Source organism: Eucalyptus grandis, chromosome 8 (genome assembly GCF_016545825.1).
Source record: "Eucalyptus grandis isolate ANBG69807.140 chromosome 8, ASM1654582v1, whole genome shotgun sequence".
NCBI lineage: Eukaryota > Viridiplantae > Streptophyta > Magnoliopsida > Myrtales > Myrtaceae > Eucalyptus > Eucalyptus grandis.
In genome coordinates, this window is record NC_052619.1 from 40698546 (window position 1) to 40764606 (window position 66061).

Here is a 66061-nt window from a genome sequence, read left to right on the forward strand (position 1 = left end):
AGTGAATAGGTGAAGGGAATTTTGTGGGCTTTTTCCTCAACAAATCGGACCTCAATCGGAGAAGTTTGTTCAAAAATTTGGATTATGAGAAAAATGAAATAAAATTTAGATTTGAAAGAAATTCGTGGGATTGAGGGACCATCTTATTTTGGTCTTCAATTAGACTTCAAATCATGTAATTGGTGAAGAATTGGCCCTACGATGACTAATTGGCAAGTTACTTTGAAGTTGAGCAAATTATAATCTTGGTTTTAATTTATTTTCTCCCTTTTTCCTTGGTCCCACTCGCACACCCCCTATCTAACCATTTCTTTTTCTCTCTCTCCTCCCTCTCTTCCATTCTCACACGTCTCTTATTTCCCCCTTTCTCTCTACCGACACTTTTCTTTTTCCTTTGTTGACTTGGACTACTCTATCTCTCAACCGCATGTCTCTCTCTCTCTTTTTTTCTTTCTTTCATTTGGACGATCACACTTGCAGCAGCCCCACTAACGCTTTCTCTCTCTCCCTCATGATCTCTCTTTCTCTTTACCTCTTAATTTCTACACGTTCATCCCCTTTGGTCAATGTCACTCCCCCTTACTTTCTTCTTCAAGCGTGCAGCTCATTCAACCTGGCTGCTTCTATTTTCTTTTAAATTTTTCCTCCACTAAATGCTACAGCTCGCCCATGTATTCCACTCAGTCAACACCCCACCAAAATCCCTCTCAACTTTGGTTTCGTTGACCCGCAACTCCTCTCCACGTCTGCAAAAGCCGATCGAAGCGACTACCCTCTCCACTTCGCAGCCCACACAGCAGCTCCGCTCGCCGAGCCCTAGCCACCATTCCTCAATCTCTCACCTGTTTCCCTCTCGGTCCACTCCATTCAATCACAAGAAGGCCCATCTCCATCAAAATAGCAAGGTTAGCATCGCAGGGGCAAAATTCCAGCCAAGTTGCAGACTTGCATGCCCGATTTCGGCTCGTTTCGAGCCCCCATTAGTGGTCCTACTTTAGGGTTTATCGGCCACTGTCACATCCCCATCATTTTGATATGAGCGGATCGTTAATTAGGTGAGTTTAACTCACTAATCCTCGCTTAGTAGGTTAATGGTGCTTAGGGGTTGATTAGTTTAGGCTAAGATAAATTATGTGGTTAGATTATATTAAATTAGTGAATTTAATTATTTGCTTATGCATGTTAAGTGAATAGTTAGTGCAATTAGAGCTTAGACAAGCTCTAGTATTTTACTAGAGTGGTTCAATAATTTTACGAGCCTGTCTCAGCTTCTAATTAGACTTTTTAGGCCTAAGTCTAGTTATTGGTATTTAATTATTAATTTTCATATTTATTTATTTATTTTCGAAAATTCAACCGGGACGGTTGGTGACCAGAATTTCATACTGGTTGCAGTAATGCTTTCTATTTATTTAATGGAGTACCGATTTATGAAAATTGAACGTGATCAGTGAATATGGGAGATATCCCAAAATTGAGAAATATTGGTATTTGATGGGAAAATGACCGTGAGAGGTTGTGAGTGGACTATGCCAGTTGAACCGAGATTTGCCACAAAATTTGGAATCGATTGTGTGTGGCACCCCTCGACGGCCCCCAATCTGTTAGGATCGTCACAGTTCGCTTACCTTTTATTGGTGTTTCATGAATCATGTATAAGAAAAATAAACGAAATGAACGCAGCGGAAACAAAGATATCTTTTACACATGATTCTCCTAAGGCGTTGTTCGTGCGTTTCAATCAAAAATATAAACATAAAAAGGGAGTTAAACGAAATACCTCTCGAAGCGCGCTTGAAGCTTGAGTCGGTTCGGTTGTTCTACAATTCGAGTCCCACAAGCGTCGGACCTCTAGTTCAGACACACCAACAACGAACGTCGAACGGAAGAGAGAACCTTCGGATATTCTCCACTTCGATTGTGCTAGCAATCACGTGGAAATGATCAACGTATCCTCAATGTATTATAGTCACGGCCCGAATGAGAAAAACACTCTACTTTCTCGTGTCTCTCAAAGAATACAAGAACACAAGAACACACACATTTCTCTTTGTTTTCAGCAACTCATTTTCTCTAAAAACAAATAGCGCACGCCCACCTTTCTTTGTATTTCAACCCCTTGAAGTGTCACCAAAAACAAGACGCACACCCACACAAAATCTCTCTTAGTTGCAACCTTTTTGCAGCCTATCTTTTTAATATTTATACATGAATCAGCAACGGTTGCCGATCGTGGGATCGGCAACCGTTGCTGATCCTCGTTCTCATGCACGATCGAGCACGATCGTGCATGAATGGAACAGTCAGCAACCGCTGACCGTTTATGCATTTAGTTCGTGCACGATGGTCAGCGGTTGCTGACCATCCATGCACGAATTCGTGCGAAGTGGTCAGCAAAAATTTGCTGACCATTTCCACATTAATTAATCAATTAATTAATTAATAATTAATCAATTTCCTTAAAAAAATAACAATAATAACATAATCCTTATATGTACAAATGGAATCCCTAGTATGTACATATTACATAGCAGCTTTAGAGCATATATCTAACAATCTCCCACTTGCACTAAAGCCAACTTGTTTGGTATGTTAACATATATCCACTTTGGGCATGCGTGTGCATCATATGCAAGTAGGCTCGTGACTATGATACAAATTAAATTAAATCTCATTTAATTTAATTTCAAATCGACTCAATTCGATTGTAGTAATTGCAAACACATTTGCAATAATATTTCTCTCTTGTTCCATGTCATCCTAGTTGTTTATGGTGTGTGACATCCTTAGGTTCATCACTAAGCTGGTAGTAAGACTTGTACTAACACATTAGTACTTCCAAAAGAATTAATTGTCCCGATTATTCTTTTAGGTCTTACAAGCCACGATTGACATCTAGCAATATGTCATGGCTACCTAGATAGTGTGAATGCTTTAAGAACATAATGAACCTGTTAGCTTTGGCTACAGTGTAATTCAATCCCTCTATCTTACTATGTCCCGATCAAACAAAGACCATGGAATATTTGTCAAGTCATTAATTCAATCAGATGCACAAATCTAATTGACATGCATTTTATTCGAGACATAAACAATTTATTCTCGATTACAACCCCGGCCGAGGATTTCAATGCAGTGTCACAATTAGATCGCATAGGACATCATTATCATACCTTGCATATAACAAGGAGACAGATTCCATATTGCGCACACGTGTAACTTCGTATATGAACAAACTATGACCATCAAGTATAAAGACGGATCGACGACCCGGCATTATGTGCACCCGTGAACCATAGTTGTTCGATACACAAGTTAACACTTGTGCCTCAGTCTAAGGATTATTTACACAAGACCAAAGCATGAACAATTAGGCATTGACCACGTTAAAAGCTTCCATGTCGCTAATCGTTCCATATGCGTCACGTTCAGTGAATTTGTCTAATACAAACACCTGTGTTCTAACTCGGGCATCATAATACCCAATGACATGTGACTCATCATTCCCTTAAGTATCCAATACTTAATGGCGAAGTTAAGAACACACCGGTCTCAACAAGATTATTAATATCCACTTAATAATCTATCGACCGGGAACAATTTAAAGATTCAGTCTAACTATGAACCCGTCACATATATTCTTGACGTCTCAAGAATAGGTCTAGTTGCAACTGATCTTATGGAATCATTCATCAATATAAAATAATTGGACAAATGAATGAATACGTCATTGCCATTAATTAAATAATAATAATGAAAGTACAACTGAAATCCCTAATATGTAACTATTACATAGTAGCTTTAGGGCATATATCCAACAATTTCCCAGTTACACTAAAGCCAACTTGTGCGGTACCTCAAACCCATTTTGTCAATATGTCTTTCAAAAGAAGGCGAGGTAAGGCCTTAGTGAAGGGATCTGCCACGTTTTCTGCTGAGGCAATTTTCTGCAAGGCGATATCACCTCTCCCAACAATTTCTCGATGAGATGGAAGCGTCTCTCAATATGCTTGGACTTACGGTGAGACCTTGGTTCCTTAGCTTGAGCTATCGCCCCATTGTTGTCACAAAACAATGTGATCGGTTGTTCAATTGAAGGAACGACTCCAAGTTCAGAAATAAACTTCTTCATCAAGCGGCTTCCTTTGCTGCTTGGAAGCAGCTACATACTCTGCCTCGGTGGTGGAATCGGCGGTTATGCTTTGTTTGGAACTTTTCCAACTAAGCGCACCACCATTGAATGTAAAGACAAACCCGGATGTAGACTTATAATCATTAGGATCCGATTGAAAATCGGAATCGATATAAGCTACAACTTTAAATTCTCCTTCTCCATATATCAAGAATAAATCTTTAGTCCTTCGCAAGTACTTAAGAATATTCTTGATTGCTATCCAATGCTCTTCTCTGGATCGGGTGATATCTGCTGGTAATACTTACAGCATGCGCAATATCGGGTCTAGTACATAGCATAGCATACATTATGCTTCCAATAGCGGATGCATATGGTATCTTTGCCATCCGCTCTCTTTCTTCGAGTGTTGGGACACATCTCCTTAGAAAGACGGATCCCTTGCCTAAAAGGCAATAATCCTCTCTTGGAACATTGCATGTTAAACCGTGTTAACACTTTGTCTATGTACGTAGATTGTGAGAGGCCAATCAATCGTCTCGATCTATCTCTATAGATCTTGATACCTAAAATGTAGGTTGCCTCTCCTAAATCTTTCATGGAGAATTTCTGTGACAAGAATAGTTTTATTGATGATATCATTGGTACATCATTTCCAATCAAAAGTATGTCATCGACATACAAAACCAGAAATGCAATTGCACTCCCACTGATCTTCTTATATACACAAGGTTCATCCGGATTTTTGATGAAGCCAAACGATTTGACTACCTCATCAAAACGAATGTTCCAACTTCTGGAGGCTTGTTTGAGTCCATAAATGGATCTCTTAAGCTTACACACCTTATGTTTTTCACTATTGGATTCAAAACCACATGGCTGTTCCATATAGATGTCCTCATCGAAAACCATTTAGAAAAGCCGTTTTGACATCCATCTGGAATATCTCATAATCAAGGTGTGCAGCTATAGCCAATATAATCCGAATGGATTTTAGCATGGCCACAGGTGAGAAAGTTTCGTCATAATCAATTCCTTCTTTTGACGATATCCTTTCGCCACCAGCCGTGCTTTGTAAATTCAATTTGATCTTCAACATTCATCTTCCTCTTGAAGATCCATTTACAACCAATTGGTACAATACCATCGGGCGAGTCGGTCAAGGTCCAAACCTCATTGGAATACATTGAATCCATTTCGGATTTCATGGCCTCTAGCCATTTACCAGAATGATGTCCAACATCGCCTCCTCATAGGTTTAGGATCACCGGGTTGATTACTATCATTCACAAAGAATAATGGTTCAATATGATCAGCAGTGTCTATAACGAGCAGGTGGGCGAGACGTTCTCGCACTTCTCCTAAGAGGTTGTGTATCAGAAGCTCCCACTGAATCAGAGATTGGTATCTGAACTCGGTTGTTTGGCACTTCATTATTTTCTTCTTGTAAGACTATTTTCCGCCACCACTTTCTTGAATGAACTGATTCTCCAAAAAGAAGCGTGCTTGCATACCAAAATTCTTTGGTTTGAATGAAAATAGAAATAATATCCAAGAGTTTCCTTTGGATATCCAATGAAGCGGCCTTGTTCAGATCTTGCCTCAATTTTCCATTTTCAGCTTTTTCACGAAAGCTGGACAACCCCAAATCTTAATATGATTAAGACTAGGTTTCCTACTATGCCATATCTCATAGGGCGTAGTTGGAACAGATTTGGACGGCACTCTATTCAGTATATATACAGCTGTCTCAAGGGCATATCCCCAAAGGGATATTAGCAAATCGGTGTAACTCATCATAGATCGTACCATATCTAATAAAGTACGATTTCTTCGTTCGAATACACCATTATGTTACGGTTCCGGGAGGTGTCCATTGTGATAAAATGCCATTCTCTTTAAGATAGTCCAGGAATTCAGTACTAAGGTATTCACCTCCTCGATCCGATCGAAGAGCCTTAATACATTTTCCTGTTTGTTTCTCAACTTCAGCCTTGAATTCCTTGAACTTTTCAAAGGATTCAGATTTATAAATAACCATACCGTGACTGATCATCGGTGAAGGTAATGAAGTAATTATAACCACCTCTAGTAGTTTCATTAATTGGTCCACATACATCTGTATGTATTAATTCTAATATGTCAGCAGCTCGCGCACTTTGTCCCACAAAAGGCGCTTTAGTCATTTTTCCTAGAAGACATGCCTCACAAGTCGAGTATGACTCAAAATTTGAATGATCAATGTATCCATCATTACTCAACTTGTTAATTCTGTCTTCTCCAATATGACCTAATCGGAGATGCCAAACATACTTTTTATTTGGACCGTCTCTAGGGCGTTTATTAGTTATGGCATTTATATCAATTCTATTTTGCTTATTGGCATTGGTAATCGCATTACCGGACATTGTAATGGTATAAAGATTGTTGGTTAATAAGCTAGAACCAACACATATTCTATTATGATAAATAGAACATACATCATCAGCAAAAGAAAATTCATAATTCTCTTTACCCAAACGAGATATAGAGATGATGTTCCTAACAGCATTCTTATAATGTAAACAGTTCTTTAAAACCAATACATGTCCAGAAGGCAAACATAAACGAAAAGTCCCTATAGCTAATGCAGCAACTCTTGCTCCATTGGCAAACGTCAGGACAATCTCATTTCGCCCTAGCATCCTGCTTATTTCCAGATTCTGCAAAGACATACAAATATGTGAAGTTGCAGCAGAATCTAGAACCCATGAGCTGAATTCAGCACTAACCATAAGATTGGTTTCAATAAGCATAGACACCATACCTTCATAAGGTCGGTTCTTGGGCTTGACCTTCAAGCTCGCGAGGTACCTCTTACGGTTCCTCCTCCCGGTGCCCTTTGACACCACGGTAATGACATTTCCCTTTATCAATCATGGGTTTTGGTTGCACAACGGGTTTGGCAGGCCTCTTCCATTTATTCTTCTTTAAAACGGTCTTACCCTTTGAAGAAGAAGCCTTAGCCATAGCCACTACATTTGGCCTCGTGTTATGCATTTCCTTCTCATAAACTACCAGCATGCTATGTAACTCAGCAAGAGTTTTCTCCATCTTATGCATGTGGAAGTTTTGGACAAAACCCCGAGAGAAGGAATCGGGTAAAGATTGGAGGATCAAATCCACAGCTAACTCATTGTCCATAACGAGATTCAGCCTAGCCAATTCTTCAATGTGCCGATCATTTTCAAAGCATGATCATTAACATATGATCCTTCAACCATCCTCATACGGTACAATGCCTTAGATATCTCATATCTAGAGGTTCGACCAATCTTATCAAAGTATTCCTTTAAGTGCAAAACGATCGACCCAGCATTTTCCATAGATTCATACTTGTTTTGTAATTCATTATTCATAAAAGCAAGCATATATGACCTAACTTTTAAGTCATCATCACGCCACTTATCATAAGTGACACGCTCCTCTTGGGTCCCACCCTCAGGAAAGGAGGTTGGCATCTTTTCATCAAGCACATACCCAATTTTTTCTGAATTGAGAACAATTCTCAAATTCCTCACCCGATCGGTGAAATTGGGTCCAGTCAAACAATTCTTGTCAAGTATAGAAGCGAGTGGGTTTGTCGTCACCATTTTTTAGAGTAATAATATATCTGTTGCAGAAAATAAATTGTTAGCTGTTGTACTTTTCATAATAACTATTTCATTTTGGTCTTTAAATGAAATAGATCCTCCCACTAAATTTATATTCGAATCTCATACTCCTTAAGATGGGAAGCGGTAATCTTCGTTGGGTAAAGATTACTAGTGGGGATTGGAGTCCCACTAGCCCAAAGTCCACCTCACCTAACAGTTATTGGTGTCCTATGAACTTAGTGAGTGAACCAGCTTGTTCAACGCATCATATGCGAGTCCCAATCATAACTTCGGCCTCTAGACCATGAAAGCCTCACCTAACAGTTATTGGCATCATGATCATAGTTAAGTCTAGCCCATCGTCTCATGCAAGTATTGAAAACACAAATAATTCCCTCACCTAACGGTTATTGGAAATCATTTGGCTCCAACCCCACAGCATCATATGCATAATGGAGTGGTCCAATATTATAAATGGTAATTAACCCCTATGTATCCATAACCGATTAATTAACCACTATAATATTGGATCAAACCACGACGATGGAAGGCCACGAGTCGAAACCCGTTTCGACTTAATATTCTTTGTAAGGAGATTTGGGTCGTTATTAACAGTCTCACTTTGCACATTAACCGGTTTAACATGCACGATATCATAAACACAATAAATAAATAGATATCACATAATATCTATCCTATGTGGTGATCATGGAATTATGGTTCAATGGGTCTCGAGCCAAAGAGACCCATTTAGCCATTTTAATATTTTAATAATATGGACCTGCTCTTCACTTTTTCTTCAATCTTTGAACTCTTCAAAGACCGGGCCCGAAGAGCTCACCGGTTTAATGGCTCCTCCTCTCTTGTAGTATTTACATCAATAATTGAAATACTACACTATACTAAAATTACATATCAAGAAAAATTAAAGTAAAATAAAAGGAAGGACGCAGCCTCCATTTAATAATTACATCCCCAAAAAGAATACACTTAATCATCATACATTCATCCATACAACAATCACAACAATTAGGGATTTTTCCATGATCACCACCCTTCCTTACGAGCCATAAATTCAAAATTTAAAGCTCTGGAAGGCATGCATAAAATTCTCTATATCATTTGCAAAATATAAACATCAAATATAACAAGTTACGGATTTTTGATTCAAAATTGATTTAGTTCTAATTTTTGCTTTGTTGATTAAATTTATCACATAGATCAATCAACTTCTATAGGCCACATAAGAGCAAGAGAACCAATTCTCTTAACAAAAGTAAATTGGCCATTAAAATGCAAAAATATATTTGAACTATAAATCAATTAAACGCACGAAACGCCTAAGGTTGGCTCACGATACCACTTTGTTGGTGTTTCATGAATCATGTATAAGAAAAATAAACGAAATGAATGCAGCGGAAACAAAGATATCTTTTACACATGATTCTCCTAAGGCGTTGTTCGTGCGTTTCAATCAAAAAATCTAAACATAAAAAGGGAGTTAAACGAAATACCTCTCGAAGCGCGCTTGAAACGAGTCGGTTCGGTTGTTCTACAATTCGAGTCCCACAAGCGTCGGACCTCTAGTTCAGACACACCAACAACGAACGTCGAACGGAAGAGAGAACCGGATATTCTCCACTTCGATTGTGCTAGCAATCACGTGGAAATGATCCAACGTATCCTCAATGTATTATAGTCACGGCCCGAATGAGAAAAACACTCTACTTTCTCGTGTCTCTCAAAGAATACAAGAACACAAGAACACACATTTCTCTTTGTTTTCAGCAACTCATTTTCTCTAAAAACAAATAGCGCACGCCCACCTTTCTTTGTATTTCAACCCCTTGAAGTGTCGCCAAAAACAAGACGCACACCCACACAAAATCTCTCTTAGTTGCAACCTTTTTGCAGCCTATCTTTTTTAATATTTATACATGAATCAGCAACGGTTGCCGATCGTGGGATCAGCAACCGTTGCTGATCCTCGTTCTCATGCACGATCGAGCACGATCGTGCATGAATGGAACAGTCGGCAACCGCTGACCGTTTATGCATTTAGTTCGTGCACGATGGTCGCGGTTGCTGACCATCCATGCACGAATTCGTCTTGGTGGTCAGCAAAAATTTGCTGACCATTTCCCACATTAATTAATCAATTAATTAATTAATAATTAATCAATTTCCTTAAAAAAATAACAATAATAACATAATCCTTATATGTACAAATGGAATCCCTAGTATGTACATATTACATAGCAGCTTTAGAGCATATATCTAACACCTTTTACTTTCCCTAATAACATGTCACTCTGATATCATTTCAATTGCATGCGGGTCCATACAACCATGGGGGTTTACATCTTTTAGATCGGTCCCTTACGCAATTTATATAACGGAAGCACATCCATCAACTCCCTTCCCTATATTTAGAAAACGATGCACACCTACTAAACATTTATAGGTAAAAGCCGAACACTTTTATTTACTTAAACTATATGGACATTATTCATCGGTACATCAAAATGCCAAGACTTTCTATACTCGGCTATACTTCAAAAGATGATCGAGATCTCCTTCCAACAGTTGTATACTTAAAGTCCATCAATCAGTGTCGACGTCCAAAAGTTCATTCCTTTGCTATCCTTCTCTTCACGGTTATATTCAACCACTTGATCCATCTACTGGTGGCAGTGGCAGCAAAGGAATCTTATCTAGTCTGAAATGTTAATCCTCAAAAGAGGTGAGTACAACCACTCAACAGTAAAGATTCACCAAACTACTCAATATATCAAACAGAATAATCAATGCATCATACAAAGCACATATCATCTATGCATTCAAGCATAACTTACCTTGCAGCCATGCTTATATCATCATGCCATATGTGCATATACCACTACGCACTCATCATCAAGCATTCATGCATATCCATGCTATATGTGCATATACCACAATGCAATCATGCATATCTCACCATGCCATCGTGCATATACCACCATGATTCATATCATCCATGCTATCAAGAATACATCACCATTAGATCCATTCATGCCTTCATGATTGCATTTTCAATATCAAATAATATCAATTTATTTTCATAAGCCGATCATACATCATGCCATACACCCATGCACATGATTCATTTTCAATTCTTATCTTTCACAAGGATCTCATCAGTTTTTCTTTCTAGGGACCAATGTTTGCATCCCACAATTTATCGCTCACACCCAACCTGGCATCGCGAGGAACCTCCGGGCATGTATTCAAAATACAACTAAGCATCCAACCCCCCACATTCCGGGCATCTCACATCCCAACTAGCATCACAAGGCATCCCCCTAAGCATAAACCTCCGGGGCTTCCGGAATTACGTACCAACATACCACTAGGATTCCCCCCCTTTGGAATTATGTACCGTATACCATCGGGCATCTCAAAACTCCCGAGGACCTTTTGGAATTACGCCACTAGGCCACCGGGCATCCGACACCCCCACATTCCAGGCATCCCGACACTCTCGGGGCATTGTCAACTCACACCTCCGACGATCTTGTTACCATCTCAATTCTCATTTATACATGTATCTCAATTTCAACATGGAATGTGATGCAACAATATCAAGGACCTCAACCAACTTTTCATGCCAATTAACATGCCATATGCCATCATATATGCAGCACAATCAACCACTCAAAGTATTTCATCACATGGAGAATTTTATTCATTTTCCAAAACACATTAGTTTTTCGAATAAATTAGAATGCATTCTTCTAATTAAAACTCCAGAAATTTAGTAAATGACATTAATAAATTCTGAAAACTTGGCACATTATAGACAGGACCTAAATGCAGATATCTCATGAAGAACACAACACCACCAAAATTCATACAAAATAGAATGGTCCATGCATTACAGCTTTTGAAATTTGTCCAATCCAGCTTGCACAGTTTTAGAAAACATTTTAATTAAAGACCAAGTGACCTTCAAAAATTATGAAATTTGAAAATGTGATAGTCGAGACATAAATAAAGATATTTCATGAAGAACACTACACCAAAAGATCCCCATATAATTCAATACAGACCACGCATCACAGCACTACTAATTCTGTCCGTTCCACTTGCACATTTTTGAAACATTTTTTAGTTAAATAGGCAAATGAACTTCAAAAATTATGAGGTTTGAATATGTTGCAGGGAAGACACAAAGATACTTCATGCAGAATACTTTGCCGAAAGAGCTTCATACAAAATGATATGGCCTATGCATTAAAACTAATTAAATTAGAATATACCAGGTTACCCAGTTTTAAAAGCATTTTTCGATTAAATACCCAAATAGCCTTCAAACTTTATGAAATTCGATTATATTGTAGTCAAGATCCTAAGGTAGGTTTTTCATGCAGAAATCAAAGTCAAATTCGCTCTAGGTGATTTAATATAGACGGTTACAGCTTCTGTTTCAATACCGAAATTTCCAGATTTAACTACCTCCAAAAAAACATGATTTCACCTATCTATTCTTGTTGGTTTTCTCTAAAATTTTTATATGTTAAATATCAAGATGTCCTTTACAACTTTCATTAAGAAATCAAAGTGAAATTTCAACAAGAAAGTTACTTTATAGACCACAAAACCACTGAAGGTCATCACGACGAATTCCAGATCTAGTCTCTCCAAAGGAAAATCGTTTCACCAAGAAATACTTGTTCATTTTATCTCAAATTTCAGTATGTTATTCATCAAGATGTTCTCTACAAATTTCATGAAGAGGTCAAAGTGAAATTCCAAATAAAAAGTCACATGCAATACACGAAATCACCAAGAGGTCAACAAAACAGTTTCCAGATCTAATGTTTTCGTATAAAAAGGGTTTCACCCCTCAATACTTGTCCAGTTTGTCTCAAATTTTAGTATGTTATACTTCAAGATGTTCTCTACAACTTTTATGAAGAAATCAAAACAATATTCTGACTAAAAAGTCACATGCAACACACAATCTCATGGACGGTCGGACTGGTCTTTCCAGAAACAGCATGCATGACCAACGAATCTCTCTCCATAGCTCCGAAATTTCATCCCATCTACCACAACCAAGACTTACCATCTACTACACATACACAGCAATGCAAATGGTAGGTTTTAGGACTTCACTTGCCTTAAACTCAAGCACAAACAGCGACAAAATGGCGGGCAAGGCGGCGAAGGAACGGCGGCGAACGAGCCTCCTCCTTCCTTTCTCTCTTCATCTCTTCCTCTCTTTCTCTCTTTCTCTTCAATTCCAAAACCCCCCTCCCCTTTTGCTCTTTGATTAACAATTAATCACTATTTTTGCATGTAAGGGACAAGTGGAAGATGCATTGACAAGTGGTGAGTAGCCTTTTGCATGCTAGAGACACATGGAGAATCCCTCACGCCACTTGTCAATCTCCATGCAAAGGTGATGGCCCTCAATAGGCCGGGCTTGGGCCTTCATGGGCCAATCGAATGGGGGTTGCGTGGGCTGGTTGGACGGGCTTTTGGACCTAAAGATCAGCCCACCCTCTCCTATTCCTATTCCATTTAATCCTTACTTAAATAAACTTCTAATTTCAACTTATAAGCCCACAAAACTCTAAAATTTAAATCAATAAAATTCTACTTATAAAGATTTATATATCAATTTACACTTTAATAATCCTTGGGTCACTTGAAGACACATTTCCATCCAAACAATCTTCCCTTACAATGCTCGGCCTTAAATTAATTGAAATTCGTTAACTCAATGGCTAATACAAAAAAATCAAATGGCATTTCCATTACTTAATTAGGGTTCATGGCACTCAAGGTTGCCATGAAACTTTGGGATGCCACATTGTGCCCATCGGGCCGTGATTTGCCACCTAATAGAGATTATGCCCAACCAAGCCGTACTCCGCCACTTATTAAAGGTTATGCCCATTGGGCCGTGATTTTCATCTAAGATAGGTTGTGTCCTTGGGATCGTGTTTATAGCCAAGAATTGGGTAGATTATGCTCGTTGAGCCATGAGTAAGACTAGAGATTGAATAATTGAGATGATCGGGGAGTGGTCTTGATGACATGTAATCGACTGAGTCAATTAATCGATGATTCAATCAATTTGATTAGATGATGTGATTGTCAGTATTTATGATTTGAACTGACTTGCAAGAAGAAACTGAGGCCAAGGTAAGTCATCTGACTCGTGGTGGTGCTTAGGTAGCCATTAGGTCATAATTGCTTCCTAATCGAGTTTTAGGGGGTATAACTATTTTCAGGTTTTTAGATGGTGTTGGTGAAGGACTAGAAGCCCCAAAGTTTAAGAGGTGAACCCCGAAAAATCGACAATCTTGTTCGGCTAGATAGTTGTAGGACAATTCTCTTTTGTAGGGAGCCAATTCCTTTTGTAAACCTTTGTATATAGACATGTGTGTTTATAAACATGTATTTTGTGAAAAATTGGTCCTACTTCCCTATCCCATTGTTTTATTATATGGGGATTTTATCCGCTTCCGCATGCGTATTTAAAATCGAATGGGTCGGCAATGCGTCATGGGACATTGCTATTATATTGACCAAGTAAGGATGGGCACGTGCTCGGAGGGTTGGGACGTGACACCACACACCGTCCCATCACCTCTTGCACCGAGCTACGTCGTCCACCATGGTCTCGCCATCCTTGAGTTGTCTTAGGTCACCACCCAGCCCATCGAAGCTCCATCGCCACCGTTCCGCCAACGTGAAGCCCCACTGTAGTCTCCACCAGTCTTCCTTAGTTGTTTCGGCCCCAACTAGCCACCAAAGCAGCTTCAGCAGCCACCAATCAGAAGCCAAGCCGGGTGGGTCCCACAACTTATGTTAGGCCTGTTTTTATGGCTTTCCCGACCTCGAAAGGCAATCTTGCTTTAGAGTTTCTCATCCCTCACCACGTCCTCGTCATTTTGAGCCAAGCGGATTGCTTAACAAGTGAGTTTAACTCACTAATCATTACTTAGTAAGTTAATGATGTTTAAGGGTTGATTAGTTTAGACTAAGTATAGATTAGGTGGATAATTAGATTAGATTAGCAATTTAATTAATCGTTACCGCATGTTAGATGGTTAAAGTAGTGTAATTAGAGCTTAAACAAGCTCTAGTATTTATCTAGAGTGTTTCAAAAGTTTTTCGAGCCCATCTCGGCTTTTATTTAGGTTTTTGCATCCTCAGTTGCTATTTTTGGTATTTAATAATTAATTTCCGTAATTATTTAATTATTTATTTATTTTTCAAAAATTAGACTAGGATAGTTGGTAACTGGAATTTCGTGCTAATTGCAGTGGTGTGATATGTTTATTTAATTGACTGTTATTTTGTACAAATTGAGGGTGATTTATAATTTTGGGTATTTATTGCAAAAATTATTAATTTCAATAATGAATTGGAAAATCACTAAGCGTCAGTTCATAGCGCCAAAAATAGATTTGTGGACTATTAAAATTAGTGAAATTTTCAAGTGTGAAAATATTGTATTTTGGCTAAGGTTGACCGTATACCTCACACACGAATATTTTTATTGAGTATAATAAAAATGGTGAATCTGTCAGATAATACGAGCTATGATATGTCAACTTAGAAAGTAGTATACCTTATCAGCTTAGAGTGAGCAATATTATTATTAGCTTAGAGTGAGCATTATTAGTATACTATATCAGCCTACAAGCTTGATATGTCAGCTTAGATAGAGCCGTATACTATTATCAGCTTAGTGCAAGCTATACTATCTATTTATTTGTTTAGAATGAGCAATCCTGATATGATCGGACCTCATAGATAGTATTGATTTGGCTGACCAATGGAAGGTCATGATAACATGTAATCAACTAAGTCGATTGATCGAAAGTTCGATCTGATGGATTGAATTGTTTGAGTAAAATGATTGGAGGATTATTCAAAATGTATCTTTGACACATTAGTGAATCTCGATTATCGTGAAAATCTCGATGTTTCAAATGCGGACACAAGGTACCAAAACGATAGAAGAATCGGTCTAGAATCAAAAAGAATTTTGCAATCAGGTGGAATCACTCATACTTTGATCACGTATCTCAGTCGAACTAACCTATCTCTGATCTCTGATTGATTTTTAACTATACTGTAATGACCCTTGTAAACTAGCATTTTCGAGCAGTCGATTCCAAATCAAATTCTCAAATCTATTGTGTTAAAATCCCTTAACGACTTCCTTAGATAGACTAGTTATCTCATGAATGATCAGTTCAAATAATAGAATTATAGGCGTGTCGATGAAAAACCTGATTCCTTCAATTGAAAATATAACTAGAAATTTGGAATGTCACAACATTTCCCATTTTTATTTATCATAAAAGTCATCAACCAATAGTACCTCCATATAGACTTATGCACATGCACATCATTACTCACACAAATGTTTTGGTTTATCATATGACAATGCATTTTATTCTTTAATATTTCATCCTCTTGAATACTCCCAGGGCATCCCAACTTACCAGGCATCCCAACCACTAGGCATCTCAACTTCAAGGTATTATGCAAACTTCCACCGTATGGTATCCCCATCATAAGGGCATCTTGACTCTCGAAGCATCTCAAAACACATCTTGGGGCATCTCAACCACTAGGACATCCTGCAAACTTCTATTACAGGGCATCATCAATCACCGCTATAGAAGTAATGGAATTACATTAATCTCATTCACGCCACGATATATGCATACTCGAATGTATATCGCACATATTTCAACTCAATTTAATGCATTAATCAAATAACTACATATCTAATAACATTTAATCATATTATGGTTGTTAAAATATGGACATTTAATGAGTACATTCTGAGTTAGGACGTTGAGAAGTTTCTCGGCATTAAAATTGAGTAAATCAAATTGATATATTATGAGTCTAAACATTGAGTAGGTTCTGGATGTTAAAATATAATAAATCAAATGTGTATGTTATGTGTCTAGACAAACAAGTACATTCTGATCATAAAGTTTGAACAATCAAAAGGGTAAATTTTGGCTTGATAAAAAGTTTATAGAACAAAAAAAATAGATCCAACGATGAACTGACTTATAAATGAACATATTTAGTAATGAACGGAATCAACAAATTAATGGATTCAACAAGGAATAAATCATATCCAATAAAGTATGTCCAAACTAATAAACAAACTTATCAACGAATAGATTCACAAGTTGATAAATTTAGCAAGTGAACAGATTCACAAATGAACAGATTCAATCAAATGACTAAATTCACAAATAAATAGGTTCTATTGTAGGAAATTTCAGCAAAAACAAGTGAAATGAATAGATTGGGACTTGTAGAATTCTAGTAGAAAGAAACAGAACGAATATGCAATGAAAAATCAAGACAAACATATCAAAATGACCAAATTATAACTGCTCATAATGAAGTAGAAAGAAGCAGAATGAACAAGTAATGGATTTTCTAGGCAAATATAATAGAATGAACAAAGTCTAACTATCCGAAATGAGGCAGAAATAAGTAGAACGAACATGCAATGGATTTTCAAGGCAAATATAACAGAATGATATATTCTAACTACTCAGAATAAAGCAGAAAGAAGTAAAACGAACATGCAATAGATCTTCATGATAAATATAACATAATGACCATATCTTGAGTACCCAGAAGCACACAAAATGAACCAAAATGAACCAAAGTAAAATAAAACGAATTTGCAAGAATTTATTAGTCACTTAATAACCACCATACACATATCAAGGCTTCATTTCTCATTCAACTAACTAAGATAGAAGTAATTAAGTAAATTTAAGTTAACTTAACACTATAAACTCCACTTACCTTGACACAACCGCAAATCATGAGCTGTTGATTGTCTTTACCACCTTAATTGCTCTTAAATACGAATTTTTGCTATCCAAATTATTGGATTAAAAAGTGGAATTAACACATGCAGCTTCTGTTTGAGTTTTTGGAAGAAACGAAAAAAAGGGTCATTGGCAAGATAAAGTGAGTTTTGTTAAAATTAATTAAGATAATTTAATTTCTTGTAATGCTAGGTGTAAATTTGTATGCTCATCTTCAGTTTGATGTGGCAATAATGCAAAGCAAGGCTCTTGCACTTGGCCAAAGAAAATGCAAGAGAAAAAATCAATCATCTTGAAATAATCCTTACTTAGTTAAAGTATAAAAGAATTTAATCATAAAATATTATGTTCTAAGAACATATGGCCATGAAATACATAATATGAGGACAAGTGGCACTTAAATTTCCAATAAATAAACCTTGCAAAAGGAAATGCGGTAGCAGAACGAAATCTTCCTCTTCTAGCATAATTAACACAAGTTATTCACTAGTATTATTAATTAACAAAAACTCGTACAATTAATATAAAACCAATATAAACTGTCACTACTAAGATTACAATAAGTTAATTAATACCACAATAACATTAGCATACACATAATTCACTTCACATGTCGGGCTCGGGACAACGTAAGTTTATGAGAATTACTCATAGCATCTTCCGAAATTAATAATTTGACTAAAATTTTCACATACTTGTCCGAATAGTGAGGCAAATAATACTTAGCTTAAATACTAAGTATTATTATCACATACTTGAATTTTCAAACATTGCATAATTACTAATATAGAATTTTTGAATTTCAAAGATAAATCTAAGGAAGCCAAATCAAGATGAATCATAGCTCATCGTGGAAGACAATGCTAAAGTTGACATTAAGTTCATGAGAGATATCATTTTAATTATAGATTTTGGTTTTAATAAGAAACAGTTTTATATACCTCATTTGAGATGGAACTTAGTTTCCATATCATGTTTGAATAAAAAAATAAAAACAATGTTATTTTTATTTTTATTAATTTATATAAGGTTGAGTATTACATTATGCTCAATGAATTGTATAGATTGTGTTTAACTCAATGAATTGACTTGAAAATGTTGTTTTCAAAAGACTTCTGCCTTAAGGATAGTCTTATGCATTAACATCTTGATCACACATCTAAAGAAAGAATAGAAAAGCTGACAAAGTTCACATTTGTCCACTCTTAAAAATTATTTAAAGACTTGCGTAGACTATTGTAGAAGGAAGATAACTAAGATGAAGAATAAAATTACAGTCTGAAATTTTGACTTGTAAGAGGTCATTCACATTGACCTTAATAGATCATATATAATAATGTTGTGTAAAATTTCATTTCAATATAGTCATTGACGACTATTTCTTCTATACTTGATTAAGGAAAAGTCTGAATCTCTAGATAAATTCAAGATTTTTCGGACTAAAATCAAAAAACAGTTGGGATAAGTCTTAATGGTGAGACCTAAGATGGTGGTGAGTATTTAGGCAAATATAGCAATACTTGATAGTTTAAAGAGCCATTTGTCAAATATTTGGAAGATTCTAGAATGGTAACTTAATTTAGTATACTTGAAAATCTTGAATAAAATGATGTGGTTGAAAGGTTTAATCACACCATAATGGACATGATGATGAGTATGATTAGTATGACTAATTTACTTGATTTTTATGTGGGCTAATGCTTTGAAAACAACATTTTCACATACAAAACCGTGTTTCTATCAAGATTGTTCCATTAACTCTCTTTGAGTGATAGACTTGATGTAAACCTAGCTTGAAACATCTTAAGGTTTCAGGTAGTCGAGGTTATATAAATCCAAGATTAAGTAAACTGGAATCTAGAATCATTTACTATTATTTCGTTTCTTACCTAGATAATTTGAAGGGGCATCAATTTTATAACCCTGATAAAGGTACAAGAATTGTGGAATCACATCCAATAATGTTTTTAGAGTTCGATGTAGCCGCAAAAGATGGCTGCACTCGGACTATTAAGGATAATAATAATGTGGAGACCACTATGTCTTTATATTTGCCTATACATATAATTATAGAGTCTCCTATATCACAAAGTAAGCTTATTGAGATTTAGGTTACTGTTATTGAGACAGTTTTTGATAAAATTTCTCAAGCCTCTCAAGTGCAAAATGAAGTGGTTGTGGCTCAACTCAGGAGATTTGCTAAGGAGAGATGATAAGTTATATCACTAGATTATATATTTTATCTGTGAGAACATGACTACAATATCTTATTGGTCTAATGACTTATGCAAATGTTGTTTCTTGTCATCAATTAAATCTGTGGTTAGATGCGATGAAAAATGAGATACGATCTATGAAACAAAATAGTGTTTGGGAACTTGTTGAGTTGCTTGAAGGTTAGGAGCTCATTAGCTACAAATGGATGTATAAGACTAAAAGGGACGTCAAAGAAAGATTGAGGAGTTTAAAACTAAGCTGGTAGACAAGTATTTCACTTGGAAAAGATGAGTGGACTGTGAAGAAACATTTTTCTAGTTATAAAGATTCTTTCAGAGTGGAAATGGCCTCATTTTGATATAAAGTTATGCCATATGGATGTTAAAATTGTCCCTCTATATAGATACATTGATAAAGAAGTCTATTGATACAACCCAAATGTTTTGCAAGAGATGATTTAGGTAAGCTTATGTGTAGACTAAAAAGTCTTATTTATGGCCTCAAGCAAGTTTCCATATAATGATGCTTGAAGTTTCATAGTGTTGTCACTTCGTTCAATTTTGTTGAGAACAATGTAAATCAGTGTATATACTACAAGGTCAATGGGAGGAAAATTATTTTTTCACACTCTATATACATAATATCTTGCTTGTAAGTAGTGATTATGAATTACTATATGAAGCAAAGTGGATATTATCGAAAATTTTGACATGTAGGTCTTTAATGAGGTGTCTTTTATCCTTGGCACTGACATCCATCGAATTGTTCTCGCCATATATTTGATTTATCTCAGAGGACATTTGTAATCATATTTTGGAAAGATTCAACATAAATCACTACAAGTTAGGAATTGCTCATGTCATTAAGGGTGATGAACCGAATCTATCACAATATCCTCATTTAGATATTGAGAAAACCCAATTGAATGATGTACATTATGTCAGTGCATTTGAAAGTATTATGTATGCCCAAATTTGCACTAAACCAAACATTGCTTTTACAATGAGATTTTTAGATAGATATTAGTTAAAGCCTAGATGCAATCATTAGATATTGCCAAAAAGGTTTTGAGATACTTAAAGAAGATAAAAACTATATGATAATTTACACACATGTTTAGGTCTTGCAACTAATAAGGTATTCGAATGCAGACTTTGTTGGTCGTTAGGATGACATGAAGTCGACAACAAGATATATTTTTATGTTAGTAGGAGATGCAGTATTATGGCAAAGGGAAAAATAGAAATTTATGTCATCCTCTACAATGTAAACAGAGCTTGTAGCATGCTTTTTAGCTATTACCAAAGTTATTTGGCTCTAGAATCTTGTTAAAGAGTTGATCCTATTTGATTTTGTAAATAAACTCATACGGTTGTATTTAGACAATAACTCCTTAGTGTTGTGTATTAACAACAATAGATGTCTCAAAGAGTCTAAATATATGGCAGTCAAGTTTTTAATTATAAATAAATGGTACATAATTGTGATGTTATAGTAGAGCACATTTCCACAAATGATATGGTTGTAAATTCATTAACTAATGGCATTCGCCCCTGTGTTCTTGAATGACATGTCATTAACATAGACTTAGGAACATCATGGGATGTTCTTTTTTAGTGGGAGCTGTTTTAGTTTTGCTCTCATAAAGTTTATATATGTGTTTGTTACCTTTAGTAACATTGTGATATATGCCAACTCCTTAACATTTGATAAAGTGATTCTGAATGCGTTGTCATTGTGATATTTCGAACTTCGACCCAGTCTCGATAAAATAAAATGGGCTTTTCACCAATGCACCTATGGTCCTTTTTCTTTGAGCTGATCACTCACGAGTTAACTAACCTATTAAGTGAAGCCGCTAAAGGATATAACCGTGGTAAAATCCCTAAAAGCTATTCGGAATGTTGGATTGAGCTAAAATCGCATTCGGTTAATTTTAACCATAAATTGAGCTCGGTTTCAAGAATTGAACGTTCAAGCGTGTCACGATTCATTTTTAGGATATTGTCTCATCCTTCGGAGAAATTTCAACAAGTCTAGAATTTTGTGGAAAAATTGATTTTTGGCAAAAAGGAATTTAAGAATTCAGATGGGCACCTCTAGTTGAATTTTTTACCATCAACTTGGCTCAATTTTTGAAGAGTGGAAGGGAAATTCGTATGGCCTACTGCCATAGGATTTTGGACTGCCAAAATAACTTAATTTGGTGAGGAATTGTGATGGAATAGATGGAAATTCGTATGGGCATGTTGGCTAGCATGTTTGGACTTCAATTTGGGTTTGTTTGTGAGTCAATTGGGAGAAAATTGGCCATTGGGTGGTGGCTTCACAGAGTTGGCTGAAGTAGGGGTGAAAAACACTCAAGTGTTTGGATTTTTTGCTTGGCTTCTCATTGGCTCAAGCCTTGACTTGTTAGACCTTGGTCCCCCTTGTCCCCTCCTTGTTATGTGTATCCCCCCCCTTTGGCCGACCCTCGCTTCTGCTTTCCTCCTCTCCTTCCTCATTTTCTTCCTTCTTTCCTCTAGTTTTTGCTTCCCTCATTATGTTCTTGCTGCACATCCATTAGCCCATCTCTCCATCATCCACCACACCAGCCACCTCCATGCCACAACTACAGCAGCAACATCACCACCCGTCCAGCTCCGCCTTGCTCCACCAACCACACCAAGATCAGCAGCCCCTCCAAGAACCGAAACCAATAGCTTTAGGACTGAGTTCTAACAATAAGCAGAGACTTGCAAGGCTGTTCTCAGCCCCTTCAAGCCCTCATTTAGGGTCGTCGTAGACACGGGTCTTCACTGCCTTGCGTCGTCGTTGTCGTGATTAGTACTTGATTAGATTTTTTCTAACATCCTGAAATTTGACCCCGTTTCGATAAAGTGAAATGGGCATTTCGTCGACGTGCCTATGGCCTTTTTCTCTGAGCTGATCACTCACGAGTTAACTGACCTATTGGGTGAAGCCGTTAAGGGATGTATCGGCCGTAAAATCCCTAAAAGCTACCTAATTGGTTGGATTGAGCTAAAATCACGTCGATCGATTTTTAACCATGAAATTGAACTCAATTTCGGGAATCAAATTTTAAGCGCGTCACAATTCTTATTTTTAGGATCCTGTCTCATCGCTCGTCAATTTATTGACAAGTCCGAAATTTCAATAAAGAAATTATCGGAAGAAAATTGAAGACCAGAAGAAAATAGAAAGGAAAAGGAAAAGAGAAAGGAAAAATGCATAAAGGCATTATGCATATTTTATTTTCCCTTTTCTCTCTCTCCCCCTTTTTCTTTCTCTCCTTTTTCCTCTCCTTTTTCTCTTTTTCTCTCTTTTCTTTCTCTCTCCTCTCTCCTCTCCCCTCCCCTCGTGCGATTCCCCCCCACCGCCTACTCTCTCTCTCTCTTTCTTTTTCTCTTGACCGGTCAACCCTTATCCCTCTCTTCTCTCTCTCTCTCTCTCTCCTCTTTCTTCTTTCTTCCCCATGCGACCGAACCCCTCTTTTCTTCCTTCTTCTTCGCAGAAACTAGAAACGGAGGAAGGATAGCGCTGCCGCGACCGCCGCCCGCTCGCCGCTCGTCCCGCTCGCCGCACCGCCGCACCGCCACGCCGCGCCCGGCGCCCGTCGCCGTCCCGCCGTCCGTCGCTCGCTACCGCTCCTCCCTCCACGCGATCCAGCCGACCCGGCTGCTGTTCCGCACCGATCAGCCCATCTCCGGCCACCTCCGGCCACCGCGCAACCCCGCCGGACCACCCGCGCGACCCCCTCGCCCTCCGCCAGCCTTCCCCCGCCGCCCTAGCCGCCGGAGCTGCTCCGTTCAGCCGCGACCAGCAAGACCCACGGAGTGGGTTTCAGCACCTGCGGGCCCGCTTTTGGACCGTTTCCCGACCCCGAACCCGAGCCGTGCTTTGGGAACAATCGTTCCTCGCGTCGCCGCCGTCGGATTGATCCGATTTGCACGCGATTTGGTGAGTAATCTCACTAATATTGGATTAGTTGGCTAATTATGCTTAAGGTTGGTTTAGATTTAATTAATTATGTTTAGGTTGTTAGATTAGAATAAATTAGCAATTATTAGTCAATTGTGATGTGATTTAGATAAATTGATTGTGTAATTAGCAAGTAGACGTGGTCTACTAATTATTGGGAGTGCCTTGGGATTTTTCCCGACCCTTAGTGGGCTCCAATTAGGCTTTTTGGGCCTAAGTGGATTTTTTTTGTATTTAAATATTAATTTTCGAATTAAATTAAATAATTATTTATTTTCTGAAAATTCAACTGAGATGGTCTGGAACCGGAAAATTATGCTGATGACCGTGGTGAAGTCCGTTTATGTAATCGGGCTTTATTTTGAGCTAAATTGAATTTTTAATAATAATTATTTAATTTTCGAAATTAATTAATTAATTAATTATTTTTCGGAAATTAAGATTTTGATGGCCAACGACTGAAATCTCGTGCTGATTGTCGTGGCGCAGTTCGTTTATTTATTTGAGCTCTACGTTGCATGGAATTAAATAAATTGTGATATTTTAGGGATTTACCTAAATTGATTCGGAATTGATTGAGATTAAATAATTGATTGGTAGATGGCCGAGTATGTTTGTTTAGCATTTATAATGCTTTGTTTGAGTTGTGCAGTGGATGGAGTTATGAGAGAATTGGAAATACTCTAGAATTGAACCAATCAGACACAGTGTATGGACCTACGTGGTTCGGTGATTGGGACATCACTGGCGAAAACGGCACCTTAAAGAACGCACGTATCGGTCTAGTACTCATATTGTTATAGGCATGTATGGTTCGGTGATTAAGGACATCACTGGCGAAAACGGCGCCTTAAAGAACGCATACACTTGTCTATTAAATACATTGTTATAGGCATGTGTGGTTCGGTGATTTGGGATATCACTGGCGAAAACGGCGCCTTAAAGAACACACACAATTGTCTATTGAGTACATGGTTATAGGCATGCATGGTTCGGTGACTAAGGACATCACTGGCGAAAACGGCGCCTTAAAGAACGCACGCAATTGTCTAGTGGATAAGTCACTTTGTGAACATGACACCCGAGAGTATTGACCTAGAATGGTCCGTCTGACATATAATCGACTAGATCGATTGATTATTGCTTTGATTTGATGTTGTGAATTGATTGACTGAATGGAAATGACCGTGAGTGGTCTTGTTGGCATATAATCGACTAGGTCGATTTGATCGATGCTTCCATCGATGATATGACTGTTTGGGTGCCTATGTTAAATTGTACTGACTTGCAGGTGGGATCAAAGGCTAAGGTAAGTCCCCTGCCCTGTGCGTGTTTAGGCAGCCTTTAGTATATTGGTTTGCTAATCGGGCTTAGTGGGGTAGAACTCGCTAAGACGTAGTCTCATCCCAGTTTGGGGAAAACCATTTCAGGACCCCGCTGAAGAGCTGAGGAGGAGGAATCCGAGAAGGAGAACTCGGAGGTGAGATCTGAAGAAAAGGATTTTTGAAAGAAGAAGACAATTTTGAGAGGGGCCTTGAGTACAGCCTAGTTCATCTAAGTTTCTGTCTTCTTTTGAGATATCCGTTTTGATGTGAATAGTTGAAAGGGTTTGTGGTTTGTATAAAAGTGTGGTTATAAATTTCAATATGAAAAATATGGCCCTGCTTTTGCTATCCCATCATTTTATTGTCTGGGGATTTTAACTGCTTTCGCATGTGCTAATAAATAAAAGGGTCGGCGATACATTGTCCTAGGATATCGCATTATAAAATCGACCAAATAGAAGGATGTGCACGTGCCCGAGGATCGGGGCGTGACATTTTTCGCTAATCTGGTGAGTTAACTTCCTAATTCTTGATTAGATTGTTAATTGCACTTAGGGGGTTAGTTTACTGTTAATTAGCTTAGTTAGGTTAGTACTAAGTGAGATTAGCCTTACGATGGATTAGTGCTAATATAGAATGGTTAGATTAGCCTTAGGATGGATTAATGTTGATCTAATTAGTGAGATTAGCACTAATGAGGTTGGATTAGTCTAATTCCGTGGACTTTCTTCAGTTCTAGTTTCTAGACCCTCGCCGTTTGTCATTTTTTTGGATCGAAATGTGTTATAATTTTGAGATTTATTCTTTCTTGAGAAATTTTTTAGACACCCTCAGCTATAAAATATAGTTTACTTAAGATTTTTAGAGATTTAAAAGAATGAGATTTCAACTCCGTCATTTGCAAACAGAATCTCGGACTATGCTGGAATCTATGACCTTTGGGGATTCTAGGGATTTTTATCAACTCTTAAGGTTCGAATTTCAAAATGATTTCTTCACAAAAGTTGTTTGTCACATCTTGTAGTTTAACATACTCAAATTTCAGATAAAATAAACAATTTTTGGGTCTCAAACCAAACTAATTTCATAAAATAGACTTTCTAGAAACGGACACAGTTTTTGTACTGGATTGAGTGATTTACTGAGCTTAATCTAGAAAGATCTAGGTTAAAGTGTCTCATGAAAAATGTTCTTTTATGTATCATTTACAACATATTCAAATTTGAGAATTTTCAAAACTCGTTTGATTAGGTTTCTGGTTTAAACTTGGAAACGTGCGAGTGGCCTAGTTTCTGCCAATTAGGACCAGTTATGGTCTTGTGGTTGTTCTTGATGTTGTACTTGCTGGATAAGGTGTTTTTAATGATGTGGTGGACTTGTGGCATGCTGAAAACTTATAAGTGAAATCATAAGGTGGATTGCTCTTTGTTGGTTGTTTATTGTTATTGCAAAACATGACCTTTTGGACTATTAAATAGAAAATAAATGAGGTGTCGGGTCTGGACACCAAAACTTATTTGTCCAACGAAACATTGAGATTTTAAACTAGGTGTGTGCAAAGTTTGACAGATTAATTTTGAGTACATGAGCACTTATGAATTTTTTCTAAACGTTTTGAAAAAAAAAAAAAAGAGAGGGGTTACTAAGGTTAGTTTTCAAAAGATGGTGGTTGGAAAGGAAATTAGAAAAGAAATAAGGTGTCGGGTTTGGACATCGAGTTTTATGAATCATGAGGTTTCAACCTAGATGCATGTAAAGTTTGGCGGGTCAATTTCAAATACGGGACCCCACACGAATTTATTTCGGAAGGTTTGAACAAAAAAAAAGCGTTATTAAGCTTATTTTTAAAAGGGGATTTTGGTGTTTTGACTATATGATGAAAGCTAAGAGTTGATTTGGTGGATGAAGTGCCTGCATGGTCAGGTTAATTAACTAGTTCAATTTAATTAATTGCAATTTATTTATTTAATTGAAATTAATTTAATTAATTATAATTAGCGTAAATTGTACCGAGATAGCCGATTATTGAAATTTTACGCTGATCGTCGGGGATGCGTTGATTTGTGGAATTGAGTGCTTGGTGGTGATTATGTGATGACTATTGAAAGATGATGTGTTGTGTTGAGGAAACCGACTGGGTTGTGAGTAAGTAAATGACTAAGTGCTTCATGATAACGAAACTTTGTGTGAGTCACCTCTAGAACCTTGTACCGTTACTTATTGTAGTCAAGAGCTAAGTGCTACATGGTGAACTGAGTCACATGAAAGCCATCTCTAGAGCTTTGCACTATTGTCTTGCATAGTCGAGGGCTAAGTGCTACACAACAACGTAACTTCATGAGAGCCACCTCTAGAACCTTATAATGTTGTTTTATGTGGAAAATGACTAAGTGCTACACGATAAAGGAACTTCATGTGAGTCACCTCTAGAACCTTGAGCTATTGCTCATTATGGTCAGGGACCAAGTGCTACATGATAGCGTGACTTCGTGGGAGCCATCTCTAGAACCTTGTATTATTGCTATTTATGATCAAGGGCTAAGTGTTACATGGTGATTGAGTCACATTGGAGCCTTCTCTAGAGCCTTGAGTTTGAATATTGAGTTGGGATGTGGAGTTAAAATATTGAGTTTGGATATTGAGAGTGAATATCGAGTGTGAATTGAACCATCGATATGAGTTATCCGCGCCTGATTATGGGACAAAATTGTGTGGCATAGAATGTGACGTATCATAACGATTTGGCCTTATAATCGAGACTTCTATGAATATTCGATGAGTGTTTTGAAGTGTTCCAATTGTTGATTATGCATGCTGCGTTTATAAGTGCATATGAGATGTATTAAATTACAAGGTCACGCCCAAGTGAGGTAAGTTCTGGATGGTGCATGTTTAGGGCACCTATAAGTGAATTCTCGCCCTAGTCAAGGCTTAGGGTTTAACTTGCTAAAATTTTATCTCACCTTGTCACGGAAGGGTCCACAGTGTAGATGACCTAGTGGTTTTTTTTTTTTAGTCAAACCTTTGTATATGAACATGTAGGTTTAATTCGGTTTTTTTATAAAGTGTGTTTTGAGAAAAAATGGTTATCCTTCTTTTCTATCCCATGTGTTTGATTATTGTCTAGGGTTAATGAGTTCACTTCCGCATGTGAATAAAACGAAAGAGTTGGCGATGCGTCTTGGGACATCGCAAAATTTTAGTCGACCGCCGAGGGATGTGTGCGTGTCCGAGGTCCGAGGTCCGAGGTTGTGATGTGATAGTCATCGAATTGAATACATATAGAATCTCAAGGTATTGTATAAATCTTAAGTAAAAGTTACGAGCATCCAATTATTAACTTTGAATATATATCTTGTTAAACATAAAGAAAGGTTAATCATATGGACAAAACATATGCAAATTCATTGGAACCATAAAATCATTTTCTAGTAGCATAGATGTTAACACTTAAATTTTTTGCCCAAAAATCATTTCCAAAAAAATGGGAACTTATTTTTCCACAAAAATGTTTCTTGTCAAATTATTGCATAAAGATTACATGGGAATTTAGTATAGTTTTTAAATGAATTTATTTTCTTGATATGAAAAAATCAAAATTTAAAAAATTTAAAAAAATTTAAAAATAATGATAAAAAGATTTAAAAAGAGAAAAAAAAAAAGTTGGAGCAGATGATCTGAATGTGGCTAGCCAAGCCTAGGAGGTTAGATTGGAATTAAAATGGCAAGTTGGGACCAAAATGCAATTTCCAAAATTTGAGGGATCAATTCACAAATTTTGTAAAATTTCACCCGAGCCCTTAAATCATCATCTTGGCCCCCCAATTGAGTTGAAATTGAACTTGGGTTAGGTCTAATTAATCGAATAAGGTAAAAATGACCAAATTGCATTGAATTGAGCATTCTCAAGCAAGAAGATAATCAACTTTGAGAAACTTTCTTGCAAAATTGGGCGAGGACAATTGTGAAAATTGATTAAGATCTTAAATTACTATATGTAGGCTTGCTAATTGATCAAAAAGCACAACCAAATTGATTAAAGCACTCAAGCCAACTGCCAAAACTCAGTCCACGAGATGCTCTCAATTTGAAGCTATTGAGTAAGCAACTTGGTGGCCCCACTATATCGCCCTCAACTGCCCGATCAACCTAATCTCTACACGTGGTGGAAGACCATAATTAGGAGTGCAAATGAACGAAAATTAGATAGGGATAAGCTGTTGAAAGCACGTGAAAATCAAAGCAAAATCCTCACACTCAACAATTGCGAAAGTTGAAAATTTTGGCTAAGTCAGAAAATGGGTGAACTAACTTGGTTGGAAGGCTTGGTAGGGGGCAAAAACCGACCAAGAGATTACTTAATTCAATGAATAAAATATATGAAGTAAGCTTTTTTTAGGAATAAAAAGTCGGAGACAAAAAGCACTAGGGAGAGCTCACAATCGTTCTCCAAAAATACCCACAAGCAACTCAAGAAAAAAAAAAAGCCCGGAAATTTCATACTGGCTCTTGGAGAGAAAAGTGAAATTTTCACAAACTTGCAACCAAAATTAGCCAAAATCTTTAATTTAAGAGTGAAACTTCATTCAATATCTTTCCAACCATAGGTTGCATGTCCCAAATGGACAACGGGAAGGCCTCCTAAAGCCTCCCAAAAAATACTCTCCCGACAGGTGAAGAAAGTTTAAAATTTTTCCAAGTGTTGGGCCTTGTTGGTCACGGTGGAGGGAAAGCAAGTATTTTTTTAAAAAGTGAGAGACAAATGAGGAAAGCCATGATTTTTACCCAAACTGGAATACATATAGTTTGGCTCGGTGTTAATTTGGAAACTAGAAAGCAATGTAAGAATCCTAGATGTATGTTTGGTCAAATTTAAATATGTTTTAAATGTGAAAAAGCAAGAGGACAATCAATCCAGAAAAACTTATTTTGACGCTGGACTTTTTCCAAGTGCTGAAATATCTTCAAGAATCTTGTATGTTTGATTCATTTAGCCCCCTTTTCATGCATTACTTGTCTTTGTGACTTTGACGGATGTTATATGAGAGTACAAATGATGCTTAAGTCAGCACGGTTTAGTCTTTAAGTCTCCATGTGAACCATGAGATCGTTTACAACTTGAGTAAAAAAACCAAGCCAATCCATATTGAGATATGGTTGGCCAACGTAGGTCATGCATGTATGCATTTTGGAGAGTTCATCTCGATGTGTCTAACTGATCATTTTCTATGATGTTTATCGCATTTGAAAGTCCATATTACTTATTTTTACTCAGATGAAATGATGTTTCTTATGGATCATGCATGTGATGAGTGTTAAGGCTTGAATTCAAGCATACAATATGTTTTTTTTTTTTTAGTAAAGTACATGTTTGTTTGACTTGGTTTAAAACCTAGAACTGCAAAAAAATAGCTCAAACCCGCACATTGGAGGCTGATTTCAATTTGGTTATTGTGTGTTTTAGGCTGTGATTTCTACCTATTATTTGCATGTACTAATATAACCTTGATATTTTAGTTCCATGTGAGATTGCTTATGCGTCAAGATTGAAGGCCAAGAACATGGCCTAAGGAAGCTACTTTGGGGTGATTGATGCACGCCAAATGTTTGATAAAATGCTCGAACCAAGTTGCAAACTTGAGACAACTGATTTGAGCTCGATTATTGTGATATTCATATATTGGGTTGTTCCACATTGGTGTAAATCAGTATATATTGGTTTATGGAATTATTTTTAAATAAAAATTTTAAAAAACGAAAAAATATGAAAATTTCAAAAATAAAAATAAAATTTTGGATGATATTAAATTAGGGAAGAAATGACATCTATGAAATTTTCTTAATTTTATAAGGTCATTTTTCTTAATTTAATGCAATTTTGGTATTTTATAATCATTTTTGTAAATAATCCATATTGCATAGATTAAAATTATTTAGAGTAGTCTCATGCATTTAGAGTAATTTCATGTATACATAAATTCTCATTTTGCTCATGGGAGTCCTATCTCGGGGCGTGATAATAAGGCCATGTAATATTATTTATCCAACTTGTATCAGGTTTTCTTTTTCTGTATTTATTTTCAAGTCATTTCAATTTTTTGGATGTTTACTTACTGCACCGCTTTTCATTAATTTGAGTACAAATTTGTCTTCTAAATTAGATTAGGATTAGTCTAGACATTAAGAAAAACAAACCTACAAAAACATTTGCATGGACATTTAGTGATTTCATAAGGATTATAATTGGTAATCAAGATTGTGTGGCCATTTAAATAAACAACCTTTCAAGTTAGTGGTACTGTAGGGGCACTAATAGAAATATTAGTGTAAACAAGTCCCCGTTACGTGTCTCGACTGGTTTCTAGTCAACCTCAATAGGCTAGTGGTGACTCTTAAAAATATTTAAGTTGTTAAGAACTGAAATACAAAATTCAATGTCACGCAAGGCATGAGCTTAGAAGAGCCCATGCCAGAAATCCAAGACCGTTGGCTCCCATCTTTCGGCAATATCCCTAAACCTCTTCGATTTTCCTTGATGGCCAAAGAGAGGTCGTGACAACAAATTTTTTGTGACACTTAAGATAAAAGAATGATGACTGATAAAAAGGATAACACATAAGGTATTACTCTCTATGAGAGGCAATATCCATTCACCACATTACTATATTGAATCCATATCAATAGAGTTTAAAGCATCAGTGAACATGAAAGGTTCTGTGTGTATATATGTAGCTACTACCATGGTTCGGTATGTGAAATTTTACAAGACATGATTGACTATCAAAAATTATCTGTAGACCAAGGTGTGTACATACAATACAATTTTAATTAATATAGCTCAAGTAAGATAATGTAAGAGTTTTTATAATGTGAGCTACATTAATTGATATTGCAATTTATCATTTCACGAGATTGATCTAATAAAATGAGAAAAAAAAAGTTTCTTAATTAGCTTAATATGAAATTGGCTAGTGCGGGTCGAGTTGAGCCTAACTCATAAGTAAACGGCCTGATTGAAAATTGTATTAATAGTACTCAAATTTTCTTCTAACCTTAACACACACAATTATCCTCATATAATGAGCGTTTACCAAACGCTAAAGGTGAGGGGCAATCTTATTGAGCTAGTGATACATAGAGTAATAAAGGAGAAGTACTTATGCTTGAATCGTTAGTTTTCCACATTAAGCAAATGGATTCCAAAATATGTAAGTTAATCTTTTTACATGGTTAGAATATATATATATATATATATATATATATATATATATATATATATTCTTGTTCTAGTTATTGAGATCGTGGGATTGCGTTTTCGCGTCTTAAATACTTGCATAAGGTATATTGTACCAATTTTTATATGTTTCTGTAAAGAACTTAAATAATGAAATCGGCCTACGCTGTCTGTATGACTTATTCTTTCAGAATTCTCTTTGCTTATAACTAGTGCCCTACAAATGTAAGATAGGACATGAATGTATTCAAATCAAATTGATGATAATAGACAGGAAAACAAACTGAAAAATTATTGCCGTGAAATGATTTCAAGGAAAAAGAGGAAGTGCATTAATTGAACTTGTGAGCTATGCTTCGACCATTAAGTATAATCTCTCTACATAGTATAGCAAACCCAAAAAAGATAAACCTCAAACTTAGACCAATAAGTTTCATAAAAAATATGGTTAGTGTTAAGGATTAAGTACTTCTTCTTCAGAAAATGGTCTTATCCGTATTTTTTTTTTTTTTTTACCATCTCTTTCACTCAAGCCACCTCCCTCTCGCGGGTTATAGGCACGCTTTTGTTCACTCAATCATTACTTGTTAACTTGAGCTCAGAAAGCTTGGAATATGGACACTTTTAACTTAATTGTGCATCTTATTGCGTGTATTCGTTGCAAAAACAAACGATAACGAAACAAAAGGAAAGCAGCACATGATTTTACTATAAATTAAGTGATAAAACCAAGATTACAAGCAACTATAAATTAAGTGATAAAACAACACTCGAGGCACTCAAATACTCTTAAGTGTGCCCCAATTCCTAATTACACTCACATAGTATTTAGCACTCATTTCCTCAAAAAATAATCTCCCAATCTCACAAAAGAATTCATAAATTTTACCCACAAGGCTTTGCTTGACTCAAATACTAAAAGCTCCTCTTGGATTGCTTCAAAGCGTAATTTACAAAGAAGTTGTCTCTTGGATGCTCTTCACAAAGAAGGTCTACCTCTTATGATGAAAAAATTTGGATCCAATGTAGGAAACCTAAACAAGTTAGGAAGCCTACTTGGATGGGGTTTCCTTTACGGGTTCAATTTCGAGAAATATTTTCATCATCTCCATATTGGCTTGTCGTTTGAGTCAAATCATAATCGTTTTGCTAGAATTCAAACTTGGCTACTACTTTACGGTGACCTACCTTTTTGTCCGGAGGGAAAAAACAGGGATAAGTGTTCCAAAAGTCCTAAAACTTGTTACAAAATGCATTTCAGTCATAAACTTGCAAAAAGTGTAAATAAGTCCTAAAATTTGTCAAAATGTTTCATTTGAGTCCTAAAATTGACGCCATCAGTTTTATTAACGAAAAATGCTGACGTGGCACCGACGCAGTATTTTAAATAATTTTTTATTTTCCAGTTGGTTTTTTAAAATAATTTTTTTAAAAAATTATATTTAAAAACTAAAATTCAATTTTTAAAAACTGTTTAAAAAAAAAAAAAAAAAAGGGGAAGAAGAGGTGGCCGCCCATCGCCGGAGGGGCCGGCGACGGTCACCGGCCGCCACCCAACCCGGGCGAGGCCTCGCCGGCCCCAGGCAAGGCCTCGCTAGCCCCGGCGAGGCGACCCTCACTTGACGCGGGCGGGCGCCCGGATTGGGCACATCGGCCCTCGCCGGCCCTCGGCTGGGGCCGGTAGGGCTTGCCCGGATCTAGGCGTTGCCGCGGAGCGTGAGGGCCGCGTGAGTGGCCCGCTCCCGTGCTTCCCTGTGCTCAACGCCAACAGATCCGAGCTAGTTGCCGGGCCGTCAGTCACTGCTATTCCGAGTCCCCTTGTCGGCAACCTCCGCCTACAACCAAGCGACTTCCGAATCTCTGTGCCCGGCTAGATCTAGGCTCGCCCGCGCCAAGTGAGGGTCACGAGGGCTCGCCGGCACCCAGACGAGGGTCACCGGCCCTCTCTGGGGCCGGCGAGGCCTCGCCTTGGTCCGGCGGCGGCGGCGACCGTCGCCGGCCCCTCCGGCGAATGGACAACCGCCTCCTCTCGCCATTTTCTTTTTTTTAATAGTTTTTTAAAAAATGAATTTTAGTTTTTAAATATATATTTTTTAAAAAATTGAATAAAAATAATTTTAAAAGCCAGCTGGAAAATAAAAAAATAATTTAAAAAGCCAGTTGGAAAATAAAAAAATAATTTAAAATGCCACGTCAGCATTTTTGATGGAAAATGACGGTGTTAGCTTTAGGACTCAATTGAACTATTTTGACAAGTTTTAGGACTTATTTGCACTTTTTGCAAGTTTTAGGACTAAAATGCATTTTCGTGACAAATTTTAGGACTTCTGGAACACTTATCCCAAAAAATCAATGTTGATGAAAATGAATTGTGCACACAAAAGAATACCGAGGCCACCATGTACTAAAGATAAACCCAGTATTAATAACCAATATCACCTACGAAAATTATTTGATTTTGAGTGGGCAAATAAAAACTTTAGGAAGAGAAAATTTTATCTTGACAAAATATAGCTACAAAATCTTCACGAGGAATACTAAATATATTTTCTATCGACTAAATTACTACTTACATATCCATAAATTTCCACACATATAGAATAACTTAAACAAAAAGAAAGGGATGGGAAAAGAAATATATTATAAATTGTACTCAGATTCTACATTTACAAAAAAATAAATTCATCGAAGTTCTAGCATGGTCCAAAAACCTTTATTGCGTGACACGTGCTTAGCCTCTTCACGTTCCGTCTTGGCCAGAATGATAACTCTCTCGAACAACCATTGCGAGCACAGTAGATTGACACGCCTGTGCTCTGAACGAATTTGGTCATCAAAATTATTAAGCAAAGCTTGGAAGATCTTGCAATCTAAATATGCCAAAGGGACCGAATAGCCTTTCTCCTCTTCATCCACATGTACTCGAAGGTATCCTTTTCGAGCCATGGTTAACCGCTCCACCAATCGCAAACTTATCAACATTTTTTTCCTATTTGAATGTTGGGAAATTTCGGTAAACTCACTAGGCTAGACAGAATAATTGCAGGAAACTAAGAAAAGGCAAATTGCAATTCATCTAGTGTAAGTACATATAGGGTGTGTTTCATTCGATTTTGCAAATGAACTTTGGGAAAATGTAAATGCTTTTGATCTAATGCCCATTTCCATTGAGGAAATGCAAATTGTGTTTTCGTAAAAGATCATTTACAAAGCTACTTTGTCCTAAATAATGTTTGGCAAATATTTTTTTGCAAAGGGCTTTTGAGTCTAATTTTTATTTTTTAAAAATAAAAATAAAAGCCTTCCAATGAAAGGCTAAGGCCGCTAGTATAGCTATTAAACAGGTGGGTTGGGTTGGGTTGAGTTTGGGTTGAATCATTAATGGTCCGACCCAAATTAACACATTAACCCATTTATGACCCATTTATGCCTTATGTGAATCTTCTAACCCATTTATGCCTAATGTAAATTTTCTGACCCATACCCGACATGACCCATACCCCACCCATAGCTGACCCGACCCATATTAATATAATATTTTTATATTTAACCAAATTTAGGAAAACTAATCCTTATGTTTTTTTATATAAAAAAATATATATATATTACTATACTTCCAAGCAATACAAATCTAATCAATAATTTTTCAATTTTTTTTATAATTTTTCAAAAAAAATTATTTTTTCGTTTTTCTTTTTCTTTCTTTTCCTTTTTTTCTTCTAGATCCAGAGAGGTTCGCTGGTCAACCCATTTAAAACCCATTAAATTGCTAAACATCCATCGACCAAAAAAAAAAAAAACAAATGCTAAGCAACCTATTTATGACCCATTTAAACTTGTTTTTAAAATAGATGTGGCAAAATGTGTGTAGAGTCCACACTTGATGATACACAAATCATGAAAATGGATTTGAGATTAGATTATGGATGGCAACTTAAAAGGGTGGCGAAACTATTCTATGTTGAATATAACCAGTAGATCATTTACATCATGAAGTCAAAAAACTCTAACAAAACATTTGGAAAATGACAATGTATATACACTTAGTGCATTTTCAATTCCAGAATAAGTGATCCAATGTGATCAGTAAGACAATCTGGCAATACAACCAAAAGTTCTTTCAAGACAGCAAAAGCACCAACCTACAACAATTGCATATATTAAAATTTACTAGGAAGGAAAAATGTCTAAAGAGACTGGAGGATTGCACCACCTTAGTTTTGATTGATTTCTCACGCAGCTGTCTATTAGTAGAACTGACAATTTTTGTTACTTCTTGTTTCAACAACCATCTTGGACTGCATTACACACCCAAACCATTAGCACCATAAATTATTGACCAACCAGATTTTTAAAAGTTCAGAATCTCAAATAAACAGAAAAATGCAACCAGGTATCCTAACGACAAAACAGTAATTCCTAAACCTCTAGGACATAAATATTGATCACTGACAAAAATACAAATCGAATTGTATGATCATTAAAAAGAAGTTTGAATAAATAGTCATCATTCATGCAAGCAGAATCCTCACTGGGTCCTCAAGTAATTGACTAAACCTATAATGTAAATTCTTATGAAGGCAAACCTGTTAAACTACATCCACGTCTACACTAAGCAGCTCCAAAATCTACTAACAATCTGCTATAGATGAATCTGGCACTAGGAATGGAAACCAATACTTGGTAGTAGATATATGAATGTCTCATGATGCTGAAAAATTAGAGGAATGTAGCAAACATAAACGAACAAAGTGAATCAAAAAAAGAAAAAGAAAAAACTTGGGGACGTGTGATCATTTCAAGCGGCATGCTACGGATTGGCGATGCTCAGCGAATCACACGCCATTCCCACGGTCCAGGAGGGAAACAAAAAACCAGAAAGCCTATAGACACAGCATCAGCGTCCAAGCTCTACGCGGATCACGTGCACGGCACTGATCCGTTCAAACACCAGCAAACGAACCCCACCACACCAACAGATCACAACAAAAGCCCCGCGAAATCCCGCACAGATCGAGGACTAGAGGAAGACAACAACAGCGAAAATCCACGAGAAAACGGAGGAATCGGCCGCGACACTCACATTCCACAAGGATTCACTCCACAATCAGCTCCCGCCAACCACCCGCGCCACAAGAAAACGGCCGGCATTGTCGCCGAATCAGAGCTGGGAAACAATGGCTAGAAGCAGATATTCACTTACCATGATGACTAGTATCTGTCTCTCTCCTCTCTCTTGCTCGAGCTGCGCAGCTAAAAACCCCACCGCAGGTGGTGACCGGAGTGATTTATCTGCTTGAAACGGGGGTTAGGGTTTGAGAGGAGTGCAGGACCAGCTACACTGTGACGATTGAGCTGTTGGACGACCTCGATGGCGGCGGCAAGGCGGCGAATCAGATTCGTGGAAGGGTGGATGGAAACGAAGAGGGAGAGTAATCATGGCTGTGTCCCCATAATAGGTTGGGTCAATTTTTAATGAGTTGAAAAATGGGTCTTAAGTGAGTGCAGATTAGACCCATTTAAGACCCATTTATTTTAATCTCTTTATTTTTAGAACTCATTATGTGTGTTTTGGAAAATAAACTTGACCCATTAAGACTAATTTAAACAAATATGAGTTCATAAATGGGTTGTGTACCCATTTTGACACCTCTAACCGCTAGTGAGATTTGGCTAGCCCAAGGTTGTGCAACCTCATCGATGGTCGTGCAACCCTAGGTGGCAGCTGTTGTCGAGGTTGTGCCACTTTGATGACCATTATCTGGGTCACGCAAACCCAAGTGACGGTCGCCTTGGTTGTGCGACCTCGGTGATGGCTATCTAGGTTTGTATGACCATAGGTCTTGTTGATTGGGCTCACACGACCTCAAGCAAGCATCGCTAGGGTTGCGCAACCCAAGTGGCCATCACATGACTTTGCCGGCCTCTCACCGACCCTTCACTAGCCTAATCCACCCCCGCTAGCCCAATCAACCCTAGCTAACCATCCTCAACGGATGCCCTTGTCGATTGCCCTTTCTCAAGAAAAGATGAACAATAATGAGGACAAAACTAGAGAATTAAAAATTTCTGAAGATAGTTTTGGAGGAAGAAATCTAATTTCAGCATTTGGTTAAATGCTGAAAGCTCAATGTTAATCCTTATTAGCATTAGGTTTTTAGTTTTTCTAAGACCAGCATTTAATCGAAAACTCATTGGGATGAGTTGTCAAACACCTCAACATTTCCCCAAGGGGATTTTGAGGCCAAAAGCCCATTAAGAAAATTGAACCAAATGCATCTCAACTTATAATGTAGGGTTTGTAACAGAATTAGGATTTGGTTTCCTATAATAACTAGTAAGTATATGCATCTTGGGATATGTAGTTTTTTAAGACTTAAAAGATGAGGTCATAATCCACTCTTGCTAGGAATTTGAAACAGCATCAATGTCTATGATATGCTTAAGCTCTTTTGACTAATAATTGATTATTGAAAGAAAAATAGGAAATATGAAAATTTCTTCCTTGGGTGCAATTCTAATGCAGCATAGGATAATACATCACAGGATAATACATCTCGAAGAAAATGCAAAATAGTCATTTAATATATAGTTTTTTTTTTTTTTAGTTTTCATTCACGATATTAGTATATAGAATCTGAAATTTTATTTCATCATCTAACTATTGTATAATGCAAAGAGGATTCCAAACTTTAAGGGATCATATAGAAAATATTAACTTAGCTATTTTATGAATAGTCTATCGATGGACAAGCGTAAATTAATATTTTTAAAATTTCAATCTTTTTTATTTTTATAGAAAAGTTTAAAGAAAAAATTTCCAATCCGGAAATATTTTCTCTTTTCACATACATGTGTCAACAATTAGTAATTCAAAAATCTCATAATAAAGCGCAATATCTTTTACATGTTAAATTTGCATAGATGCAACATACGCATTCTTGCTCATATACATAGCAAACTCAGAGGTTCCTTTCCAAACTCAAAATTTTTTTGTTTAAGAAATTTCGTGATTGCCCATGCTTCCTTTAAAATTAATCATAATAGCTAATTGCCAATTGCCAATTCATGAGAAATTATTTGGTGAGCATATTTGATTTATCTCATGAATATCCCACTAGATTCCACCATTCTTACACTGATGAGTTACCTTACCTTAACATATGCCTAAATAACCAAGAAAAGTCTTTTACAGTTGTACCTTTTGCCCTTGCTTGGCCTCAAAATTACTCTTGTGCTGAACTCTACTGTATCTTAGGCCAAATTGAACCAAACTGGCACACACATCATTTTTCCCCTTCTTCTGAAATAGCGATCAAATTATATCTCAAATTAGTTTTCACATATCAGACTAAATCTAACTCTCCAATCTAGTAAAACCCATGCCATCTATGACGAGCTTAAAAGATTCACAAGAACTTATTTTCATTTAAAACGACTCCATAATGTCAGGGAATTCCCTAAGCTTTCATACCTCATCTGCTTAATGATATTAACATATTTACACATAGACAAAAAAAAAAAATGAAAAAGATGAGTGTTTTTAATAATCTAAAGACACGATCTTAACTACTCAGAAGTCACGGAGCACCCTACTAGTCTCATTAACCCGTCAAGTCAAGATTCTTGGCCCGTATAGGCAGCTCCGATCCAGAATGGTTTCGCGAGCAGTGGAGTAGAAATCCCCGACGCCCCCAATCAAATTTGCACCAGCATGAAATTAAGGCCCTCGACGAACTCTAGGCACCCTCCTCCTATCAGCAATTCATGGTTAACAATGGCAACCGTTGCATTCTCGCGACCAGAGAGTACCGTCGCATGACCATTTCTACTCACATGCGGATGGATGCAAATGCAGCAAAACGCGTGCGTGTCGGGCGAGGGAGACGTACGTGCGATCCGTGGCGTGAAGCACTTTCCACCTTTCGGAGGCCCCGCGCCACGCCTCCTCCCCTCTCTCTCTCTCTCTCTCTCTCTCGTCCAGAAAGTCTTGTCCGGACGCTGAAAGTTCTCGCGCACCTACCCTTCAAATTCCGCGCATCGCTCCGCCCTTGCGAAACCAGCCGTGGGGTCACCGACAGGACTCTTCTTGCTCTTCTTGATCTCCACGAATTCGACGAGGAAACGCAGCCCAAGACGAACACGCCCACTTGCGGGTCGCGGCTGACGTTTGTTAATTGATCCCCAGGAAAGAAAAAAGAGGAAAGAAATCAGCTTGCAAGAGAGAATTCAAAGGAAGGAAGGAGACCCATTTATGATCTTTCAAGAAGATGCCCGTCGCATGACGCGTTGAACCCAGATAGAAAAAGGAAAGAAATCAGCTTGTGCAAGCGTTCGCAGGAGGAAGGTCATTTTCAAGAAGATGCGCATCACGTGACGCCTCGGAGAAGCAAGAAAGCATCGAGGATAGAGGAAAGACGATGAATGCGTTGAAGGGGAGAGTCTCGGAGAAGCTTTCGGGTCTCTTTGCTCCTTCCCCGGGATCTTCTCCTCCTCCCTCTCCGTCTCCACAATCCAGCGACCATGGGAACCAACCCCAGGTGACTTTTCTTGGTTCTTTTTTATATGGGTGTCTACGTTTGTATTCGTGCGCTTGTTTGCATCGTTTAGTTTGATGTGTTTTGCTTGATTTTTATTGGGATTTGCGGTTGATCGCGTTCTGGGGCTTTTTATGTCCGCGGGATTTAGCATGCGTATAGGTGTCAAAGTAGGGTCTTGATTGTCGTCCAGACGGCTTGGGATGCTGTCAATGGGGTCAGAAGTTATTATGAGATTAAAAAAAGAATTGGTGTTTTGAAGGAGAGTGAGATTGTGTGAAAGGCAGATTCAATGGAAGAAAATGGGGCTTGATCCGCGTGTTGTACAACTTGAGGCATCGGTGATTGAGGCCTGGATGAGCTGATTCATGCTTAAGTCAAGTAGGAAAGGGCGTATGATAGTGAATATATGGGCGTGAGAAGTGTTTGGCTTAGTGAACTTAACTGGGCTGAGGTTGCTGACCAATACTTATGGCAAGCCGAGGAGCCACTTTTGAGCAGTGGCATTGGACTATTTGGTCTGTGAACTCTGAGCTGACAGATGTGGCTGTTGTCACTTGGTGGATAAGGAATCAATCCAGGATTCATAACTTGCCTGACCTGGATGATCCAGTTCTGTCAAGGGCTATCTCTCAGTTTAGGCTGGTATCTAGGTGAGCCATCGCTTTTTCTCATTTGATCTAAATTGTGCTCTCTCCTCATTCTATCTGGAGTAGACGGCCTGAGTAACAAATGGTATGGAGAAACGGATTGAGTGGAATCGAAAAGAGGAAAATATAGGATGGTTACAGGAGTGTGAATAAATTGGAAATTGCAGTTTCTATGCTTGGTTATGATACTGGAGTGACATGGGAATTCATGAGTCATGTGACAACGTGTTTCCCATTCGATGTGTGTTCCTATTTAAATGTTATGATGACATGTAGGAATGCTCTGTAGCTGTATAGTCTGATTCTGCCTGTTGATCTAGCTGAAATTGGGCTAAATCGCCAGTAATGTTGATTCCCCTCTAGCCTTTTTCCTTTCCACAAATGTTCATGCTTCCCTTCAATCTAATGGACTGGTCAAACATCAGAGACCGCAACTTGAAGTGAAGGCGCCACTCTCACCCTCAAAGAGCCTGCTATCATTATCCAAAACCATGGATCTTTTGAAATTTAGTGGCTGTGCCAGTTGAGCTCAAATTGGCCTAAATACTTCATTTCTACTTTGTGTTGCAATCAAGAACCGCTTTCTTTGTACTTCTTGGCCGGCTTACATTCCTTTGGTGTGCAATGACATTTTTGTTGAGGAGTGCACCCTGCCATACTGTGCTGATGATTTACACATAGACAGATGCTCTGTTTCAGCATTGCCTGTCATTCTTGTCTTAATGCATTATTAGTGAAAAGTTGTGGGCCTTAAGTAACTGGGCTCTCTATTATAGTGATGATAATAGGCTTCTGGGTTAGCTTAGTCATTAAGAAAAAACATTCATGAGGTCACAAAGGTCATGTGTATATGTCCTCTTCTTTACTTTTTCTCATATTTTTCTGAACAGGGGGATGAATGATCTGTTACTTGTTGTATATTTTAATTTCTAACAATTGACTCAAGGTTTGTAGACTCAATTTAATTGTTGTATAGGCCAGGCCGAGTTCCCAAGAAAGAAAGTCTCTCTCTTCGTACTTTTCTTACTTTGTTCCAACTAGCAGACTTGATGGACTCAGATCAAAGAAGTGTGAGCAGGACGTCGAACTCTATCAATCACTTCCTGCTGAGTGTAATGATGAAAAACCTAGATGGCAAGATGTTTCTTCAGAAGGTTTAGAATTTACTCTAGATAAAAGCAAAGCAACAGCTGATGGCCATGAAAATTCAAAAAAATGTGCTTCAGTCTGTGAGAACGGGAAATCACTAAGTACAAAGGAAGAAGATGAAGGAAGTACCAGTAGTTCTGACTTGTTTGAAGAGGCAACTGACAAGCATTGCTCAGACAAGCCTCTTCAAAATCTTGTGGACAATTCTGTCTTTATCTCCCCTGATCTATACGAATTTTTGCACTCATGCCTTCCAAATCTTGTGAAAGGTCGCCAATGGGTCTTGCTGTACAGGTCAGTCTCTTTATTATCTTGCTGTAGAGAGCCCTGACACATTGTGCCAAGTGGTTCTTCCATATCTCTTTACCAAGTTAAAGGTCTCATAGGAACTTTTGACATAAATGTCCGTGTTTTGAGAATTTTAATTTGATAGTTATCGTTTTAAATGAAGGGCAGTACGCTAAGACATGGTATCTCATTGCGTACACTTATCCGCAAGAGTGCTGACCTTTCTGGCCCCTGTTTGCTGGTATGTCACTTTCAATGTTCAACTGTACTTGCCCTAGAGAAATCTCTTCTATTGATATTTAGGAAGAGAAGTTTAAGATATTTTTCAATATGAGAGGCGCCACCCAAACCTTTTGTTTTAAAGTAATGGCTTGTGTTGACGCTGGTGTCTTATGCACCTAGATTGTTGGTGACATGCAAGGAGCAGTGTTCGGTGGCATGCTAGAATGCCCCTTAAAACCTACAGCGAAAAGGAAATATCAGGTGATCCATAACATTCTTGAATTTGTAGTCATTCTATTTGCAATCATATTATTTTTGGTCTTGATCGAGATATTTTAGTCTTATTTCTTGATTCAAAGGTTCCTTTTTGTAATGGGTCCTTGTTTACTCGCAGGGGACAAACCAAACATTTGTATTCACAACCTTATATGGGCAGCCAAGATTGTTTCGACCAACAGGTAAAGTCATGGAACTTGAATTTTACCTTTGCAGAGGTTGTTGAATAAGGATGTGCTCACCAAAAGTATATCATACTTTCTGTTTGCCTTGAATAGCAGTCCTGTCTATGGTATAATTGATCATGCTGATTGAAGTAAACAGGACCATAAAACAACAAAATTCTGTTTGATATGCATTGACTGGTTGACTCTTTAGCACCTCAGGATCTGAAGTTCTGAATTCAGTGTTATCAAGATTTTAAAATTCTCTAGCTGAATAAGCTCTGGGAAACCTATTAATATGATTCAGTGTAGTTGATTAAGAAAACCAGGGGGAGGACATCCAAGTCAATAGACTATTCTAATTTGCTGCAGTACTAGCATCCACAATTCTTCTATGAGGGTTTGTCGCTTGACGCACAGAATCAAGGCAATGTATATTTATTGTGTCTGAGCATCAGTAAACCGCCCCCCCCCCTTTCTTTTCTTTCCTCGTTCCCTTGCCTTGAAGAAGCTACACCTTGTTCCCCTCCTTGACACACTATCGCAGCTACAACGACAAGGACTAATTGTAGCAGTGAGAGAAAAGGGGAGGAAAGGGGAAAGGGGGTGTAAGAGGTGGTTAATTTTTCTTGCTTTAGATTACCAAAGCAAGCATATAGTTAAATTATGCATGGATTAGGATGATGCTCTTAGCAATTTCTGGTCCGAAGACATGTCAAGGAAAAGCTTAATAATCAAATTAAAATAGAGGATAACCAGTTCCACTGCATGTGGGAGTGCGGTAGATAATAAGGTACTCATGCTCAGGAGTACTACATCATATTGTGATCTCGCGACAATTGACAGCTGTATAAGCATAATAACTTCACAGGTTATAAACTATCTTTCCTTCAGCTGAAATTATGCGAATGTTTGGGATTCGTGATGTTAAGCGTCATGACTCGAGGGCATGACCTTGGTCTTAAGAGATTGAAAAGTATATTAACAATAACTTTACGTGATAAGTTTCATAATTTCCACTTAGACAGGATCCTTATCTGAAACCGCATCAGCTGAATTTTTACATGGGATACTTGTTCTCAGATACATCACTTTGTGATATGAAGTAAGATAATTGACCTGGTTTTCTTGATTAGGTGCCAATAGGTACTACTACATATGCATGAATGACTCACTTGCACTTGGCGGTGGAGGCAACTTTGCCCTGTCCTTAGATGGAGATCTGTAAGTTGTCGTGTTTACAAATTTCCATTTTTCCAATACAGGAAGGGGGCCCATTTTTAATAATCTTTTTTGTATCTTGTTATGAAAAGGTTAAGTGGAACAAGTGGACCCTGTGAAACATTTGGGAGCTTATGTTTGGCTCACAACCCAGAGTTCGAGTTGAAGAATGTTGAGGTAACAAGCTAAAATGTCCAAGCTTGCCTTCAATTGCAATCACTTGATGTTGTGAGGATAGACTTCATCAGATGAAGCATTTGAATTGATGCACGACTTGCAATTTGCATAGGCTTTAAATTCATCTTTTAACTTGATTTTTTCTGACAAATTAGTTTTGTCTAAGGAGTTTGATGACCTTGGTATACAAAGGTGCATGAATAATCTGTTGAACTCTCTGTGTGGGAAAAGAGAAGTGAATTAGATTGGCTATCTCCATGGAGTTGAATGTGCTATGAATTATTGTCTTGCTTGCTTTAGGTTTGACATGTTATGCGGATCTTACCACCTTAGAGAATAAGGCTTTAACTAAATTGCAAGTTCCGCTGCTAATGTTCACTTGTCATCTATATCTGTGAAGATTAGCCTCTGCATTTCGTATTAGCAATCCCATTGTCTCGTTTGTGGTGCAGTTATGGGGCTTCACTCACTCATCATACTATACTACAAGACCTGAAGTTGCAACAAGGCCTGCTCGCGCTGCTCTCGTCTGAAGTTCATTCTTTATTGTTTCAATTTTGCCTTAGTAAATGCACATCTATCCTCAGAATTCTGTAGCCAGATAGGTCTATTTATATTAGTTGTGGAGGCACCCTCGAGGTATGTGATGGGGCCAAACGGCTGATTGTGCCGGTTACTTAAGACTTGTTCGTGTTTAAACTCATTTCAACTTCAAATGAAGCTTGTTTTCAATTCTTGTAAAACTTCTGATTCGACCTCCACTTATATAAGAGTGAGGAATTCTTGTGGGTGTGCGCGGTTACTTCTGTAATCTGTTTTCTTCAATGTGTGGATTAATAGAGAAGAGAAGATTCGATGGCGTGCAGAGTAATATACCTGAGTGGTTCTCGTTTGCCCCGAAGGAATTTTACTTGGAATCAACAATCTGTTCCTAAAGTCAAATCACAGAAGAACAAGAGATCCCTAATTACAACAAGGTACGTAGAGGAGTATTTAACTCCAGAAACAGAACGGACATTCAAGGTTAAACCAACGGGGTGAAAAACTACAACAACGAATGTGAACTGTTCTTTAAACATTGTGATGAAACACTTTCATCTAGGCTAAACCTTTCGCATCAATACACATAACGTGGGATTTCGCCATCAGCAACCCTTTGAATAGATAACTTGCATCTTGGTACATGGAGTCAATAGTTCATTCAGTAATTAGGGAATAACATTATCACCAGTTTCTTTAACTGGAGACTACATTGTGTTTTGATGCCAATAGTATGTTTATCAAGCTGAGCGTCCGAGTGCAGCCCAACCAGAGGATGGGTCATTCCCGAAATCTTGCACAGCAATAGTACATAGGGTACTCAAGAAGGCAAAATTCAAAAAGAGTCACTGATGTTAACTATAGTATTACAAGATAGTTCATCCTCGAATTCAGTTGGCACAAAGCTTAAGTGTGCTAGTATCCACATTTCGGTCAATCACATTTATACTCAAACTCTACTTGCGGTCTCTCATCATTCTGGCAAAACAAAGAATATTGAATGGCCATTCATCGAGCAGACATCTTACTATAGACTTTCAACACTCTTTATTGTCTTCAAAATCCACAAGATCATTCGACAGCTCCACCATCAAGATAAGGAGAAACAAGAGTTTCCAAATAGATGGCATATTCCCTAACAAGGTCTGTCCCTAAGAGATAATCCTTACAAGTATTATCCTTCGGATTAAACATAATCATCCGCTTCGTATCCATCCAAATAACAATTTTTCCACTACTTGTGTACGCGAGGGGGGTCTGCTCAAAGTCCCTATCCAAATTTATGATGGCACTGCAATCAACACTGAACAATTTTGTCCAGGATGCTCCTCTCCCGTACTCATCTGTTATCCATCCCTCAATGCGGCGATCATGGGTGCAGTTGTTTATGAATAGATTTGCCCCGTGAATCCCGAGTCCCAGGAGACATATGTCCTCATCGACTTCAGGGACCGGAACCGGAAGCACCTCGTGAAATTTCTCTTCCAACAGATCAAATGACATAATCACACCTTCGCGCTTATCGTACATGCACAAGACATAGACGTGCCAGTGTAAGGCCCCTTTCCAATAAACTCCTTGGCCGGTCAATTCATTAAACTCTTCCTGGAACGGGAGTTCTATACTTCTCCAAGAACCGGACTTGAGCGAAAATATTGCCAGCTTCCAATTTTCATCACTAGATGAAGAAGCATCTGCTACTAATTTATAATCATCAGATTGAGAGTCATATCCGAATCCGGAGACACCCGATAACCTAACTCGATCAACAAAATTGGGACCGGGCAACTCAATGCACTCCCTGGTAGTCGGGTTATATATGACAAAATTGGAGGGGCCAAGTAAACATACAAGGCCATCGCAGGACCCCACGATGCGGGGCTCCCACAAAGGTTTGATCCCATGAGGTACCACCATGCGACCCTCGCCGCCGCCGTCGTCGAGCGCTTCGTAGTCCACGGTCTTGAGGGAGCCGTTGCAGCCACTGATGATGAATCTCTGGCTAGGGATCAAATCCCCTGCCTTCAGCCTCTGCAGATGCGACTTGGCGAAGGCCCGGTCGGAGATCAGAGACCGCCACCGCTTGCAGACGCATTTGAATCGCACCAGCGACTTCGCCGGTAGCCTCAAGAGTATGTCCACGACGATATCCTCGGGCATACTCTCGGCCATTGTTTCGGCAAAATGGCAACAGGTGAGATCTCGGACGAGGTCGATTGGGTCGGCGATGGCCGTAGCCGGCTTTCTCGAGAGGTCCCAAGGCCGCCGCCGGACACGGGCGGAGGGGGGACTCGCCGGCGTGGGCAGCGGTCGGGCGGTGGCAAGGCGGAAGAGGAGGAGGAGGAGGAGAGAGCTGGCGTGGAATATAAATTAAGCCTTTAATTTCTAATAAAAAAATATTAAAACTGGTGTAGGAATAAAATAGCACAATAATACAAAGCTTACAAGAAAGGAAATAAATATCATAAAATTCCTTCTAGGTCTAGTGCTAAGAGTCTAAAAATCGAAAGGATTATCTGGACTACTATTTCGTGTATTATGAGCTCTTCTAGAAATACGAGTACGTCCTCCATGTAAGCAATATTGATGTCTGGCTGCAAACTTAGTATTAAAATATTATAGACTAATCTGGATATTACCTAAAAATTCTGGGTAATTAACTTGGGCTAGTGTGAAAGAATTAAAACTATATGTGAGCTCTTCTATTAGTTCTGCTACTATGCAATGAATGTAAAGAGGACAGTGAGATGTCATGCAAGAGCGGGTACTTATGGGAGTTAATTTAATGAGACTTAATCCTGCTCGGTACTAGGCTCATCTTCATTTTTAAGCTAAGTTTCCACCAAATCAAAGACCTATACCCTTATGTTCTTATATCCAACCTATCTTCCAGGTTATAATGCATCAGCGCTTCTCTTCCTGTAGGCTGCCTACTGTGACAAGGGCATCCCACACCCTATCTTCCTCCTATCTTTGCCTACGGTCAGAACGGGTACTTTCTTCCGCCTCCTGCGTACTTTTTTCCCCTTCGAGGACCTCTGGGCTAACTTTGGAATAACTTTGGGTGTTTCAAAATCCTAACTATTATCAGACGGCTTGATAATAGTTTCATGCAGGAATGAAATGCTGAGCATGATAACATGGAAGAAAATTTGGATATAGAACAAGCCTATATAGGCTTTAAGTAATTGGAAACGTACATTGGAAGATAGCCGTTCCCTTTCGGGAAGGCCTCGAACTAAGCAAAGAAACTTTTGCAAGAACTCGGAGACCTCGGGCTGAACTTCTTCTTTATTGCGAAAAGGAAAATTTACAGGATGGGAGTGATTACAAGGGCGGTTTGCGGAAGATCACAGCTTAAGGATGCTTGTGAGCTTCTGAAAACCGGTGCCTACAACTAATGCCGGAGTATGGCTTATATAGCCATCTCAAAAGAATAAAGATTACAAAATTTTCTTGCGGGAGAAGAAAAGAAGAATATCCTTTTTTACCAAAAAAAAAAAAGAATTTCCTACTGGATTCTGCTTAGGTGTCCAGGTTATGCTCCGCGATAGTGTCTAAAGACGCTGGCGTGGCTGGACTATCGTGTTCTCTGTCTTCACGCTCTAAAGTATTTCCACTAACACTTTCTTCACTGGAAAGATGAGTGTCGTGAAATCTCTGGTCCTGTGCTATGGCCTCTTGCATTAAAGCTTCTTTAACCAAGTCTCCCATCAACTCTTTAAGCTGTTTCTTCCGGTGGAAATTCTCTTCCCACAAATCAAATGACATAATCTCGGTCCTATGATTTAGGCTTTGGTCAAAGACGCACCAGTGTAAGGCCACGTTCCAATAAACTCCTTCGCCGGAAACCTCGAGGCGGCTTTCATCTAACTAGACTTGTATCCTTCTCCAAGATCCGGACATGAGAGAAAATATTTCCACCTCCCAATTTTCAGAGGCCCTCTACTATTTTGTAGTCGTTAGAGCGCGAGTCATATCCAAATCTATAGAGTAACCCATTTTGTCGATATAAATCGGAAACAGGCAACTCTCTATACTCCCCGGTGGGCAGGTTATATTTGACAAAATTACAGCAAGTTGCTTAGATGAGTATATGACTCCAAAAATAGAACCGATGCTCAAGGTAAGACCGACGGGATAAAAAACTATTACAATGAATGTAAACCGTACAATAAACAATGTGATGAAACAGTTTCATCTAGGTTTAACCTTTCACACCGATTCACATCATGTAGGATGTTGCCATCGCCAACCCTTTGAATAGATAGCTTGTGTCTTGGTACATGAATTCAATAGTTTATTCCGTAATCGATTAGGGAATAGCATTATCACTATTTTCTTTAAATGGAGATTACACTACACATTGATACCAATAGTATGTTTATCAAGCTATGCGAATGCAGCTCAATGAGAGGATGAGTCATTTCCGAAATCCTGTACAGCAATAGTATACAGAGTGCTCAAGAAGACAAAATTCGAAAAGAGAATGGAAAAGAAAAAATACAAAAACAAAAGAGTGATAATCATGTTAGACATGAAAAGCCACCGATGTTAACTACAGAATTACAAGATGGTTCATCTTCGAATTCAGTTTGCACAAAGCTTAAGTACGAGAGTATCCACACTCCAGTGAAGCAAATTGAAACTCAAACTCTACTTGTTATCTCTTCTAGCAAAATAAAGATGATTGAATGGCAATTCGTCAAGCAAACATCTAACCCTACATATGGAGCGGACAGTGCTGATAGCACTATTAAGTTGATAAACAACAGACTTTCAATGCTCTTTATTTCTTCTTCAAAATCCACAAGATCATTCAACAGCTCCACTGACAAGATAGGGAGAAACAAGAGTTTCCAAATAGATTGCAAATTCGATATTGCAGCCCCCATCTATGGGATAATCCTTGCAAGTATTATCCTCTGGATTAAATAGAATCATCCGCTTCATATCCATCTGGAAAACGATTTTTCCACACCATGTGTACGCGAGGGGGTCCTTCCTAAGGGGGGTATTCCAATTAATGAAGGCACTGCAATCAACACCGAACCATTTTGTCCACGATGCTCCTCTCCTGTACCCATCTGTAATCCATGCCTCGATACGGGGATCACAGGCGCTGTCATATATGAACAGATTGACCCCATGAATCCCGAGTCCCAGGAGATGTATGTCCTCATCGACTTTAAGGACTGGACGCACCGACGAAATTCCTCTTCCAACAAATCAAATGACATAATCACAACTTCACACTTGTTGTCTATGCTCCAGACATGGCCGCACCAGTGTAAGGCCCCTTTCCAATAAACTCCTTGGCTGTAAATTATGACATCACTTTGTTCCACCTCCTGGAACTGGACTTCTATGCTTCTCCACGAACTAGACTTGAGCGAAAATATTGCCACCTCCCAATTTTCATCACTAGAAACATCTGCTGCTACTATTTTGTTGTCATCAGATTAAGAGTCATATCAGAATATCTGACTTCACCAAATGACTCAGTTTGATGAACAAAACCAAAATCGGACAACTCAATATACTCCCTGGTGGTCAGGTTATGTATAAGAAAATTGCTAGGGCCAAACATACCAGGCCATCGGAGGACCCCACACCGTACAAAACAGACCCATTTAAGACCCACATAATTTAGTCCTTTTTATTTTTAAAACCCATTAATGGGTGCCTTGAGAAATAAGCCCGACCCATTAACGACCCCTTTAAGTAAACACGGGTCCATAAATGGGTTGTGGACCATTTAACACCTCTAGTCATCATGCAACTTGTATTTTACCTTTGAGGAGGTTGTCAGAGTAGGATATCTTCACGGAAGAATATCATACTTTCCTTTTGCCTTGAATAATGGTCCGTCTGTGGTATAATTGATCATATTGATCCAAGTAAAAAGGACAACAAAAGAGCAAAATTATTTTTGGTATGCATTGACAGGTTTGACTCTTTAGCATCCTAGATTTTTCAGGATCTGCAGTTTTGAAACTCGACATTATTAAGATCTCCAAATCCTCTAGTTGAATAAGATCTCAATAGACTGTTCTAATTGTAGCATTGAGATATATTTGTCTTATTTCTTGATTCAAAGGTTCCTTTTTGTAATGGGTCCTTGTTTACTCGTAGGGGACAAACCAAGCATTTGTATTCACAATTTTATATGGGCAAACAAGATTGTTTCGACCAACAGGTAAAGTCATGGAACTTGAATTTTACCTTTACAGAGGTTGTTGAATGAGGATGTATTCACCAAAAGCATATCATACTTTCTGTTTGCCTTGAATAGCAGTCCTGTCTATGGTATAATTGATCATGCTGATCCAAGTAAAGAGGACCATAAAAGAACAAAATTCTGTTTGATATGCATTGACTGATTGACTCTTTAGCAACTCAGGATCTGAAGTTCTGAATTCAGCATTATCAAGATTTTAAAATTCTCTAGCTGAATAAGCTCTGGGAACCTATCGATATGATTCGTTGTAGTTGATTAAGAAAACTGGGGGGAGGACAACCAAGTCAATAGACTGTTCTAATTTACTGCAGTAGTGGCATCCACAATTCTTCTAAGAGGGTTTATCGCTTGACGCACATAATCAAGGCAATGTATATTTACTGTCTCCGAGCATCAGTAAACCACCCCTCCCCCCCTTTCTTCTCTTCCCTTGCCTTGAAGAAGCGACACCTTGTTTCCCTTCTTGACATGCTATCGCAGCTACAACGACACGGACTAATTGTAGCATCTCTGTGCTGAATCTATATAAATCGAGAGTGAGTTTAAAGTTACTCAGTCAAACCTTGCTACATCGTGCAGTGTCATTGGCTCAGGAAGTGGCAAAAGGATTGGTTATATGAAGAAGACAAGAGTGAGAGAGATTGAGAGGGGGAGGCAACTAAATTTTCTTGCTTTAGATTACCAAAGCAAGCATATAGTTAAATTATGCGTGGATTAGGAAAATGCTCTTAGCAATTTCTGGTCCGAAGACATGTCAAGGAAAAGCTTAATAATCAAATTAAAATAGAGGATAACCAGTTCCACTGCATGTGAGTGGGGTAGATAATAAGGTACTCACGCTCAGAAGTACTACGTCATATTGTGATCTCACGACAATTTATAGCTGTATAAGCATAATAACTTCACAGATTATAAACTATCGTTCCTTAAACTGAAATTATGCAAATGTTTGGGATTCGTGATGTTAAGCGTCGTGACTCGAGGGCATGACCTTTGTCTTAAGAGATTGAAAAGTATATTAACAATAACTTTACGTGATGAGTTTCATAATTTCCACTTAGACAAAATCCTTATCTGAAACCGCATCAGCTGAATTTCTACATGGGATACTTGTTCTCAGATACATCACTTTGTGATACGAAGTAAGATAATTGACCTGGTTTTCTTGATTAGGTGCCAATAGGTACTACTACATATGCATGAATGACTCACTTGCACTTGGCGGTGGAGGCAACTTTGCCCTGTCCTTAGATGGAGATCTGTAAGTTGTCGTGTTTACAAATTTCCATTTTTCCAATAAAGGAGAGGTCCATTTTTAGTCATCTCTTTTGTATCTTGTTATGAAAAGGTTAAGTGGAACAAGTGGACCCTGCGAAACATTTGGAAGCTTATGTTTGGCTCACAACCCAGAGTTCGAGTTGAAGAATGCTGAGGTAACAAGCTAAAATGTCCAAGCTTGCCTTCAATTGCCATCACTTCATGTTGTCAGGATAGACTTCATCGGATGAAGCGTTTGAATTGATGCACGACTTGAAATTTGCATAGGCCTTAAATACATCTTTTAACTTGATTTTTTTCTGACAAATTAGTTTTGTCTAAGGAGGTTGATGACCTTGATGTACAAAGGTGCATGAATAATCTGTGTGTGGGAAAAGATAAGTGAATTAGATTGGCTATCTCCATGGAGTTGAAGGTGCTAAGAATTATTGTCTTGCTTGCTTTAGGTTTGACATTTTATGTGGATCTTACCGCCTTGGAGAATAAGGCTTTAACTAAATTGCATGTTCCGTTGCTAATGTTCACTTGTCATCTATATCTGTGAAGATTAGCCTCCACATTTCGTATTAGCAATCCCATTGTCTCGTTTGTGGTGCAGTTATGGGGCTTCACTCACTCATCATACCATACTACAAGACCTGAAGTTGCAACAAGGCCTGCTCGCGCCGCTCTCCTCTGAAGTTCATTCTTTATTGTTTCAATTTTGCCTTAATATATCCACATCTATCCTCAGAATTCTATAGCCAGATAGGTCTATTTATATTACTTGTTGAGGCACTGTCGCGACCTACCCTCGGGGGGAGGGAGCAGGTTTAGGGGTATTGCCTAAAGGACGGGCCTAAGGCCCATGATTAGGCGCGGGCTCTCCCAAGCCCATACCCCGCGTGACATTGGGATATTATTAAGAAATTTTGCACAAAAGGAGTCGCCACTAGCCTATTGGGGTCGACTAAAAACCAAGTGAGACATGGGAGCGTGCCTCACTTCCTACGCAACCAGAGAGTCTAGGTTCAGGGACTTGATTACACTAATTAACCAATTAGTGCCATTTCGGTACCTAATCTTGTTCATTTTAACAAAATGATTTTCATCGAGCAGTTTAGATCGATTTCATACCTATCCGCTAACATAGGAAGTGAGCATGCAGATGCACAATCAATAAAGTAATAATTATACCTACTAAGGTCCTATTAGCCCTAAAATTAAACACGTGCAAATTAAACACAAAACACGCAGATCAAACATACAATAAAAACAACATACAAGAATATAAAGGCTTAATTACACTAAAGCGGCAATATATAGCAATTCCTAACCAAACTCTATCATTCTTGGATTTTCAAAAAAATTTAAATTAAATTTTTAATTTTTTTAATTTTTAATTAATTAATTTTTTTTTCAAAAAGAAAGTCGAATTTTTAATGTTTTCTGAGTTTTTAAAATTTCGGAAAATTTTTTGAATTTTTTGAATTTTTATCATTTTTTCGAAATTTTTTATTTTTATAATTAATTTTTGATTTTTTTAAATTTTTAATATATATTTAATATTTAATATTATTATACTTCAATAAAATGGGTTCGGACCGGGTAAACCCAATCCGGCCCATGGACCCAACCCCAAACCCGGATCCAACATTTTTGGGTTAAAAGAAACATTTTTTTTTTTTTTTACAGCCTTTTTTAAAGATTTTTTTTTTTTTTTTAAAAATTTTTTTTTTTTATCTTTTCCCCACTTCATCATTTCCCCTGCACGTTCTGCCCAACTGTCCTTCCCGAGGCCAACTTTGCCGCTTTAGTTTTCTATTTTTTATTTATTTTGCTTTTCTTTTCTTTTTTGATTTTTCTTGGTTTTCTTTTTTCTTTTTTTTTTTATTTCTTTCCCTCATCTCTTTTGACACTTTCACCGAACACCCCCACCTACCGTCTTTCCTTCTCTTTTTGGGTTTTCTTCTTCTCCTCTTCTTTTTAATTTTAGTTTTGTCATTTTTCTGGCTTTTCTTTGTTCTCTTTTTTTTTATTCTTTCCCTCCTCCCTTCTGACTCTCTTCTTCACGAGACCAACGTCCTCCTTTCTTTTTCAATTTTTTTTACTTTTTCACTCTTTCGATACTTTTCTTTTGCTTTTGTTTCTTTTTACTATTTTTTTTTTGGTCTTCTTCTTCCAGCGACCTCTCTGCACGCCAAAGCCACCTTCTCTCCTACGCCCTCTTTCACCGAAACTCATCGATCAAACCAGTCCCATTTTAAACGAACCTCACTATTTTTTGTCACCCACATCGACACCGCTCGCACTCGGGCCACCACCGAGCCGACACCCACTCTCTCCCCTAAACGGACAAGGAAGGAATACGGGACATAACTTGCACAAAAATAAGCCGAAAACAACATATGGCCATATAAACACGAAATGGACCGAACAAAAACGTGCAGAACAGCAACAAAACGCATCTATCAACGACGGGCGCGTATAATGGACGAGGGTTCAAGAATAGTCATGCTAGCTTCACTTAGGCATTTATACAAACAGTTCGCGGGCATTACCAAATGTTTGGATTTCTGACTCAACCGAGACTCGAAATGGGACCAGGGTTCTCGGAAAATGACCAGCAACACACAGAGGTTTGGCTAAAGATTTATAGGCGCCGAAGGAACTAAAGCTCATGCGAACAGGTCGTCCACGAGCTCCGGTTCAACGCCCTACAAAAACGGAGCAGTAGAGAATGACCTACTTGGTTCAACGAGAAGAGCCGTGACGGACAGCAACTCACGAACGGACCACCGATGGCGGCCACAACTCCCCTTCAACTTCTCTCTCTCGGATATCTCTCCCCTCCCGGTTCTCCGTCTCTTCCTCGCTTGTGTGCTCTCCTTTTTTTCTCCGCTTTCCTCTGGTTTTATACCCGGCCAGCAAGCGCGCATGGCCTCTGCGGCTGCCAGCTTGCCGGCCGAAATGCCCCCTCCGACCCGCGGATCACGCTGGTCGCCTGCAATCCCGATCCCCTGCTCCCGGTCGTTGCTCCATTTTTCTGTTCTCTGCAGGTCGTCGCGCGAAGGACAGCAGGAGGGAGACGACCGGTTCGTGCGCGGGTTGGGCTGAAGGGAAAAGGTGGATGGGCCGAGCTGGTGGGCCGCGCTAGGGAAAAGGAAAAAAAGGGAGAAAGGGGCTAGCCTAGGGTTTGTCTAAACCCAGGCCCAGCTACCCCCTTTTTTTTTTTTTTTTTTTTTCGAAATTTTCTTGTACTAATTTTTTTGATAAAAAATTTTGATTGATTATAAGACTAGTGACACAAATTCTCCTAATGTCTACGTGTGATGCAATTTTAATGAAAATTTTTTGTTGAGAGGTTGGAAATCAATCCCCAATTTTTCAATGCAATTAAGAAACACTTAAACAAATCGCCAAAATTTAGGTGTCAACAGGCACCCTTCTAGGTATGTGATGGGGCCAAACGGCTGATTGTGCCGGTTACTTGAGACTTGTTCTTGTTTAAACTCATTTCAACTTCAAATGAAGCTTGTTTTCTAAGAGTGAGGAATTCTTGTTGGTGTGCGCGGTCATTTCTGTAATCTGTTTTCTTCAATGTGTGGATTAATAGAGAAGAGAAGATTCGATGGCATGCAGAGTAAGGCTGCGTTTGTTTGTATTTCTTTTTTTTGTTTTTAAACACTTTTTCTGTTTTTTTTGTTCTTTTGTTCCCAACAAAAAAAAACAAACAAGAAACACAAATTTTGTGTTTCTTGTTTCAAACACAAATCGAAACACTTTTGAAATTTTTCTTCTTTTTCTTCTTTTTTTTTTTTTTTTTTCTTTCGCCGGTCGCCGGCCTCGGCCATGGCCGGCGACCGGCCGACGAGGGCCGGCGGCCTCGCCCTGTGCACGGTGAGACCGAGCTCGCCCGGCCGGCGAGATGTCGGCGTGTCGGGCCGGGCTCGCGGCCGGCCGGGCGAGCTCGGCCTCGCCGGATCTGGCGAGCTCGAGCTCGCCCAGCCAAGGCGAGGCCGACCGCGCCCAGCTACGGCGAGGCTCGACCTTGCCGTGCCGGCGAGGCCGCCGCCAAAAGAAGAAAAAAAGAAAAAGGAAAAAGAAAAAAGAAAAAAAGGAAAAATAAGAAAAAAATAGAAAAAATAAAAGAAATAAAAAATTATACAAATTTACCAAACGTGTTTCTATTTATTTTTGTTCCTAACAAGTTTACCAAACGCGTTTTTTTGTTCGAAATTGTTCCTAGGAACAGAAACACTTTTTTCTATTTCTGTTCCCTGGAACAATTTTTAAACAGAAACGCAAACAAACGCACCCTAATATACCTGAGTGGTTCTTGTTTGCCCAGAGGGAATTTTACTTAGAATTAGCAATCTGTTCATAAAGTCAAATCACAAAAGAACAAGAGATCCCTAATTACAACAGGGTATGTAGAGGAGTATCTAACTCCAAAAACAGAAGCAGGCATTCAAGGTTAAACCAATGGGATGAAAAACTATTACGATAAATGTACACAGTTCTATGAACATTGCAGCGAAAGAGTTTCATCTAGGCTAAACCTTTCGCAACATTTCTCATCACAGCGGGATTTTGCCATCGCCATCCCTTTGAATAGATAACTCGCATCTTGGTACGTGGATTCAATAGTTTATTTGGTAATTAGGGAATAACATTATCGCAAGTTTCTTTAACTGGAGACTACAATCCCGAAGGTATGTTTATCAAGCTGTGCGTGCAAATGCAGCCCAATGAGAGGATGGGTCATTCCCGAAATCTTGCACAGCAATAGTACAGAGAGTACTCAAGAAGGCAAAATTCAAAAAGAGTCGCCGATCTTGACTATAGTATTACAAGATAGTTCATCCTCGAATTCAGTTGCACGAGTATCCACATTCCAGTCAAGCACATTAAAACTCAAACTCTACTTACCGTCTCTCATTATTCTAGCAAACCAAAGATGATTGAATGGCCATTCATTGAGCAGACATCTAACCCTACATCTGGACAGAGTACTAAAAGCACGATAAACTTACTAAAGAATAGACTTTCGACACTATTTTTTTCTTCAAAATCCACAAGATCATTCAACAGCTCCACCACCAAGGTAGGGAGAAACGAGAGTTTCCAAATAGATGGCATATTCGGTAACAAAGTCCGTCCCTAAGAGATGATCTTGGCTAGTATTATACTTTGGATTAAACAGAATCATCCACTTCCTATCCATCAAAAAAACAATTTTTCCACTCCTTGTGTACGCAAGGGGGATCTTCTTGAAGGGCGTATTCCAATTTATGAAGGCATTGGAATCAATACTGAACCATTTTTCCCACCGTGCTCCTATCCCGTACTCATCTGTCATCCATGCCTCAATGCGGGGATTTTGGGCAGTATTGTATATGAACAGATTCACCCCATGAATCTCGAGTCCCAAGAGTAGTATGTCCTCATCGATCGGAGGGACTGGAAGCACCTGGTGAAATTTCTCTTCCGACAAGTCAAATGACATAATCGCAGAAAAGCCCTCCTCATTCATGTTCCAGACATAGGCTGCGTTTGGTTCGGATTTGCAATGGGCTTTTGAGTCCAATGCAAATCTTTGAAAGCCCAAAGTTACTTGGGGAAAATGCAGTTGTGTTTGGTAAAAAAAATTTTGCAAATGGACTTTGAGTTGAATGTGTGTTTGGTAAAAGAAACTTTCACAAGGGGCTTTGATGGGTATTATTTTTTTTTTTTTTTTTTTTTTTTTAATTGGCTAAACCCTTCGCCGACCGGCGAAGGGTCGGGCCCGCCGCGAGCCGATCCGCGCCGCGCCGTCGCCGAAGTCGCCCGAGGTCGCGACCCTCGGCGAGGGTCACGCGACCCCCGAGGGCCGCCGAGGTCGCCGACCTCGGGCGACTCGCCGACCTCGGGCGACCCGGGTCGCTCGACCCGGGGCTATGCGACCCGGCGACCGCCCGGGTCTCGCGGCCGCAGCGGCCCTCGCCTAGGTCTCGCGAGGTCGCGCGACGGCAAGGGCCGCCCGCGCCGTGAGACCCAGGCGGCGGTCGCCCGGGTCGCGCGGCCCCGGGTCGAGCGACCCCGGTCGCCCGAGGTCGGCGACCTCCGGCGCCCCTCGGCTGGTCGCGCGACCCTCGCCGGAGGTCGCCCGACCTCGGCGACCTCGTGATGGCGCCGGCGCCCGATTCGGCTCGCGCCGCCCTTCGCCGTCCGACGAAGGGTCGCTCTTTTTAATTTAAAAATAAATAAATACAAGGGTAAAAACGAAAATATGAAAAATTTATGAGAGTAGTTTAGGAAGAAATTTTTTTTTTTAACATTCCTGGGAGACTTTCACTTGAAAGCCCTTTAATGATTGCTAAACACCCTATTTTAGGGTGAAAGGGCTTTTAGGGCTTGGATGGGCTTTCTAAATGCCCATCCAAACGCACCCATAGACGTGCCAGTGTAAGGCCCCTTTCCAATAAAGGGCTGGGCCGCAACATTCGACTCCCTCTTCCTGGAACGGAACTTCTATCATCGTCATCCTCCAGGAACAGGATTTGAGCGAAAATATTGCCACCTTCCCATTTTCAACTTCAACAACATCCCCTACTACTAGGGCTATTTTGTAGTCATCAGAATGAGTCATATCCGAATCCGTAAAATGAATTATTTCTGGCTCCACTGAATAACGTAGCTTGATCAACAAAATCGGAACCGGGCAACCCGATATACTCCCTGGTGGTCGGGTTATATATGACAAAATTGCTGGGGCCAATTAAACATAACAGGCCATCGCAGGACCCCACGATGCGGGACTCCTGCAAAGGTTTGATCCCATGAGGTACCACCACGCGACCCTCGCCGCCGCCGTCGAGCGCTTCGTAGTCCACGGTCTTGAGGGGGCCGATGCCGCCACCGATGATGATTCTCTGGCTAGGGATCAAATCCCCTGCCTTCAGCCTCTGCAGATGCCACTTGGCAAAGGCCCGGTCGGAGATCAGAGACCGCCACTGCTTGCAGACCCATTTGAATCGCACCAGCGACTTCGCTGGTAACCTCAAGAGTATGTCGACGACGACATCCTCGGGTATACTTTCAGCCATTGTTTGGGCAAAACGGAAACAGGAGAGATCTCGGACGCGGTCGATTGGGTCGGCGATGGCCCGTAGCCGGCTTTCTCGAGAGGTCCCAAGGCCACTGCCGGACACGGGTGGAGGGGGAACTCGCCGGCGTGGGCGGCGGTCGCGCGGTGGAGCCCGGCAGCTGGGCGGAGGCAAGGCAGAGGAGGAGGAGGAGGAGGAGAAGAGAGCTGGCGTGGAATTTTCAATTGGGCATATTTCCAACTTTCCTGAATTTTATGAAACCCTAGAAATTGCTGCCTTATTATATTATATAATATATTGTCTATTTTGTCCATTTCCCATAATATCCTTCGCAGAACAAAGTATCCCATCATGGCATAGAAGGGCCATAACGTACATTCACACTTTATCTCTCTCTCCCCCCGTAAAGATCAAAGAGTAAATCGACAAAAGTTGTGAATTACACATTTCGTGGATCTTGGACAGAAAATATAAACTATAAGAAAATTAAAGGTCTTAAGATTGAGAATAATCGTCACCGGCCATGTAAAGATACCTGGAATATCCAAATAAATAGATTGATAAATTTAAACATTTGCGTTTTTGATTGATCGATAGTCATATAAATTAAAATTCAAGTATTTATATATATAATCTACAGTTAATAAACGTGTAAGAAGAACGATACCAGTTGTATGTGCTTTAGTCAATCTAACATTCCTTTCTCACATATGTGGGATTGTAGATTCTACCATCTATGGGTTATACTCCTTTCACCGACGATTACCTCTTTTGACATCACATTTAAGTGTGTTGATTTTATCACTTGATGATTACTTCTCTAATAATTGCATCTTGGTCGATTGTTTATCATGTTCTCTCTTCCCAAGTCATTTTTCTTTTCACTACCTAATGATCTTGTCGAGATCGTCTTGTGAAACATTTGGGAACTTGTGTTTGGCTCACAACCGGGAGTTCGAGTTGAAGATCACTAGATGTTGTCAAGAGTGACTCCCTCAAATGAAGCACTCGATTTTTATACATGGATTGCAATTTGCGTAGGCCATGAATTCATCTTTCGACTACCAATTGTGTTTTCCAACTAGTTAGTTTTAACCACAAAGGGGCACCATTCCATTGTGATGGGGCATTGTAACCGAAAGTTATTTCCATTATCAATGAAAATGATGAAGCATAAATTCTTACTAATCGTGAAAACATTTTTTATTTAACTTATTCTTTTGAGCGGTGATAATGATCTGAAACTTTAAAATATCTTTTGAATTATCAATATCCCGCAAAACAAAAGGATATTAGATTTTTAATTACATCTACGAAGAGATTATAGCGATGCTTATAAAATTCATTTGCGAACAGTTGAACAAAATAAATGAACTACAGATTAGGTTTCTACCATGTCCATAAACGATAACGAAAGGAAGCCATGCACAAACACCATATAGAAATGTTTGCTCGATTCACATCTTCGATTTGCCAAACTACATCTCAATAGATGGATGCAGAACAATTCGACGACCCACCGTAAGATCCTTCTCCCCTTCAACCCTCCGAGATCGGTCGCCTTGGAGAAAGTCATTCGCAGCATTGACGACGCCGCAACCACTGTGCTCCATCATCCACTCAAACTTTCGAGGTTCGAGGCTCGAGCTCCGAATTTATGTCGCTCGAACCCTGAATCGTTAGTGTTACGGAATGCGACTACCAGGGAGTCCTGCAAAATCCCAAACCCAAATGCTAATCTTCTGCTTTTTGTCGACTTATGGTTAAAAGATTTGCGAAGCCTACTTTTACAGTTCTCTTGTTAGAAACGAGTCTCTCTCGAATCACTAGATAAGGTTGCCGTGTGCTTGCTTTAACATTCACATGAGTTAGTCGAATGTTCACCACGTAACGAGACCGAGTAAATTGTTGGTGAAGTTACACGAAATCGGATCGGACAACACTAGCAAAACAAAGATGATTGAGTGGCCGTTCATCGAGCAGAGATCCAACCCTAAATCTGGAGAGGATAGAGTACTGAAGGCATAAGGAAGTTACTAAACAATTACCAGATCTTATAATAGACTATTAAGACTCTTTATTTATTTGTCAAATTCCACAAGGTGGTTCGACATCTCAAGATGGCCAGATCTCCCCAATAAAGCAAACTCGAAAGAAAACAGTTAATCTGAATTGCTCATTGCCAAGATAGGGAGAAACAAGAGTTTATGGGATAATTCTTATGAGTATCACCCTCAGGATTGAACAGAATCACCCGGTCCTCATCCATCAAAGAAACCATTTTTCCGGTACGCAAGGAGGGAATGCCAAGAGGCAGGTATGCAATCAAACCTGAACTATTTTGTCCACGACCCGCCGCACTCATACCTTATACATGCCTCGATGTGGTAGTCACAACCATAGCGGTCACGGGCGCTACCATATATGAACAGACTAGCCCTGTGAATCACAAGTCCCACAAAATCTATGTCCATGACTTTAGAGACCGAAAGCTTCCGGTGGAATTTCTCTTCCGACAATTAAATGACATAATATCAGTCCTATGATTTGGGCTTTGGTCAAAGACACACTAGTTAAGGCCTCGTTCCAATAAACTCCTTCGTCGCAAACCTCGAGGCGGCTTTCTTCATTGAACTGGACTTGTATCCTTCTCCAAGATTCGGACTTGAGAGAAGATATTGCCACCTCCCAAATTTCACAGAGGCCCTCTACTATTTTGTAGTTGTCAGACCGAGAGTCATATCCAAATCCATAGAATAACCCATTTTGTCGATATAAAAATCGGAAACGGGCAACTCTCTATACTCCCCAGTGGTCAAGTTATATATGACAAAATTACAACAAGGTGCTTAGAGGAGTATCTGACTCCAAAAATAGAACCGATGTTCAAGGTAAGACCGATGGGGTGAAAAACTATTACAATGAATGTAAACCGTTCTATAAACATGGCAATGAAACAGTTTCATCTAGGCTTAACCTTTCACACCGATTCACATCATGCGGGATATTGCCATCACCAACCCTTTGATTAGATAGCTTGCGTCTTGGTACGTGAATTCAATAGTTTATTCCGTAATCGATTAGAGAATAGCATTATCACTATTTTCTGTGAATGGAGATTACACTTTGCATTGATACCAATAATATGTTTATCAAGCTGTGCAAATGCAGCTCAATGAGAGGATGGGTCATTTTTGAAATCCTGTACAACAATAGTATACAGAGTGCTCAATAAGACAAAATTCGAAAAGAGAATGGAAAAGGAAAAAAAAACAATAAAGGAGTGATAATCATGTTAGACATGAAAAGCCACTGATGTTAACTACAGAATTACAAGACGGTTCATCCTCGGATTCAGTTGGCACAAAGCTTAAGTACGAGAGTATCCATACTCCAGTGAAGCAAATTGAAACTCAAACTCTACTTGTTATCTCTTCTAGCAAAACAAAGATGATTGAATGGCAATTCGTCAAGCAGACATGTAACCCTACATATGAAGCGGACAGAGTGCTAATAACACAATTAAGTTGATAAAGGACAGACTTTCAATGCTCTCTGTTTCTTCTTCAAAATCCACAAGATCATTCAACAGCTTCACCGACCTTTTTTTGGGGGAGTTTGCGTCGGAAAAAGTGCCGGTTCACTTGAACTTTTAAAGTATGTTCTAAAATATAAATTAAGCCTTTAATTTCTAATAAAAGAACTATTAAAACTGGTGTAGGAATAAAATAGCACAATAATACAAAGCTTACAAGAAAGGAAATAAATATCATAAAATTCCTTCTAGGTCTAGTGCTAAGAGTCTAAAAATCAAAAGGATTATCTGGACTACTATTTCGTGTATTATGAGCTCTTCTAGAAATACGAGTACGTCCTCCATGTAAGCAATATTGATGTCTGGCTGCAAACTTAGTATTAAAATATTATAGACTAATCTGGATATTACCTAAAAATTCTGGGTAATTAACTTGGGCTAGTGTGAAAGAATTAAAACTATATGTGAGCTCTTCTATTAGTTCTGCTACTATGCAATGAATGTAAAGAGGACAGTGAGATGTCATGCAAGAGCGGGTGCTTATGGGAGTTAATTTAATGAGACTTAATCCTGCTCGGTACTAGGCTCATCTTCATTTCCAAGCTAAGTTTCCACCAAATCAAAGACCTATACCCTTATGTTCTTATATCCAACCTATCTTCCAGGTTATAATGGATCAGCGCTTCTGTTCCTGCAGGCTGCCTACTGTGGCAGGGGTATCCCACACCCTATCTTCCTCCTATATTTGCCTACGGTCAAAACGGGTACTTTCTTCCGCCTCCTGCGTAGTTTTTTCCCCTTCGAGGACCTCTGGGCTAACTTTGGAATGACTTCGGGTGTTTCAAAATCCTAACTATTATCAGACGGGTTGATAATAGTTTCATGCAGGAATGAAATGCTGAGCATGATAACATGGAAGAAAATTTGGATATAGAACAAGCCTATAGGCTTTAAGTAATTGGAAACGTACAATGGAAGATAGCCGTTCCCTTTCGGGAAGGCCTCGAACTAAGCAAAGAAACTTTTGCAAGAACTCGGAGACCTCGGGCTGAACTTCTTCTTTATTGCTAAAAGGAAAATTTACAGGATGGGAGTGATTACAAGGGCGGTTTGCGGAAGTTCACAGCTTAAGGATGCTTGTGAGCTTCTGAAAACCGGTGCCTACAACTAATGCCGGAGTATGGCTTATATAGCCATCTCAAAAGAATAAAGATTACAAAATTCCCTTGCGGGAGAAGAAAAGAAAAAGTTTCTACTGGATTCTGCTTAGGTGTCCAGGTTATGCTCCGCGATAGTGTCTAAAGACGCTGGCGTGGCTGGACTATCGTGTTCTCTGTCTTCACGCTCTAAAGTATTTCCACTAACACTTTCTTCACTGGAAAGATGAGTGTCGTGAAATCTCTGGTCCTGTGCTATGGCCTCTTGCATTAAAGCTTCTTTAACCAAGTCTCCCATCAACTCTTTAAGCTGTTTCTTCCGGTGGAAATTCTCTTCCCACAAATCAAATGACATAATCTCGGTCCTATGATTTAGGCTTTGGTCAAAGACGCACCAGTGTAAGGCCACGTTCCAATAAACTCCTTCGCCGGAAACCTCGAGGCGGCTTTCATCTAACTAGACTTGTATCCTTCTCCAAGATCCGGACATGAGAGAATATTTCCACCTCCCAATTTTCATAGAGGCCCTCTACTATTTTGTAGTCGTTAGAGCGAGAGTCATATCCAAATCTATAGAGTAACCCATTTTGTCGATATAAATCGGAAACAGGCAACTCTCTATACTCCCCGGTGGGCAGGTTATATTTGACAAAATTACAGCAAGTTGCTTAGATGAGTAAATGACTCCAAAAATAGAACCGATGCTCAAGGTAAGACCGACGGGATAAAAAAACTATTACAATGAATGTAAACTGTACAATAAACAATGTGATGAAACAGTTTCATCTAGGTTTAACCTTTCACACCGATTCACATCATGTAGGATGTTGCCATCGCCAACCCTTTGAATAGATAGCTTGTGTCTTGGTACATGAATTCAATAGTTTATTCCGTAATCGATTAGGGAATAGCATTATCACTATTTTCTTTGAATGGAGATTACACTATGCATTGATACCAATAGTATGTTTATCAAGCTACGCGAATGCAGCTCGATGAGAGGATGAGTCATTTCCGAAGTCCTGTACAGCAATAGTATACAGAGTGCTCAAGAAGACAAAATTCAAAAAGAGAATGGAAAAGAAAAAATACAAAAACAAAGGAGTGATAATCATGTTAGACATGAAAAGCCACTAATGTTAACTCCAGAATTACAA

At 38.8% G+C, this 66061-nt stretch overlaps 4 protein-coding genes across 5 annotated transcripts; 2 read left to right on the plus strand and 2 right to left on the minus strand.

Annotated features, from left to right (window-relative positions):
* The first annotated feature begins 40382 nt into the window (after positions 1-40382).
* Positions 40383-45888, plus strand: LOC104414425 (oxidation resistance protein 1). 2 transcript variants are annotated; one of them, XM_039299333.1, is made up of 8 exons: positions 40383-40942; positions 42634-43032; positions 43195-43267; positions 43429-43509; positions 43643-43706; positions 44825-44912; positions 45002-45086; positions 45539-45888. In XM_039299333.1, the coding sequence occupies exons 1-8, from the start codon at positions 40926-40928 to the stop codon at positions 45617-45619; spliced, it is 888 nt and encodes a 295-aa protein (XP_039155267.1). In that variant the 5' UTR covers positions 40383-40925; the 3' UTR covers positions 45620-45888. The 2 variants fall into 2 exon arrangements, with proteins under 2 accessions (XP_039155267.1, XP_010023843.3); XM_010025541.3 differs by having other exon boundaries at positions 40385-40942; positions 42566-43032.
* A 762-nt stretch (positions 45889-46650) lies between these two features.
* LOC104417178 (F-box/kelch-repeat protein At3g06240) lies at positions 46651-49000 on the minus strand. Its single transcript, XM_039299331.1, has 2 exons — positions 48827-49000; positions 46651-47979 (listed from the first exon to the last, which is right to left on the minus strand). The coding sequence occupies exon 2, from the start codon at positions 47796-47798 to the stop codon at positions 46698-46700; it is 1101 nt and encodes a 366-aa protein (XP_039155265.1). The 5' UTR covers positions 47799-47979; positions 48827-49000; the 3' UTR covers positions 46651-46697.
* Positions 49001-51771: 2771 nt separating this feature from the next.
* Positions 51772-53864, plus strand: LOC120286806 (oxidation resistance protein 1-like). The gene is made up of 4 exons (XM_039299335.1): positions 51772-51825; positions 53041-53128; positions 53216-53300; positions 53744-53864. The coding sequence occupies exons 2-4, from the start codon at positions 53067-53069 to the stop codon at positions 53822-53824; spliced, it is 228 nt and encodes a 75-aa protein (XP_039155269.1). The 5' UTR covers positions 51772-51825; positions 53041-53066; the 3' UTR covers positions 53825-53864.
* Positions 53865-59570: 5706 nt separating this feature from the next.
* On the minus strand, positions 59571-60325 carry LOC120286805 (F-box protein CPR1-like). Its single transcript, XM_039299334.1, has one exon. The coding sequence runs from the start codon at positions 60210-60212 to the stop codon at positions 59742-59744; it is 471 nt and encodes a 156-aa protein (XP_039155268.1). The 5' UTR covers positions 60213-60325; the 3' UTR covers positions 59571-59741.
* Positions 60326-66061: the final 5736 nt, after the last annotated feature.

What these genes read in the sequence shown, in the direction of transcription:
- LOC120286806 (XM_039299335.1), top strand. Translation starts at nt 53,067, where the DNA reads ATGAATGACTCACTTGCACTTGGCGGTGGAGGCAACTTTGCCCTGTCC. An exon ending in CTGTCCTTAGATGGAGATCT is followed by an intron (nt 53,129 to 53,215) that starts GTAAGTTGTCGT and finishes TGTTATGAAAAG; the next exon opens with GTTAAGTGGAACAAGTGGAC. An exon ending in TCGAGTTGAAGAATGCTGAG is followed by an intron (nt 53,301 to 53,743) that starts GTAACAAGCTAA and finishes TTTGTGGTGCAG; the next exon opens with TTATGGGGCTTCACTCACTC.
- LOC120286805 (XM_039299334.1), bottom strand. Translation starts at nt 60,212, where the DNA reads ATGGCTGAAAGTATACCCGAGGATGTCGTCGTCGACATACTCTTGAGG.
- LOC104417178 (XM_039299331.1), bottom strand. Translation starts at nt 47,798, where the DNA reads ATGGCCGAGAGTATGCCCGAGGATATCGTCGTGGACATACTCTTGAGG.
- LOC104414425 (XM_010025541.3), top strand. Translation starts at nt 40,823, where the DNA reads ATGAATGCGTTGAAGGGGAGAGTCTCGGAGAAGCTTTCGGGTCTCTTT. An exon ending in CAATGGGTCTTGCTGTACAG is followed by an intron (nt 43,033 to 43,194) that starts GTCAGTCTCTTT and finishes AATGAAGGGCAG; the next exon opens with TACGCTAAGACATGGTATCT. An exon ending in CTGTCCTTAGATGGAGATCT is followed by an intron (nt 44,913 to 45,001) that starts GTAAGTTGTCGT and finishes TGTTATGAAAAG; the next exon opens with GTTAAGTGGAACAAGTGGAC.